Genomic DNA, 72089 nt, shown 5'->3' on the forward strand with positions numbered 1-72089 from the left:
CTTCGGACGGCCCGGAGTCGTCAAAAATGCTATACCGACAAAAGACGCAAGGACCTCGAATTTCAAGTCGGTGACCGCGTCATGTTAAAAGTCGCACCTTGGAAAGGCGTCATCCGTTTTGGGAAACGTGGGAAACTAAATCCACGGTATGTTGGTCCTTTCGAAATCTTAGAGCGTGTTGGGACCGTTGCGTATCGTTTGGATCTTCCGCCTCAACTAAGCTCCGTCCATCCTACCTTTCATGTATCTAACTTGAAGAAATGTCTTGCCGAGCCCGATATCGTCGTCCCTCTCGAGGAACTCACTATTAATGACAAACTCCACTTTGTGGAGGAACCGGTTGAAATTGTGGACTACGTCGAGAAGGAATTAAAACAAAGCCGGATCCCGATTGTTAAGGTTCGTTGGAACGCCAAAAGGGGACCCGAGTTTACTTGGGAAAGAGAAGATCAAATGCGAAAGAAACACCCTCATCTATTCCCGGTTCCGGAATCGTCGGATTCCGAGGAGGAAACAACGATTACTACGCCTGCTTAAATTTCGGGACGAAATTTCTTTTAAGGTGTAGGTAATGTAACATCCCGCCTTTTTCCGTTTATTTTTCATTTATACTATTTCAAACTCCGTTATATGTTTATAACATCTCCCGTTAATACGTGTTTCAAAATATCTTGTGTAGGTAATTTAACGCACCCGATTCAAAGTTGAGGGACTAGTTTTGCCAAGAGGCCAAAGATTTGACTAGGTCAACTAGTCAAACCTTCAACCTCATCCACTCATCATTTTCTCATTTTCTTTTCTCTTTTCTTCTCCTACTTTCACATTTTCTTTCAATTCACCACATCAAGGAATCATCATCCATTTAATTTCTAGCAAGCTTCAATTCAAACAAAATACATATTTGGAATCCTTGCAACATCCTCTTCGATTCCATACCGATTTCATCAATTTTGGGTAACTTTCTAAAATCACTAATTTTATGTGTTCTTGAGATTTTTGAGTTAAAAGGTTGTTGATTAGTGTCTATGGCTCAAGTCTAGTATGATTATGTGATTTGTATGCTTGTTCTTGTTATTTTGATGTAACTAGTTCATATTGAAAGATAACATGCTTAACCTTGAGATTTGAGTGTTTATATGTTGTTAGATGCTAAGACTTCATGTTTTAATTATGCTCCTAGTGTTACTAGCTTTATTTTGATGTAAAGTTTGATTAAGGAAACCTCCTAAACTTGATTATGAAATTTGGTTAATTTAGTTTAGGGTTTGATGAACTTGAAATGAATCTTAGATGCATTGAATGATTGCCATGTTGTTTTGTTTGCGTTTAGTTGTATTGTATGCTTGATTATCTTCAAAACGGCGTATTACACATGTGCATTAATTTCCCGAATCATAATATGGCATTTATGAACTTGGAGTAATAAATGATGAGCATTAATGGTGATTTTGATATGAGTTTGTTTGGTTTTGATTGAGAAAATGCGTTTAGTTATTCTCCTTGTCAAATTACCTTTCTAATGATATATGATATGCGTTTTAAGTGTTTTCGGTGCATGAGATGTGTTAAATTGTATTTTGGTTCGTGACTTGGACCATTTTTCTGCAAATTGCATGTTTCCCAGGTATTGCGCGCCGCGCATATACCCGCGCGCTGCGCAGAATTAGAAATCCCAGATGTTTGCCTTCGTGGTTAAGTTCTGACCAGGATTTACACTTGGGTGCGCGCCGCGCAACCCATAGCGCGCCGCGCATACTGCCCAGCTCATTTTGTCTTTGTTTTTCATGTCACAAAAATGTTTCCCGCTTTACTATAACCCTGTTTACCATGAAACTTGACTATTATGCTCGTATATGACTTCTCATCATGAGAAAATTGTCGGACACCCGACCCGACCCCGTTGACTTTGACTTTGACCAAGTTTGACTTTTAGTCAAACTTAACCAAACGATTATACAATCGTTCTAACATGCTTAACTACTTGTGTCGTGCATGAAACTTGACAAATTGATCCACGTGCTATATTAATCGAGTCGTAACGAGCCATAGGACTAATTGAACATCTTTGACCCATCGTGACTATCGTTATTGATACAACCTATTTGTTTAGGTCAAGACTAGCATTGTTTCTTGCACGTTTACTTGTCGAAGTACTTTTTGGTTCGTGCATACAAGGTGAGATCATAGTCCCACTTTTACTCTTTTAAACTTACTTTTGGGATGAGAAAACATAAACGATTCTTTTGAACTAAGTGAACACAAGAACGGGAAAACAAACATTCTACATACGAGTTTAGAACGAAAATCCTCAATCCGATTATCATTAGTTACATCAGATGGTGTAAGCGAGAACTTATGTTATATGGCCATATGGGTTGACAACCCTCATCTTTGACGGTTCGCTACCGTCTACGGATGAAATATATTTTCGGGAAACAGTGTTGTTCTAGCACTAATTTATGGGGTATTCAACGGACGGAATGTTAAGCTTTGATAATTGGGTGCTCGTGAATATTAACTTTTAGAATGTACTATGACTTTATCAATATTGCAACTCTTGTGGTTCAGCTTGCTTTTACTCATTTACTTATTTAAACCTATGATTTCACCAACGTTTTCGTTGACAGATTCTCTATGTTTTTCTCAGGTCCTTGAACTTAGGTGATACATGCTTCCGCACATACTTTTTGATACTTGCATTGGATGTCGAGTATACTTGCATACGTGGAGCGTCTTTTTGGCTATTTTAAACTATGTCGCACGTGTTTCATATGAACAATAACTTTTGTTATGTACTTGTCTTGGGAATTACTTTTGTAAACATTGAAACATCCTTTATGAAATGTATGCGACATATTTTCAGTCAAACTTTGTTATAAATACTTATAACCATGTAATGGGACCATACGTAGACGACGCCGTCACTTGACGATTTGTCGGGGTCGCTACATGGTCTATAGAGATGCAGCCACCATATCCTACGTATAACCCTGCCGAAGCATTCTATAGCACCTATGGTTATGCCTGGAACCCCTATTGGTACCAGTATCATCCCTAGTATACTTATTTTTTTTTTTTTTTTTGTAATTTGTAATGATTGATACGTTTAATACTTTTGTTAATATTGTAATAGTTTTTATAATTGTCTAACTTTTATTCTTAGATTTTAATAATTTTTGAATGTGGGGTAATATACCAAACTTCAAAAATATGTATATATGGTTGCAGTTTATCTTATGTACACAACAGGGTAAAACAACGCATGTTCAAAGACTGGCATTAAGTTCAGCAAAAGCAACTAATTTTGACGACAAGATGCAAAATATATGTGAAATAACAACAAGACGGAATGAACAAATGATGTGCACCATTTATCATTCAGCAAACAAACGCCAATATATTTGGAAACTTTGGTAAAAATTTAATCATTTTCACACAAATCACCCTCAATAATTTAAATTATTCCTGATTTCTTGCAAATGAGGGCATTGCAAGATCTTAAGTGTGGGAAGGGGTTAAATTCTTTCGGATTTTAAAATTTTTTACTTTATACACTTGGTTACCATTAAAAATACTAGTAAAGCAGTAGTTGTATTAGAATCTAGTGCTCTCTGATAAAAAAAAAAGAACAGCCCTAGTCTTATATACTAACTACCCAATTCTAGTAAAATTTTTCAAAATTTTCAATTAAATGAACTCAAAATCATGTTTATACATATTTATGAACGATAAAACTAGGTTTTAACACCGAAATTATTGTTACCTCGGAAAGGACATAAATTGAGAAACAAACTAAAATGTTAAAATTCATTTAAAATGGAATAGAGGACGATAAAAAGGAAAATAAAAGCCAAGTGTGGGAAAATTTACCAAGTTATCTTAAACATATGTCACATATATCTGTAACAAATAACTGAAAATACTTTTGTTTTGGACTAAATTAACTATTTTAACTGATGAAAGAAAAGAAGAGATGGATCTACACGATGAATCAATTCCATCATTAAAAGGAAGTAAAGTCTTCCGAAAAAGAAACGCGCTTCTTGATTTAGGTCATGAAGTTGTCGTCCAGACCAGCTGTAGGTTGACGAAAAATCTAGAAAAGTCATCACTAAAATCAGCAGGAAATCCACGGACCTCAGCATTAAACAGGGTCGCCAAGTGGTCAGATTTATCCTAACCATGAGAAGGATTTATCTCGTACAATGGGGGGGCACCATGCAAATTAGCTGGATAAGACTAATGAATCAGATCCCCAGAAAGGATAATCTCCTTAAAGATTAAAAATCAGCTTTTAAGACTGATATTACTCAATCCTTGAGATTGACCTTAAAGATTGAGAATTCAAACTCATGGAATTCAATGATATCTAAACTCGAGCTTGAACGAGAAAATATTTTGATCAAAATTACAAACCGATTTGTTTTCTGAAAACCCTATTTTCAATACGTTCATTACCATTGAACGCAAAATCCTAGGAATTCACCTGGAATTCATTAGGTCACCTGAACTAAATCGGGTGTCAACCGTAAGAACGGTGGTTGCATAGTGGTAAAAGACAGGACCTTGTGCCATACCGAAAAAAAAAAATTATTATAAGGGTGAGCTTTACTATTGCTCCTACCAAGGATAGTAATTGCGTCCGACACGTTATAGACCATAATTAAAAGCATATCAGGGGACATTGCCTTAACAGTTGCTTGTTCAACGCTTTCCTTTCAACCGGACGGTAGTTTACCGAAAGGAAATATACGGGACAAGTAAACTGGACGTGTTGCTTTCCAAATACAAGGTTAGCAAGTGGATGACACAAAACCGCAAGTTTTGAGCTAAAATTTTCAAATCTGAAACCCACCAAACCCACAAAAATATTTTGCAAACACCGGTAAAGGGTTATTCCGGAAAACTTATCTAGGGTAAAAACTAGATTTAATTTTCAAAAGATCAAATGTTTTCATAAAGATCCAATTTCCTTAATGGATCTAAATTTTTATAGTCATGTGGGACTGTAAACCATATCGTTACTACCATTGTTTATACCGCCGTATAGAAATCACTGATGTACAAAGTGTGAAGAATAAAGAAGTGATTCTAGTATTTCAAGACGATATTGCTTGAGGACAAGCAACGCTCAAGTGTGGGAATATTTGATAATGCTAAAAACGAACATATATTTCATAGCATTATTCCTCAAGAAAGACAAGCTTTTAGTTACAATTGTTCTATTTACAAGTGATATTCGTTTAAATAATAAAAGGTGAAGACCAAAGATAGATTCGACGAATTGAAGACGCAAACGACCAAAAAGCTCAAAAGTACAAAAGACAATCAAAGAGGTTCCAATTATTGATAAGAAACGTCTCGAAATTACAAGAGTACAAGATTCAAAACGCAAAGTACAAGATATTAAATTGTACGCAAGGACGTTCGAAAATCCGGAACCGGGACTAGAGTCAACTCTCAACGCTCGACGCAACGGACTAAAAATTACAAGTCAACTATGCACATAAATATACTATAATATTTAAATAATTCTTATAATTATTTATATATTATAATAAATAATAAAAACCGTCGGCAAGAAAGACTCCAAAGGGTTCTCCGCGACTCGCGGAGTTTGAAGAGTATTTCACCGCGAGTCGCGGAGCCCCAAAAGTCGAATTTTCCTATAAAAGCAACCGAATTCTGATCGCAAATCATCATTTTTTTTTCCTCCTCATTCATACGATATATTTATATTTATAATTTATATTTTGATTTTAATTTTAATTATAATTCTAATAATAAGGGTATGTTAGCGAATATTGTAAGGGTGTAAGTCGAAATTCTGTCCGTGTAACGCTACGCTATTTTTAATCATTGTAAGTTATGTTCAACCTTTTTACATTAATGTCTCGTAGCTAAGTTCTTATTATGCTTATTTAAAACGAAGTAATCATGATGTTGGGCTAATTACTAAAATTGGGTAATTGGGCTTTGTTCCATAATTGGGGTTTGGACAAAAGAACGACACTTGTGGAAATTAGACTATGGGCTATTAATGGGCTTTATATTTGTTTAACTAAATGATAGTTTGTTAATGTTAATATAAAGATTTACAATTGGGCGTCCCTATAAATTACCATATACACTCGATCGGACACGATGGGCGGGGTATTTATACCAACGAATAATCGTTCATTTAACCGGACACGGGAATGGATTAATAGCCACTAGAATAATTAAAACAGGGGTGAAATTATGTACAAGGACACTTGGTATAATTGATAACAAAATATTAAAACCTTGGGTTACACTCAGTCGACATCCTGGTGTAATTATTAAACAAAGTATTAAAATCTTGTTACAGTTTAAGTCCCCAATTAGTTGGAATATTTAACTTCGGGTATAAGGATAATTTGACGAGGACACTCGCATTTTATATTTATGACTGATGGACTGTTATGGACAAAAACCAGACGGATATATTAAATAATCCAGGACAAAGGACAATTAACCCATGGGCATAAAACAAAAATCAACACGTCAAACATCATGATTACGGAAGTTTAAATAAGCATAATTCTTTTATTTCATATTTAATTTCCTTTATTTTATATTTAATTGCACTTCTAAATATCGAATTTTTATTATTATTGTATTTAATTGCACTTTTAATTATCGTACTTTTTAATTATCGCAAGTTTATTTTATCGCACTTTTATTATTCGCAATTTCATTATCGTTATTTACTTTATGCTTTAATTTAAGTCTTGTATTCATTTTTAATATTTTACATTTGGTTTTAACTGCGACTAAAGTTTTAAAATCGACAAACCGGTCATTAAACAGTAAAAACCCCCCTTTATAATAATAATATTACTTATATATATATATATATATATATATTTGTATTTTTATAAAAGTAAACTAATATAGCGTTAAGCTTTGTTTAAAGATTTTCCCTGTGGAACGAACCGGACTTACTAAAAACTACACTACTGTACGATTAGGTACACTGCCTATAAGTGTTGTAGCAAGGTTTAAGTAAATCCATTCTATAAATAAATAAATATCTTGTGTAAAATTGTATCGTATTTAATAGTATTTCCTGCAAAAATTTAATAGTATTTTATACCACTCCGCTACCGCATCAATATCAAATGAGATTTTAAATTATTATATTATCATGATATTATGATCAATTAATATATCTTAATATGATATATACATTTAAATGTCGTTACAACGATAATCGTTACATATATGTCTCGTTTCGAAATCCTTAAGTTAGTAGTCTTGTTTTTACTTATGTAGTTCATTGTTAATACACTTAATGATATATTTAATTATCATATTATCATGTTATATATAATATAATAATATATTAATATGCTTCATATATATATTTAGTAAGACGTGATTATAACGATAATCGTTATATGTATCGTTTCGAGTTTCATACGTCAATAGTTTCCTTTTTAAGTATATAACTTATTGTTACTATTTTTAATGAGATAATTGATGATCATTATATCATGTTAAACATATATATTTATTCATTTATGTATCATCATGTCATATACAACTTATAGCGTTCGTGAATCATTGGTCAAACTGGGTAATCAGAAGTTTACAAAATTTCCGTTTCAATTAACCAAGTCTTACCAAGTTTGATTGCTTAACATGTTGGAAACATTTAATCATGTAAATATAGTTTTTATTAAACATATAATCATAGAAAGGTTTGGAAAAGTTCGGGTCACTACAGTACCTACCCGTTAAATAAATTTCGTCCCGAAATTTTAAGCGATTGGAGGTGTTGGCTCACCTTCTGGAAATAAGTGCGGGTACTTCTTCTTCATCTGATATTCTCGTTCCCAGGTGAACTCAGGTCCTCTACGAGCTTTCCATCAAACCTTAACAATCAGTATCTTGTTTTGTTTAAGTCTCTTAACCTCACGATCCATTATTTCAGCGGGTTCTTCAATGAATTGAAGTTTTTCATTGATTTGGATTTCGTCCAACGGAATATTGAGATCTTTTTTAGCAAAACATTTCTTCAAATTCATGACGTGGAAAGTGTTATGTACAGCCGCGAGTTGTTGAGGTAACTCAAGTCGGTAAGCTACTGGTCCGACACGATCAATAATCTTGAATGGTCCAATATATCTTGGATTTAATTTCCCTCGTTTACCAAATCGAACAACACCTTTCCAACGTGCAACCTTAAGCATGACCATCTCTCCAATTTCAAATTCTATATCTTTTTTTTTAATGTCGGCGTAGCTCTTTTGTCGACTTTGTGCGGTTTTCAACCGTTGTTGAATTTGGATGATCTTCTCAGTAGTTTCTTGTACTATCTCCGGACCCGTAATCTGTCTATCCCCCACTTCACTCCAACAAATCGGAGACCTGCACTTTCTACCATAAAGTGCTTCAAACGGAGCCATCTCAATGCTTGAATGGGAGCTATTGTTGTAGGAAAATTCTGCTAACGGTAGATGTCGATCCCAACTATTTCCAAAATCAATAACACATGCTCGTAGCATGTCTTCAAGCGTTTGTATCGTCCTTTCACTCTGCCCATCAGTTTGTAGATGATAGGTAGTACTCATGTCTAGACGAGTTCCTAATGCTTGCTGTATTGTCTGCCAGACTCTTGAAATAAATCTACCATCCCTATCAGAGATAATAGATATTGGTATTCCATGTCTGGAGACGACTTCCTTTAAATACAGTCGTGCTAACTTCTCTATCTTGTCATCTTCTCTTATTGGCAGGAAGTGTGCTGATTTGGTGAGACGATCAACTATTACCCAAATAGTATCAAAACCACTTGCAGTCCTTGGCAATTTAGTGATGAAATCCATGGTAATGTTTTCCCATTTCCATTCCGGGATTTCGGGTTGTTGAAGTAGACCTGACGGTTTCTGATGCTCCGCTTTGACCTTAGAACACGTCAAATATTCCCCTACGTATTTAGCAACATCGGCTTTCATACCTGGCCACTAAAAATGTTTCTTGAGATCCTTGTACATCTTCCCCGTTCCAGGATGTATTGAGTATCTGGTTTTATGAGCTTTTCTAAGTACCATTTCTCTCATATCTCCAAATTTTGGTACCCAAATCCTTTCAGCCCTATACCGGGTTCCATCTTCCCGAATATTAAGATGCTTCTCCGATCCTTTGGGTATTTCATTCTTTAAATTTCCCTCTTTTAAAACTCCTTGTTGCGCCTCATTTATTTGAGTAGTAAGGTTATTGTGAATCATTATATTCATAGATTTTACTCGAATGGGTTCTCTGTCCTTTCTACTCAAGGCGTCAGCTACCACATTTGCCTTCCCCGGGTGGTAACGAATCTCAAAGTTGTAATCATTCAACAATTCAATCCACCTACGCTGCCTCATGTTCAGTTGTTTCTGATTAAATATGTGTTGAAGACTTTTGTGGTCGGTATATATAATACTTTTGACCCCATATAAGTAGTGCCTCCAAGTCTTTAATGCAAAAACAACCGCGCCTAATTCCAAATCATGCGTCGTATAATTTTGCTCGTGAATCTTCAATTGTCTAGAAGCATAAACAATTACCTTCGTTCGTTGCATTAATACACAACCGAGACCTTGCTTTGAGGCGTCACAATATATCACAAAATCATCATTCCCTTCAGGAAATGACAATATAGGTGCCGTAGTTAGCTTTTTCTTCAATAACTGAAACGCCTTCTCTTGTTCATCCTTCCATTCAAATTTCTTCCCTTTATGCGTTAATGCAGTCAAGGGTTTTGCTATTTTGGAGAAATCTTGGATGAATCTTCTGTAGTAACCAGCCAATCCTAAAAATTGACGTATATGCTTCGGAGTTTTTGGGGTTTCCCACTTTTCAACGGTTTCGATCTTTACCGGGTCCACCTGGATACCTTCTTTGTTCACTATGTGACCGAGGAATTGAACTTCTTTCAACCAATATGCAAACTTTGAAAACTTAGCGTACAGTTTTTCTTTCCTCAATACTTCTAGCACTTTTCTCAAATGTTCTTCGTGCTCTTGATCATTCTTTGAGTAAATAAGTATGTCATCGATGAAAACAATGACAAACTTGTCAAGATATGGCCCACACACTCGGTTCATAAGGTCCATGAACACAGCTGGTGCGTTAGTCAATCCAAACAGCATAACCATAAACTCGTAATGACCATAACGCGTCCTAAAAGTAGTTTTTGGAATATCATCCTCATTTACTCGCATTTGATGATATCCAGAACGTAAATCGATCTTAGAATAAACCGATGAGTCTTGTAGTTGATCAAATAAGTCGTCAATTCTCGGCAGTGGATAACGGTTTTTGATGGTAAGTTTGTTCAACTCTCTGTAGTCAATACACAACCTAAATGTACCATCTTTCTTCTTGATAAACAAAACAGGAGCTCCCCATGGTGATGTGCTTGGTCGAATGAAACCACGTTCTAATAGTTCTTGCAGTTGGCTTTGCAGTTCTTTCATCTCACTGGGTGCGAGTCTGTAAGGAGCACGAGCTATTGGTGCAGCTCCTGGTACAAGATCTATTTGAAATTCAACAGATCGATGTGGAGGTAGTCCCGGTAATTCTTTCGGAAATACATCAGGAAATTCTTTTGCGACAAAAACATCATTGATGCTCTTTTCTTCAGTTTGTACTTTCTCGACATGTGCTAGAACAACATAGCAACCTTTTCTTATTAGTTTTTGTGCCTTCAAATTACTAATAAGATGTAGCTTCGTGTTGCCCTTTTCTCCGTACACCATTAAGGGTTCTCCTTCTTCTCGTACAATACGAATTGCATTTTTATAACATACGATCTCTGCTTTCACCTTCTTCAGCCAGTCCATGCCAACTATTACATCAAAACTCCCTAACTCTACTGGTATCAAATCAATCTTAAATATTTCGCTACCCAGTTTAATTTCTCAATTCCGCCATATATAATCTGCTGAAATTAATTTACCGTTTGCTAATTCGAGTAAAAATTTACTATCCAACGGCGTCAATGGACAACTTAATTTAGCACAAAAATCTCTACTCATATAGCTTCTATCCGCACCCGAATCAAATAAAACGTAAGCAGATTTATTGTCAATAAGAAACGTACCCGTAACAAGCTCCGGGTCTTTCTGTGCCTCTGTCGCATTAATATTGAAAACTCTTCCGCGGCCTTGTCCATTCGTGTTCTCCTGGTTCGGGCAATTTCTAATAATGTGGCCCGGTTTTCCACATTTATAACAAACTACATTGGCATAACTTGCTCTGACACTACTTGCTCCACCATTACTCGTCCGACACCATTTGTTCCTTTCGTTCTGTTAACCCCTGGTTCGTAGACCTCACACTTCGCCGCGCTATGACCATTTCTTTTACACTTGTTGCAAAATTTGGTGCAGAACCCCGAGTGATACTTTTCACACCTTTGGCATAGCTGCTTCTGATTATTGTTGTTGTTGCGGTTGTTATTGTTGTTGGGATGATTGTTGTAGTTTCTATTGTTGTTGTTGTTGTTGTTGGGCCATTTGTTGTAGTTGCGATTGATGTTGCGATTGTTGGGATAGTTGTTGCGATTATTGTTGTAATTGCTGTTGTTGTTGTATTGGTGATTCTTATCACTGTTTTCCTCCCACTTTCTTTTGACTTGCTTCACATTGGCCTCTTCAGCCGCCTGTTCTTTAATTCTTTCCTCAATCTGGTTCACTAGTTTGTGAGCCATTCTACATGCCTGTTGTATGGAGGCGGGCTCGTGTGAACTTATATCTTCTTGGATTCTTTCCGGTAATCCTTTCACAAACGCGTCGATCTTCTCTTCCTCATCTTCGAACGCTCCCGGATACAATAGGCACAATTCTGTGAATCGTCTTTCATACGTGGTAATATCAAATCCTTGGGTTCATAACCCTCTAAGTTATGTCTTGAGCTTATTGACCTCGGTTCTGGGACGGTACTTCTCGTTCATCAAGTGCTTGAATGCTGACCCCAGTAGTGCATAAGCATCATCTTGTCCCACTTGCTCTAGATAGGTATTCCACCATATTAACGCAGTACCTGTGAAGGTATGCGTAGCGTACTTCACTTTATCCTCTTCAGTACACTTAATTATGGCAAACACCAATTCGACCTTCTCGGTCCACCGTTTCAATCCGATCGGTCCTTCGGTTCCATCAAATTCCAAAGGTTTGCAGGCAGTGAATTATTCGTAGGTGCATCTTACACGATTTCCTGTACTGCTAGATCCAAGGTTATTGTTGGTATGTAGCGCAGCATGTACTGCGGCTATGTTTGAAGCAAGAAAGGCATGAAATTCCTCTTCGCTCATATTCAAGGTGTGTCGAGTAGTTGGTGCCATTTCCTTCAAAATAGTCAAATGAAACAAGTTAATCATACAGAATATTAAGAGTAGTCAATAGTATCTCGTAGCATAATATGAACTCATTTATAAAAGCTTTTTCTTCATATTAGCTTTTTATAAGTTTAAATTCGGGTAGTACCTACCCGTTAAGTTCATACTTAGTAGCTAATATACAATTCAACTACTATAATTCTATATGAAAAACTGATTATAATAATATTTCGCGTTCAAACTTTTACACAATATTTTACAAACTTACAATACCGCTTATTTTACATATAGCATGAAATATAGCACACAATAAATTTGATACAAGATGGTTGTGAAGATAATTCTAGCTAGTACATAAGTCGTTCAGCAAAGGCAATAAAGACACGTAATTCATACGTCCAGAAACAAGTCATGCATTCTGGTTTTACTAGGACTACTTCCCATCCTTGGTCATGTGGAACATAACCGTTATGGCCGTTGATAAGACAGCGTGTTGTAACTTCGTCAAAGGGATGAGGGTTACGTAATGTCCAACAGTCCTGTAAAAATCTAAAAACCTCATTTCTTACCCCAATTACCGACTCCGTCACTTGTGGGAATGTTTTGTTTAATAGTTGTGGCCCGATGTTCTTGTTCTCACTTTGGTGAGAAGCGAACATTACTAACTCGTAAGCATAACATGCTTCTTTATGTTGCATGTTAGCCGCTTTTTCTAAATCACGAAGTCCTATATTCGGATATATTGAGTCAAAATAATTTCTTAACCCGTTGCGTAAAATAGCATTTGGGTTCCCCGCAATATATGCGTCAAAGTAAACACATCGTAACTTATGGATTTCCCAATGTGATATCCCCCATCTTTCGAACGAAAGCCTTTTATAAACCAAGGCATTCTTGGAACATTCTTCGAATGTCTTACAAACTGATCTCGCCTTAAATAGTTGTGTCGAGGAATTCTGACCGACTCTAGACAAGATTTCATCAATCATGTCTCTGGGTAGCTCTCTTAAAATATTGGGTTGTCTATCCATTTTGTGTTTTTATACTGTAAAATAGACAAGAGTTAGATTCATAAAAAAATTACTTATTAATACAAGAAATTTTTACATATATCATAAAGCATAAGCACACTATATTACATATATTACACCACACGAATACAACTATCTGATTCCGACTCGCTCGTTTCTTCTTCTTCGGTTTTGGTTCGTTTTGCCAAGTTTCTAGGGATATATGATGTTCCCCTAATACGAGCCGTCGCTTTCCACATTGGTTTAGAAAAACCTGGTGGTTTAGAGGTTCCCGGGTTATTGTCACAACTTAAGAAATATGGGTGTTGACGATACATATAAAGTTCATCGGGTTTGGAATCAAATTTCTCTATTTTTATGCCCTTTCTCATATTGTTCACTTTGCCTTATTAAATTGTGTTGGGGTAATTTCTATAACATCATCGGAATCCTTGTCGGGATCCGACTCATCGGAGAATTGGTAATCCTCCCAATACTTTGCTTCCTTGGCGGAAACACCATTGACCATAATTAACTTTGGTCAGTTGGTTGAGGATTTTCTTCTACTTAACCGTTTTATTATTTCCCCCACTGGTTCTATTTTATCTTCCGGTTCCGATTCTTCTTCCGGTTCCGACTCTTCTTCCGGTTCCTCTTCAGGAACTTGTGAATCAGTCCACGAATCATTCCAATTTACATTTGAATTTTCATTATTATTAGGTGAGTCAATGGGACTTGTTCTAGAGGTAGACATCTATCACCTAATATCAAACACGTTAAGAGATTAATATATCACATAATATTCACATGTTAAAAATATATAGTTTCCAACAAAATTTGTTAAGGAATAATTTTTCAAGTAAACACGGTCGAAGTCCAGACTCACTAATGCATCTTCACAAACTCGATAAGACACACTAATACAAAATTCTAGTTCTCTAAGACCAATGCTCGGATACCAACTGAAATGTCCCTTTCTTATTGATTAAAAACGTTCCATATTAATTGATTTCGTTGCGAGGTTTTGACCTCTATATGAGACGTTTTTCAAAGACTGCATTCATTTTAAAACAAACCATAACCTTTATTTCATCAATAAAGGTTTAAAAAGCTTTACGTAGATTATCAAATAATGATAATCTAAAATATCCTGTTTACACGCGACCATTACATAATGGTTTACAATACAAATATGTTACAACGAAATAAGTTTCTTGAATGCAGTTTTTACACAATATGATACAATCATGGACTCCAAATCTCGTCCTTATTTAAGTATGCGACAGCGGAAGCTCTTAATAATCACCTGAGAATAAACATGCTTAAAACGTCAACAAAAATGTTGGTGAGTTATAGGTTTAACCTATATATTATCAAATCATAATAATAGACCACAAGATTTCATATTTCAATACACATCCCATACATAGAGATAAAAATCATTCATATGGTGAACACCTGGTAACCGACATTAACCAGATGCATATTTAAGAATATCCCCATCATTTCGGGACACCCTTCGGATATGATATAAATTTCAAAGTACTAAAGCATCCGGTACTTTGGATGGGGTTTGTTAGACCCAATAGATCTATCTTTAGGATTCGCATCAATTAGGGTGTCTGTTCCCTAATTCTTTGATTACCAGACTAAATAAAAAGGGGCATATTCGATTTCGATAATTCAACCATAGAATGTAGTTTCACGTACTTGTGTCTATTTTGTAAATCATTTATAAAACCTGCATGTATTCTCATCCCAAAAATATTAGATTTTAAAAGTGGGACTATAACTCACTTTCACAGATTTTTTACTTCGTCGAGAAGTAAGACTTGGCCACTGGTCGATTCACGAACCTATAACAAATATGTAAATATATATCAAAGTATGTTCAAAATATATTTACAACACTTTTAATACATTTTGATGTTTTAAGTTTATTAAGTCAGCTGTCCTCGTTAGTAACCTACAACTAGTTGTCCACAGTTAGATGTACAGAAATAAATCGATATATATTATCTTGAATCAATCCACGACCCAGTGTATACATATCTCAGTATTGATCATAACTCAAACTATATATATTTTGGAATCAACCTCAACCCTGTATAGCTAACTCCAACATTCACATATAGAGTGTCTATGGTTGTTCCGAAATATATATAGATGTGTCGACATGATAGGTCGAAACATTGTATACGTGTCTATGGTATCTCAAGATTACATAATATACAATACAAGTTGATTAAGTTATGGTTGGAATAGATTTGTTACCAATTTTCACATAGCTAAAATGAGTAGTTTTTACCAATTTTGTTTTGCTCGCCATTTCTTCGTTTCTAATCCATTTTGAGTGATTTAAGCGGCCACGGTTTCGTATTGAACTTGAATTTATGAAACTAAACAGAAAAGGTATAGGTTTATAGTCAGAAATACAAGTTACAAGTCATTTTTGAAAGAGGTGGTCATTTCCGTCGAAAGAACGACATCTTGATGACTGTTTTGAAAAACATACTTTCACTTTGAGTTTAACCATGATTTTTGGATATGGTTTCATGTTCATAAGAAAAATCATTTTCCCAGAAAGATAGCTTTTAAATCAAAGTTTTTCATAGTTTTTAATTATCCAAACCAAAACAGCCCCCGGTTGTAACTACGACGGCGTAAATCCGGTTTTATGGTGTTTATAGTGTTTCCGGGTTTTAAATAATTAAGTTAGCATATCATATAGATATTGATCATGTGTATAGTTGATTTTAAAAGTGTAGTTAGAAGGATTAACTTTATTTGCGAACAAGTTTAGAATTAACTAAACTATGTTCTAGTGATTACTAGTTTACCACTTCGAATATGATAGCTTTTTATGTATGAATCGAATGATGTTATGAACATCATTACTACCTTAAGTTCCTTGGATAAACCTACTAGAAAAGATAAAAATGGATCTAGCTTCAACGGATCCTTGGATGGCTCGAAGTCCTTGAAGCAGAATCATGACACGAAAACAAGTTCAAGTAAGATCATCACTTAAAATATGATTGTTATAGTTATAGAAATTGAACCAAAGTTTGAATATGATTATTAACTTGTATTAGAATGATAAACTACTGTAAGAAACAAAGATTTCTTGAGGTTGGATGATCACCTTACAAGATTGGAAGTGAGCTAGCAAACTTGAAAGTATTCTTGATTTTATGTAACTAGAACTTGTAGAATTTATGAAGAACACTTAGAACTTGAAGTTAGAACTTGAGAGAGATTAATTAGATGAATAAAATTGAAGAATTAAAGTGTTTGTAGGTGTTTTTGGTCGTTGGTGTATGGATTAGATATAAAGGATATGTAATTTTGTTTTCATGTAAATAAGTCATGAATGATTACTCATATTTTTGTAATTTTATGAGATATTTCATGCTAGTTGCCAAATGATGGTTCCCACATGTGTTAGGTGACTCACATGGGCTGCTAAGAGCTGATCATTGGAGTGTATATACCAATAGTACATACATCTAAAAGCTGTGTATTGTACGAGTACGCATACGGGTGCATACGAGTAGAATTGTTGATGAAACTGAACGAGGATATAATTGCAAACATTTTTGTTAAGTAGAAGTATTTTGATAAGTGTCTTGAAGTGTTTCAAAAGTGTATGAATACATATTAAAACACTACATGTATATACATTTTAACTGAGTCGTTAAGTCATCGTTAGTCGTTACATGTAAGTGTTGTTTTGAGACCTTTAGGTTAACGATCTTGTTAAATGTTGTTAACCCAAAGTTTATAATATCAAATGAGATTTTAAATTATTATATTATCATGATATTATGATCTATTAATATATCTTAATATGATATATACATTTAAATGTCGTTACAACGATAATCGTTACATATATGTCTCGTTTCGAAATCCTTAAGTTAGTAGTCTTGTTTTTACTTATGTAGTTCATTGTTAATACACTTAATGATATATTTAATTATCATATTATCATGTTATATATAATATAACAATGTATTAATATGCTTCATATATATTTAGTAAGACGTGGTTATAACGATAATCATTATATGTATCGTTTTGAGTTTCATACGTCAATAGTCTCCTTTTTAAGTATATAACTTATTGTTTCTATTTTTAATGAGATACTTGATGATTATTATATCATGTTAAACATATATATTTATTCATTTATGTATCATCATGTCATATACAACTTATAGCGTTCATGAATCATTTGTCAAACTGGGTAATCAGACGTTTACAAAATTTCGGTTTCAATTAACCAAGTCTTAACAAGTTTGATTGCTTAACATGTTGGAAACATTTAATCATGTAAATATAGTTTTCATTAAACATATAATCATAGAAAGGTTTGGAAAAGTTCGGGTCACTACAACATTCATTTAACCTCGACCAAATTCCGACGATTCACGAATCGTTATATATAAATAGATATGTATATATATGTATATATATATTATAACTTGAGTATATTAATAAAGTATCAAACGTATAATACTTTACACGAACGTATTTGTTTCAATATGTTTATCAATGGAATTAGAAGATAATATCAAATGATTGATTTATCAGATACATTGTGATATGATTACGGGTCCATGTTATGAGGTCCACTGTGATTTAAGAAATCTATTCTTTTTGACAACATTTAGAAAAATGGTAAAGTGATTTATAAGTAAGAACGTGGAGTGTAAATAACTTAGATGTTGGATATCGACAAGTTAAGTAATTCGACATTTTTCATTAAGATGATTCCATACGTTTAGTTAACCTTTGGACTTTATCCCATGCTTCACCAACAGACTGTAATTTAAAAACTTGAAACCTATTATGAATATATATGATTCTACTTTTCTAAAAACGTTTTATGATATAACGATTTCCATTATTTAAACCTTTAAACAAAATGATTCTTAAATATATTTAGTTTTGGAAAACAAAATTATCATATTTATTTGATTTAGTTTCAAACGTACAAAAACGTTTTCAGTTTAAAAAGAAACTTTATTATTAAAACGTATATAACTTTTATAAATATCTAGAACCACTTTTGACAACTCATTACTTAACCAGTATAATAAAGATAAGGATATTTATATTTTATTTTATATATATAACGATTTAAATTAATATTATATATATTTATACGCGTATTATACGTACATAGTTTTATACTTTTACTATACTTAAACTTTACCTTTACTTTATTTTTACTTTACTTTAACTTTAATAATTCACTTTAATAATTCATACTTTAATAATTCACTTTAATAATTCATACTTTAATAATTCACTTTAATAATTCATACTTTAATAATTCACTTTAATAATTCATACTTTAATAATTCACTTTAATAATTCAAAAATCTATTATAAATAGAATTCAATAGGTTTCATTATTTCATAGAAACTTGAAAACATTTTTCTCTAAACTCTCTCAATCGATTTACATATATATATATTTACTCCGTATTATTTCAAGATATTATTAGTGTACATAAAATATTACGACGGAGTGTTGTCCGAGTGATTTCGAAATTGTTTTTCAAACGGGATAGAGCTAAGGAAATTATGGGTTATAGCTATGGAGGTTATGGGTATGCTTCGGGAGTATTGATCGTAAGTCAAACTAGTGTTTATCATCTCCGTTGCGTCTACGTACTTTTCCTACAATATTGAATCTCAATATTGATACGTTCGTGAATCCAAGGCCAACCTTGCACTTGTACAATGACGTCATATGTATTTTTACTACAAAATACATTAAGTGAGTTTCATTACTCCCTTTTTATATATATATTTTTGGGTTGAGAATACATGCACTGTTTTATAAATGTTTTACGAAATAGGCACAAGTACTAAAACTAATTCTATGTGGGTTTAAACCAGAAATATACCCTTAGCTAGGTAACATTAAACTACTTGTCTATGTACGGTAGGCGCGAATCCTAAATATAGATCTATTGGGCCTGACAAACCCCATCCTGACTATGTGATGCTTTAGTACTTCGAGATTATTTTAAACACACCTGATCTGGTGTACTTCAGAGGGTAAAACATGAACGTTAAGGCTTGTTACCGGGTGCCAACAACTTATAGAATACTTTTATACACTTGCGAGTGTACATATATTTGTAAACGGAAATCTCGTGGTATATTAATATATTGAAATGATCGTTTATGATAAACTAATGAACTCACCAACCTTTTGGTTGACACTTTAAAGCATGTTTATTCTCAGGTATTAAAGAAATCTTCCACTGTGTATTAGCTCATTTTAAGGATATTAATTGGAGCCATTCATGGCATATTTTGAAAGACGTTGCATTCGAGTCGTTGAGTTCATCAAGATTATTATTAAGTCAATTATAGTTGGATGTATTATGAAATGGTATGCATACCGTCAACTTTCGTTATAAAGAAAGTTTGCCTTTTAAAAACAAATGCAATGTTTGTAAAATGTATCATATAGAGGTCAAATACCTCGCGATATAATCAACTATTGTGAATCGTTTATAATGTATATGAACAGGTCCTTTCAGAATAAACCAATCATTCATCCCCAATTCATCTGATGGGTTCGTAGTCGACTTAATCAATGGAGACACGAAGAAGGCGATCCCTTCCACCATCCGAATTCGCCTCTTGGTGAAGAACCTGAAGCACTTACCGGCAAACCTTTCCGAAACATCATTTTCACCCTCATTTCCAGGATATCTCGCAATTATGTAATATCTACAATTCTAGATCTTATTCATCCGCTCGTCCCAACCGACAATCATCCTGGAGTAATTGAAGAAGTCAACGAGCTTCGCTCTCGAGTAATCAATTTGGAGAATATGGTGCAAAACTTACCAGCTTCAGCAACATCACCGACACCAACAGTACCACCAACAACCCAAGTTTCAACATCACATACCTCAACATCTCATTCTGTACCTCGAGTATAATCATCTTCGACATGATGGATTATGTAACCTCTAATGTTTTAGAGATTATGTACTCTAGTTCTAACCGTAAACCAAATGAGTTTAATATCATATTAACTCATTAAATCCATGATTACATCTGAAGAAAATATATATGTATATATGTTTTCATAGAGATTGTAATTAAAAATTCTTTTGTACAAACTGTTAATGGTGAAAATATTTTAACGGGTAGGTAATACCCGAGGAATATTTAGATTTCACATTAATAAGTTACACTGTACATTCTTCGAAGCTGATTCAACAGTCATTTACTATCCTACTTACAACCACCGATATACGTATCCGTTCAACGCAGAATAATCATTTTCATTCAATTTCATATTTAGATTTTGACTTATTAGAATCCAACAAGTGGCATAATGAAGAAAACATTGGACAGAATAAAATTGTTAGAAACAAACAAATTAACTATGAGAAATTTTGTTAAGAATCCACGCTAACTGTTCCTAGCTAACTGATTACACTAAATTTATCGCAATTTTATTTATCTCCATTTAAATTCTGTTATTTATTTTACACACCTTAAATATCGGGACACGTATACAAGGTTTTGACATATCATATCGACGCATCTATATATATTATTTGGAATCACCATAGACACTCTATATGCGGTACTCGAGTTAGCTATACAGGGTTGAGGTTGATTCTATAATAATATATATAGTTTGAGTTGTGATCGAGTCTGAGACATGTACACGGGTCACGATACGTATTAATTAATTCGAATATTATAAACTATATATGAATTATTAAATTAGAAACTGTGGACTGCTAACTTTGGACTACCAATATTGGACAATTAAAATGAATTAAATTATTGATTATAACATATGAAACTAAACATTTCTTCAAGTTTGCCACTTGATTTCATTTTAAACCTCATTTGTATCTTGACGATTATAATCGGCGTTCAAACCTTTCATAATTCTTGAAAACACCTCAATCGAGAGGATGAACCAACCACACTTTATCTACAGAACAAAAGATTAATGTATATAGTTATGCACCTGAAAATACTCGGAACTTGAGTAAACGATTAACCCGTATCTGTGATAGCTCTTTTGGCGTTGTTGTTACCGAAAATAACTTTGCAATTCCTTTTTAAATTAGCCAATTTTGTCACAGCTCCAGCAAATCAACTTCGACTTTTTGTTCGAAACAACCTTATTATAACTTTGATATATATGTGTGCTCTTTTATTGTTACCGGGGAACCTTTTATATTCCACCATATTACCAGCAGATGTAACAGCAACCTCATTGTTCCTTGGCTTAAATATCTTCGACAAATCACTATATTTATCTATTGAAGCCTTATCATGAACTCATTGGCATCTTGTAACGATAATTACCATACCAAATACCGAGAGACATCAATCGATAATCTCGAATTTCTCAACGATTCTACAACAACAATTATATATATATAACTTCTATCTCCTAAATTTACGAACTTCAATTCTAAATTTCTGAAAAGCGCTTTAGCCTATGAATCAGTTTTCTGAGTTATGAAAAAGCTGATGAACCAGTGAAAACTGGAGACTGCCTTAACAGTCAAAAGTTTGATAATAAAGAAGTGAGCAAACCATGAAGGAGACTCTGAACAAATTACAAGGACCAAACCCTGTATTTAAAGTATCCTGATAATTCTATTTCTGATGAAATCTTGGGCGATTACCTTGCTCCTTAATCATTCCAAATCATTGTGAATGAATTTCTTCATCACACTTTGGTTCTAGAATTATTAGAAATCATGGTATCTTTTATTATAAATATCCTCCATATTCTGAAGATATTTTCATAACTATTCTTATCTGAAATCATTTATCTCTTCGCGATATTAGTGTTACATCAGAAGGGAAACTGTTTTAGTTTCAAAATTTTGAAACCTTCGAGTTTAAAATATGAATGTTTTTGAAGTAGTGTTGGGAACTGAAGCATGAGTTAGTATAATATAATGACACTTGATCAACGTGATTATATTACAGTAAGTCATGCTGAGTTTCTATATGAGACATGATGATTCACAGACCTTAACGTCATCATGTGCCATGTTACACGACTCTTATATTCTATCTAATCTCCAAACAAATCAAGAACATATTTTCTTGATAGATCTATCTTTTCTCTTGAATTCTGGCAATTTAACCAATCAAGATCGTGCTATCCCTTTCATAGAACATTAGTTATATTCATTCGAAACTTCATACCTACGAATTCTGGATCATTATTCGCTTGACTTAAAGTCGGGAAGAGAAAACAAAAGTATGGAACTCCAAAATATAAAGGAAATGCAGAGGGTGGATTTATAATAAAATATCCGACAGAGCAATCGAAACAAATCGTCGCATTTAATCAAAGCGGATACTAATTTCCTTAATTACCAAAGAATCAAATCTTATTACGAAGATTTTCTCTAAATCCCTTGAACTCTGGAAATCAGCCCTATCTACGTCAAAAGTTATGACGAAACTTTATTTTCTCATTTCACTCTTTCGTGATAGCTTCACTCGTACACTTCACATAAATAAATTGTTTTATTCATATTACTCGATGATGATAGAACTTTAATTTTTAGCTCGTATGTGTCATGAAAACATATTTATTGTCAGCCATGACCATCCTAATCAAATTTCGGGACGAAATTTCTTTAACGGGTAGGTACTGTGACGACCCGGAAATTTCAGACTAAATTTAAACTTAATCTTTATATATTTTTGACACGATAAGCAAAGTCTGTAATGTTGAGTCTCAGAATTTTTGAACTATTTACATGGATAACAATTACCCCTCGACTGTTACCGACGATTCACGAACAATTGCTTGTAAATAAATATGTATATATATGATATAAATATAAATATAAGTATATATATAATGTTTTGAATTTAATAAAGTATACTTTAATTAATTGGAATTTAAAATGTAAAATAATACTTAGAATAATTAAACTATTATTAAAACAAATATATATATATATATATATATATATATATATATATATATATATATATATATATATATATATATATATATATATATATATATATATATATATATATATATATTATTATGAATCTATATATAATTTCTATTAAAGATATATAAAATATATAAATACTAACAATTCAGTAAATATCATCACATAGTATAATATTACATAAATGGTATTATATTTAATTACAAGTTTGAAATATAATTGTTATATTAATATTATTATCATTATTTTTGTTATTATAATTATTAGTAATCTAATTATTAATAGTAATATTAATAAATTTATTAGAATTATTGATATTATTATCATCATTATTAATTTAATTATTGTTATTATGATTATTATTAGTATTATATATATATATATATATATATATATATATATATATATATATATATATATATATATATATATATATATTTATTTAATAATACCAATTATATGTAAACGTATATCTATAATCAGAACCCGTTTCCCATCTTAATCAAACTCTAACAAATTTTGTCTCCTGTCTCTGAAAAACGATAAACATCCCAATTCAATCGTACAATCACAATCTGAATTTATTTTGTTTATTATTTTTCGTACTGAACAAAAGGATCTTTTGTTGATCAAATTAATATAAATCAAAGACTTTAAACAACAGGTGATGGAATCAAAACTTTCACTGATTTAAGAAAATCTCTAAATTCCAAAATCTGTTGAACGTAAACATCAGTTTTAATTTATTTATTCATCTGCTACATGAGTCTGGTACTTCCTGACTGTAATTGGGTAATCATCGACCTCAAATTTCTATACCAAACAAAAATTGATTAAATCACGCGTACTAGCTCCAATTATTCAATTATCATCTTTATATACAGATTACATTTAATTGTAATTGGAAAAATCAAAACAGAAATATTAATATTACTTACACGTACACTTGTAATTAATCAAGTAACCTATAATCACCAAACCCATTCTCTTTCGTGAACCTCATTGAAACAACCTTCAAACACAATCACCACCACTCGTTCTAAACCTCTATTAGTCGAGTTATAACCTCCTAAAAAGATCCCAAACTTCTGCAGGTCGAACACCATCGTGAAACCACCACCACACCCATTTTGATCTTGCAGCTAATACTCCCTACTGTTTTTGTTGTCTAACCAAAACTCCATCACTACCAAGTAACCCACATCGACTAATTTGTTTATTTATAGAAACAAAATACCATCACCTTTAAACTCTATAAACTGTCACCTTGCTACTACCCATTTCAGTTTATGTTTTATCATACGAAACACCACCTTACAATTTACAACCCAAGTTCTTCTCTATCTCTGATGTCGAAGCCTTTTGGTATTGCATCTCCATACTACTGCTCCTGGTGTGATTTTTTTTCTTCTGTTCGTGAAAACAAAAGCAACCGTAGGGTTTATAAGGAATAAAGGTGATTGCATATTTTTTTCTTTGTTCTTTTATTGGCCGACAACTACTACTGGCACGTTCCATTATACAAATAAATTAGCATAATAAAAGCTATGTTGGGATCCACCGATTAGTGGATTAGTTGCTGGCAATGTTTTGTTTTTTTTTTCTTGTCCCTGGCCGAGGCATCTATACGGGATCTTTTTATTTATTTAATAGATTGCTAAGTGAATTGGGCCGTGATCCAAGACTAGTTTAATTGTTGGGCTGCCATGTTGCTATCATCCATTTGGGCCGTATAATATTGTGATGATTGGGCCGAGACCCAGGTTGTGTTTGCTGTGAAAAAAAATGAAAGATTAATGAAAGTTATGAATATGACAATGTTTATGAAAAAAGATAAGGAATGGTGATGGTCATGATGTTATGATTTCATGATGATATCGTTTTATGTTTATGATGGTGATTATACGGAGATGACAAAATATAGATGATAATGATTACATGATTATGGTGATGATAGAAAATGGAGATGATGATTATATAGGCGATATGATGATGCGTGTGATCTTATGTTGATAAAGATTATGATTAGATTATGATATAGATATAGGAGATGTTAATATCGATTATGATGATTGTTAAGATGATGAGAGAATGATATGATGATTTGCTGTTTTCTTGTTGCCATCGAGACTCAACAAGATTCCTTTTAAGTATCATGATGTTATGATTATGTTGATGATGATGTCGTGATTATAGAACAATGATGAAAGTTATATTATAATGGTGATCGAGAAGAAGTGAATTTAAAGGTGACGAAAGACGAGGTTAGGATCATAATATTGATGATGAAACTGAGGGTTTTAGGATGATAATGGAATGTGATGATGATGATAATCCATAGAATTATGATATATGATGATGTTAGATTAAGATTATGATAATAGGATTAGATGATAAGTGGTGTAAAGTTTTGATGGTGTAAACAACGTTGGTAATCTATTAATGATTCATTGACATAAATGATAATGTTAATGGTATGATAACGATGTTGTTTCGGTTATAAATGATGATGAAGTATGGTGGTGTTTTCGAATGATGATGATGACGAATGTATGATAATAAACGAGGCGAAAGGATAACAATGATCATGGTGTATTATGATGATTATTATTATGATCATGATATGATTATGATTATGGGGATTAGATGATGTTATAAATGGAAGATTGATTAAGGATGTTATCGGGTTAGCGGGACGTCGCGGGTTCAAACCCGGACTTGGGCATTGTTTTTTAAGGGCTACTTCTTTGAGGTAGTTTACTTGTTACTCATTATTATTATTAATATCATTATTATTATTATTATTATTATTATTATTATTATTATTATTATTATTATTATTATTATTATTATTATTATTATTATTATTATTATTATTATTATTATTATTATTATTATTATTATTACTACTACTACTACTACTAGTATTATTATTATTATCACATCATTGTTATCATTAGAGATAAGTATTATTATTATCATGACTATTAAAATTATCATTATTTTCAAAACTATCATTTTAACAAATAAATATTTGGTATATAAAAATATACTTATTACATATACTATAACTATATTAATATTACATATACATTATATATTAAACCTAATAACATTTTTTATATAAATATTTACATATAACAAATTTTCGATTTAACAATATAATACTAATTATATAGATACATATGTATTAGTATAACTATATGTATAAATATTAATATACGAAATATATATATATATATATATATATATATATATATATATATATATATATATATATATATATATATATATATATATATATAACCTTTGAAATAATATATATATTATTAAATTAAATAGGTAATATATGTAAACTAGTTTGATTATTATTACATGTTAATTATATGTGTTAATATATATAAATGATATAGGTTCGTGAATCCGAGGCCAACCCTACACTTGTTCAATGTCGTCATATGTATTTTTACTACAAAATACAATATCGTGAGTTCATTTGATTCCCTTTTACTCTTTACATTTTTGGGACTGAGAATACATGCGCTATTTTTATAACTGCTTTATTAAATGCTTTCGAAATATATTTTGAATTGCGAATACATAAAATGCTTTTATAAATGTTTGACGAGATAGACACAGATAAAACATTCCTCGAATGAATTATGTGAACGTGATAATTGCCACCATTGAATTATGTGGACATGATAATTGTCACCAATTGATGTGAATATTTTTCCCCTGATTATTATTGCTTGGTAACCTAAGAATTAGAATCGGGTATGACCCTGATTCACGCGAATCCTAAAGGTAGCTACCGGGTTTAACACTCCCACCCAGAATGTTCACTAGACGGAAGGGCTAGTGGGCGTGGTGTTTAGTACTTCGAAGTTTATATATTATACAGACGAGATGTTCTGTTTTTGGGGATATTATTGATGCGCATTATATGTTAAGGTCGGTTACCAAGCTGAGCAATGAAAGTAAAGTGAATGTTATGTATCGAGAGAATGATTTTTATACACAGGTTATGTGTATTATTTTTGTGCACGAGATATGTGTATGGTTATTTAAAAATCGCGAGGCAACCTTGTTAGACATAACATAATATTTCATCATGTAATTCATTAGATAAAGATTAAGACATAAGGGATTAGGATTACTTGTGTTGAGAGAAGATGAAGCCATAAGAACACAAGTAGGTTGTTTGATCTTCTACTTGATCCTCTCCTTTAGTGATGGACTTAGAGTAATTGTAATGTGTTGTTGTTGTTGTGTGTACATAGAGGTGAAGAATGAGCCTCTATTTATAGGAGAGGTCAAGGAGAGATCAACTCCAAATATTAAAGAGTATGCAACTTAATATCTCCCATCAAGATTAGTTAAGTGCATTCATTATGGTATTTAAGTATGATCATAAAAGACAGCATGTAATCTCACCATATCAATAAGATGGTGACTTGTTATTAATAATGATATCTTGAGATCTCACCAGATCAATAAGATGGTGACTTATTATTAATAGGTTAGGACACATTAATGTATGAGTAATAAATAAGTCTAACAAACCTACGGGGGAGAAAAGGATACGAACCTACTCTGCTAAGCATTATGAAAAATGGTTTTGTACACGAGATAGGTGTACTGTATTTAAATCTTGTGGTCTATCAAAATGATGAATTTTATTGCTTATGATAAACCTATGAACTCACCAACCTTATGGTTGACATTTGAAAGCATGTTTATTCTCAGGTATGAAAGAAATCTTCCGCTGTGCATTTGCTCATTTTAAAGACATTACTTGGAGTCGATCATCGCAATGGGACCAGATGTTGGTGACTTCGTCCAGATGGATTAGGACGGGGTATGACATTGATGGAGTTTTGTTTCCAATTGAAGGATACACTTGGTTTCAAGCTTTCATTAAGGTACTGCATTTTCTTTTGCCTACTGCTTTCTTTTATCACATCTCTACAACAAATATATGATTGTAGTTTTTAAACGTTCAGGTGACCACGAAAAATTGAAAGAATCTTCATTATATACGTGTAACTTTGAGCGTGATTATGACTTTTATGTGACCAAGAAAAATTGAAAAAATCTTCATTATATACATGTAACTTTGAGTGTAAATATGACTTTTTTGTACTAGCACATCACCACAAGCATATATAACAGTTAGATATTTGGATCCACCATTATAGGTACGATGTAATCACGTAGCGAGGAAGAACATATGTTGTTCGTACTCCGAGTTCAAAATTTGGGCAAACGAGACCAGCATGAACCATAATACATCATATGACTATAAAGTGAAATTGAAGAAAAAAATGTCGTAGCATTTTTGGCATAGCTCCAGATACGGTTTGTCTTCCTTTTTGATATCAAGTTACTTTTTGAGATATGATTATTATTCGATATATAGTTTATTGGATAATTTGTTCGTATCGAAAGTCATCTCGAATGGTAAGAAACTTTATACATATGTGACTTACAATTGTTGAGGTTTTTTCCCTACGTAACACTTATATCGGCTTCAATTGTTTGTTTTTGGTTAGATCGTGGTATTAAAGAGTCTCAAATATATCGATATACATACTGTTAATGGTTAAAGAACGTGATAAATAAAGTACTCCGTATATTAAAGAGCATGGGTTCAATGTATCAAATTCAGATTCGATCTTAACAATTGTTTAAGTTTCAAGTTTACAAAGTTATTTAATTCAGTAATCTGATGTAGTATTTCATGTGACACTCATAAGTTTATGTGATCTGTTTTTGGGACATATGAAGTACAAATGGATACATATAGTTTTTAACTTTTATGTTGAATCTGTATATTGTGTTAGATCCTAACTAGGTTTTAACATGTATCTTTTGTATATTTTGTTAACAGCCAAAAAATACTATCCTTCAAGACAGCGCCTGGCCCTGCCCATGCAACCGGGTTCAAAGGAAAGTTTATTTACGATTTTGCTTAGATGTTTGATTAGTGATCTTGCAAATTCATTATTTTTTTTTTTTACAGCAATGAGCTATGGTTTATTGTTATCAGATTAGGGACATAGGTAGCAATTCTGAATGGGAAAAAGTGAGCCAGTATGAGATTCCGGTTTTGGCTCCACTCCATTTTGATGGTACTGAGGTACTTTCTTTATAAGTATTCATTTTTAATATGAACATGACATGAAGCAAAATCATAAAAAATATTAGGTTATCCTTAAAAAAACATGCTTTGTTAGAGTAGTGGTTTCCATGTTGTGTACAATCGTTTCAATTGTCGTTGGTTGTTTGTATGTCAAGAAGACCGTAGGATCTTCTCAAGTAGTTGAAAGAATCTGCATGTGATTATCATTTGTCATTTTTTAGTTTCTATATTGTGTTACACAGTGTTATGGTTTTAAATCTTGGCAGGCGTCAAAGAAAACGATAGGGCGTATGAAAGGACCTAAATGTCAATGATTAAATGATTTGGTAACATGTGATTGTAAAATGTGTCGTCTAAATCGATAGCTTGCGTTAACATTCCATAAACCTTAGAGCAGCAACGCGCGAACCCTCAACTCTTGTTTAAATCAAAAGTAACTATAAAACGTTAAAAAATAAAACCCAAATTCTGTCATGTTACAACTAATGTACAATATTGCGTCCACAAAGTTTGAAGATGAAGCAACTACGATGAAAACAATACGGAGTATTAAAAATTAAATAAAATATCTAAATCTGCTTGAAAGATTGTTAAGCAATTGGAACATATAAATCATTTAAGCTTAGAGAAATATGAATTACAAGTGGTGAACGAACATCTAAGTGGCATGTTTCAAGGAAAATCTCAACCTTCGAGCGCATCCTCGTCGTCGAATCAATGGTTGTTAGATCCAAAAGTCCCGTGGCTAAAGTTTTAGTCTGTGATTTGCTTCCTGTTACATTATGTATCTCATTGTTTTTAGTTAGTTTTATTGTATAGCATGTTCTCCATGCACATCCCATTGTACTCGTAAAGTTTTAAAGTAATGAAAATGATTTTCCTTTCAAAAAAAAAAAAAAAAGAATTAAAAGAAATTGTGAATTGTTAATATAAATTAGGGATTATCACCAAAATGCCCTTTTTTTTTAAGCTTGTTGACTGACAGCCCTAAAAAAAAAAGTTTGACAATTTGCCCTCGCAAGGCGCAAGACAGCTTGCGTCCTTGCGACGTTGCGACCTTGCGTCTTTGCGTCCTTGCGACGTTGCGACCTTGCGTCTTTGCGTCTTTGCGACGTTGCGACCTTGCGTGTAGCTGTAAAAGAACTAGTTAAATGATCAGTTTGCGTTCACTGTTCCCACACACATACGCAAACTCCTCTCTGGTGCCCTTTCGCTCGTCATTCGCAAGATCCAAACACTCGCAAATCACTCGCAAAATCTTCATCATCATCCTCACGTCATCCTCCTCATATCTTCATCGTTACCAGATCTTCTTCATCCTTCCATCTTCGATCTTCCCGAGTACAAGCGAGCTTCTACGCCACCAACATCATCGAATCACCATCATCGTTCACTATGTCTCAAGAACAGGTTAGATTTCTTAGATCTATGTTATATTATTCGATCTACTTCATAGTGCTTAGAATTATGTGCTAAAACAAAGTTTTTGCACTCTTTGCCCGCCAACTGTTCGAAAAAATGTGTCAACGAAATTTGTTTGTATTTTGTGTTTTTGATTGTATATTATTGAGATTGCGTACGATACCCAGGAATTTTTGCTAGATTCAAGTTGTGTAACTCTGTTGCTATGTAGACGCAAGACAATCCTTGCGTCCTTGCGTATGCCTCACAATGTAAGCAAGGTGATATTTGCGACCTCACGTTTGCTATAATTTTACCTTTGCATGTGCACGCAAGGTAACCCTTGCGTCCTTGCGTCTTGATCATAAGTTACGCAAGGTTAACCTTGCATCCTTGCGTCTTGCACATCTGTTACGCAAGGTTAACCTTGCGTCCTTGCGGCCTTGTACGCAATCTCTGTCTTGCTTGCTTGCGTCTATGTGATTTTCTTCTGTTGTTCTTCTGACTTTTACAGGGCTATGTGGAAGGTAAATTGACCATGAAGAATATGTTGACCGTGATTCCTCAGGTCAAGAAAATGTTGACTGAGAGACAAGAAAAATTATTTAGAAGTACATGCTTTGGTCCCTGGTTAGATCTTTCATACACGGGTAATGATCCTGGCCTAGTACATGCCATGCTCCAACGGAAATGTGAGCGTTCAGAAAAATTAGATGCTAGTAAGTACCCTGAAGAGCAACAAGATATATGGTTTCATTTTTCTCCTAATTTTATGATTAGATTTGGTCGGCGTGAATTTTGTTTAGTCACCGGCTTTATGTTTGGTAGCCAGACGGACATGGCACATTACATCCCTCGAAATTATGAATCTAAGACCGCACCCATTAGACGACGTTGTTTTCCAGAACGTCCCGATGCCAGCAACATTTTGGTTAGTGATATACAAAACATCCTTATCAAAAAACAAGGTGATGTAAAGGTTCCCAAGGTTAGTGACGATGATATTGTTCGACTAGCTATAATTTTGATCGTAGAGAGAGCGTTTATGGGGAAGCAGGGGCAACATGTGGTTAGTAAACAGTTTCTATGGTTGGTTGAAGATTTCAATAAGGTGAACGTGTACCCATGGGGGTCTCGTATTTGGGATGCTACTTACTCAGCGGTGAGCGAAGGTTTTGAGGTTCGAGAAAGCCAATTAGAGAGTGGGGGTGGAAAGGCTTACACATTGGCTGGTTTTATGTGGGCATTTAAGATTTGGATCCTCGAGGCATACCGTCGTACCATTAAGAGTTTTGCAACCAAAACTGATAAGGATGGAGTACCAAGAGCATTATTTTGGAAGCGTTCATCTGCTGAAACCTTTACAGTGTCTGACTACCTAAAACTTCTACATATAATGGTTAGTTAAAATCTCCAAGAGCTTTTTATATAGTGTATATACAGCAGTTTCTGTTTTAACAGAGCAGTTTTATGTGTCGCATGAGGACGCAAGATACACCTTGCGTCCTTGCGTGTGTCGCAAGGATATCCTTGCGTCCTTGCGTGTGAACCGTGGGTTATACTTGTTACAGGCGCAAGAATCATGCTTGCGTCCTTGCGTGTATCGCAAGTTTACTCTTGCGTCCTTGCGTCTATTCGCAAGATGATCTTTGCGTTCTTGCGTCTAGACGCAAAATTACTTTTGCGTCCTTGCGTCCTTTTGTTTTTACTAATATAACTTCATTTCAGGATGATTGTCCGAAGAGAAAAAGACCTTTTCGTTCCCTGCACCCATCTGAGACAGAGAGAGGTTGTCAATGGTGGATCCAGAGTTCCTCTTACTTTCAAGGAGATGTTGTTGAAGACGAGAAAAATACACAAGATGATAATCAAGTTGAAGAGGAGTTGGGTGGCAGTTTGAAGGAATTATTGCAGGAGGAGTCAGAGCAGACCTCGGACCCTCATCCAACACAAAAAGGCAACAAATTGCAGGAATTGTTGCGTATGGTTAATATGTTGACTAAGAGGGTGGATGATCAAGAAAAGGAGTTGGCTGATTGTAAAAAGAAGCTTGATGATCATGAAAAACGTTTGAAAAGAACAGGAACACCAGGAACATCAGGTAAATTGGCGCAAGTTTTTTTTGCGACCTTGCGTCTTGCCTGTTATGATGGCGCAAGGTTTTACTTGCGTCCTTGCGCCTGATGTTATATCAGACGCAAGTACCATCTTGCGTCCTTGCGTCTTTTTGTAATTTAGGCGCAGGTTGTACTTGCGTCCCTAACTCAGACGCAAGGACTTACTTGCGACCTTGCGTATGTCTACTTTTCTTATTTTTTGCGTTTTGTTCATTATAGTATGCTGATAACGAGGATGCATATGTGGATCCTCGATCTTTCTCTGACAATGATACATCTCCGAGGGTTGTTAGACGTGGGAAAAGAGAAAGAAGGCCCACTCATTTTTTAAATTCCCCTTTCACAACACCGGGCTACAGAAAACCATTGGAGAAGGTATATCTATAACATTCACCAGGCGCAAGGTTTTCCTTGCGTCCTTGTGCCTGATGTTTATAAGACCTTGCGTTTTGCGTCTTGGTATACGCAAGATATATCTTGCGTCCTTGCGTATGTTTGCTGACTCATATATTATATACAGTTGTCTGACGAAGTAGCTTCTAGAGTAAAAAGGCTGAAAGTTTCTTATCAAGGGACTAAAGAAGCTGAGAATGTGTTGCCAATGGAAACTGAAAAGCCTACTGAAAAAGGGGCTGAAAAAGCTGTTGATAAACAAGATGAGAACGTGGCTCTGGTGTCTGAGGAGATTGAGCAAGGAGTTGATTTGCCATTGGTTAATGAAGCAGAAAAACAAGCAGACCAGCATGATGTTAGTGAATGACGCAAGGATCACCTTGCGTCTTTGCGTCTTCTTCATTGTTGGACGCAAGGATTACCTTGCGTCTTTGCGTATACTTCACTGATGGACACAAGAACTGTATTGCGTATTTGCGTTTGCATTACACCGACGCAAGACAATTCTTGCGTCTTTGCGTCTTTATTACTAATTGTTTTTTTTTCAGAAAAAGGAAAGGAAGAGAAAAAGGAAGGAAAAGGATTGGGTTGGTGAGGAGGAAATTTGGTCAATGGTTGATAAATTTATAAACGATCAAGGAACTTTGCAACCACCACCACCAAGTGCATGGAGAGATCAAAGGAAGCATGTGGGGCCAGCAAAAGATTTGAAATCACTAATCCTCAATAAGCAAGATACGCGTTGCATGTTCATTTTCCAAAATGAAACCTTCCTCTTCCTTGATACTGAGTTTTGGAAACGTTTATTGGGAATTGCATTTTCTGGTTATTTGGAAAACATAGTAAGTTTGTTAATAATTATAAACTTATGCATGTTTTGTTTTGTTTTGTTTTTAGCTTTATAACATTCATAATCAACTTGATCTGATTATAGCATATTGATGGATGGGCTACCTTCCTGTTGAGATTTCGGCAGAGGTTTCTGCCCCGAGCTAGCCAGATGTCCTCGAGTCCTCAGTTTCCGATTGCAGATTATACATGTAGTTCTCGATGGACGATTATGCCATTGGGTTTCCTCAATCAACTGGAGAAATTCAAGTCCTTTTATGATGATGACACTCAAAATGAGGAGGAGAAGGGGGATACATCTAATCCTGAAGCAGAGGGGATCATTAAATTCAATCCCCCAGATTATATGTATTTGATTGGTCTTGGGGATGGTAGTGATGACCTTTATCCATCCTGGGCTGAATGTGATAAGGTTAGTCCTTTTTTTTTTATATAAACTATACATTTTGAGTAAACTGTAATAGGCGCAAGACAAATCTTGCGCCCTTGCGTCCGTTCGCAAACACTCTCTTGCGTCCTTGCGACCCTCGCAAGATTAACCTTGCGTCTTCATTATGGACGCAAAGTAAAATTTGCGTCCATGCGTCCACCCGCAAGGTAGACCTTGCGTCCTTGCTCCTGACGCAAGGTCTACCTTGCGTCCTTGCGTGTCTCGCAAGGTCAACCTTGCGTCCTGCCTTCTTGACTTTTTATGTTTCTTTTGTTGCAGATTTTGATTCCAGTACATTTTTCAGATCCTGAACATTTTATACTACTCACTTTGAACTTAGATGAACAGAGAGTATTAGTCTATGATAGTTTAAAGGGTTGTTTGAAAAAAGGTCAACTCGAGGTTGTCTTCAAAAACTTATCAGACAACTTGCCGTTATATTTGAAGGCTATTGATTACTTTAACAAGAAGCAGGACTCACAAATTGTTGACTATTATGAGAACAGAGAAGATGTAGAGTTGATGATCGAGGATGCACCGTATGTGCCAATGCAGAGTGGTGGCCATGGTGATTGTGGTGTTTGGGTCTGCCTTCATATGGAGAGGATAGTTTTTGGTTGGGATCAGATTGACAACATTGGAGACCCTAAAAAGGCTGCTAAGGACTATAGAATTCGAATGGCAAGAACATTCTTCCGTGCACGCTTTGATACACAGGAACCACCACCACCAGAGGACCCAGAGGACCCAAAGGTTGTTAATTAGTTAACTTGTAGATGTAATTATTATACAGTTTTTAGGTAAAACATGTAATTTTTGTATGTAAATAATCTGGGACAGACGCAAGGACTTTTTTGCGTCCTTGCTTCTGGTTTTTTGACAGAAGCAAGGTGTTGTTTGCGTCCTTGCGTCTCTTTAAATGGCTTACGCAAGGTTTTGTTTGCGTTCTTGCGTATGTTTGAAGGAACGCAAGGTTTTGTTTGCGTTCTTGCGTATTTAAAAGATATACGCAAGTTGATGTTTGCGTGCTTGCGTATGTTTCATGACATACGCAAGGTATTGTTTGAAAAGTTGCGTCTTTTTTAAAGACAGACGCAAGTTATTGTTTGCGTATTTGCGTGTGTTTGATGACATACGCAAGATTTTTCTTGCGTTCTTGCGTCTCTATGTAGGTCAATTTATGACACATATTTAAACAACTAACTGAGACTGATAAACAACAAACTGAGACTGATAAACAAGCAACTAATTCTGGTCCCCTAATTCTGGTCTAAATCGTACGTTTGATAAAATTGAGACTGATAAGCTTGCGAAGGTTCGACTTTCTCTTTCGACTTTGACTTTGATTTTGAGGTTGTTTTTTTAACCCTCTGAGAAGTAGATTCACCGGTTAGGTCATAAGAAGCGCTACATGTTGTTCGGTTATGACCTGCTTGCTTGCAACGAGTACATGTTCTTACTTTCTTTTCAGTTTCTTCACCTTGAGATGGAATCCGATCGGTACTTTTTGGGCGTCCAGGTGCTCTTTTCTTTTGAATTGGGGGCTTTACGATTTTCAAGATCTTGGGCCCTGGATCGGACCATTCGGATCGATGGGGCAAAGGAAGGATGTGTTCGGAATATGTATTTATATAAGTTTGAGACAAGAACCAATGTGATACATAACATGTAACATCTTCCACTCCGAAGAGTCGTGCTGCTGCCAATACATGTCCGCAAGGTATGCCTGATAATTTCCATTGCCCACATGTACATGTTCTATCTTCTAGATTAACGAGGCCGTTTTTCCTTCCATCACGCACCTCTATTAGATTGTTTGTCGATGGAAATGCTTGCCATCTTCTTGATTTGTTCGTCCTCTTACCTAATTTACGTTCAACATATGGAGTAACCGTTGAAGTGAGACTAACTGCTTTGTTGTGATGTTTGAAAAACCAATCCTGTATAGAAGCGCGAAAAAATTCCAATAACATGCAAACTGGTAGTTTGCGAGCATGTTTGGATAGAGCCTTAATAGACTCTACACTGTTGCTAGTAAGGTATGCATACCTAACATGACCAGCATGACTTCTGGACCATTTGTTGAAACCAACGTCATTTAGATACTTGTGAGACGCTTTTAATCTTCGTTGAAATACACTAACATGATCTTGAAAATCTGACAAACGATAAGCCTTAACCATTTTCCAATAGTGCCATTCAAAATATTTGAATTTGTTGGACATCGTTTTTATGTTCATGAATAGATGACGTGCGCAAAAAGAGTGAAAGGCTTCAGGAAACACATTTGAAATACCATGTGCTATTGAAGGAGCACGATCAGAAATAAAGGTAATCTCTGACATACGATTACTCATACCACAACTTTCTAAATGATCTCTTAGATTGCCAAAAAACCATGACCAAACCTTGTTTGTCTCGCCTTCACCAATTCCATAAGCCAATGGCAAAATTCCGTTATTGGCATCCATTGCAACAGCGACTAAATTTGTACCCAAGTATCCAGCTTTCAAATGTGCACCATCAACGATGATAATAGGGCGAACATTTTGGACAAATGATCGAATCTGCACGCAAACAAATCAAATGAGATTGCTATTAGTTTAAGATAAAACAATTGTAGGATGAGTGATACTTACAACTGCGCCAAAGGACATGTAACACATCACGAATCTATTTTCATTGTCAGTCACCACATTTGTCATGCTTCCTGGGTTATGAATCTTAATGTTATGAAGATAAATGGGAAGCATTCGGAACGAGTCATCCATACTGCCACGAAGCATCTCTATTGCATGACACTTGGCTCTCCATGCTTGATTGTAAGAAATGCTCACCCGAAAACGGTTGCCAACATCATCACGTATATCTTTTGGATTATAGTCTCGATTTGCAGCTTTGAACGATTCCATCAGAATACTTCCTAACACCTTTTTGGAAGCATGTTTATTATTTCCCATAATTTGGGTACGTGAGCATGTGTGTACGTCATGCAATTTCTTTACGATGAAGTTGTCAGTGTGGCGTATTTTGTATGCACTACATTTCCACTCACAATTTGGCAACATGCATTTAGCAGTGAATCGAGATTTGTCAGACTTTACAGGCTTAATTTGGAAGTTTTCTTCAAGACATTTTGTGTATAGATGGTTTACAAAATCATCCTTGTTTAAAAAAGTTTGTCGAACTTTAATCAAATCGGATACTCTATAACTGGTTGTTATTTGGCTCGTAGATTCAGTCTCTTGGTCATGCTCACTCAATAAAAGTGGCATATTCCAGAATACATCCTTTTTTTCTTCCTCTTCTTCATTTTCATCTTCATCTTGATCTTCTCTGTCATTTTCTTCCTCCGAAGCACTAGACGCGACAACTGATTCAAAAGGGTGATCTGTTTTTTTAATTTTACATACGTTCTCAACTCCATAGTTGAAGAAATCAAACTCTTCTGTGTTTGGAGGTGGTACTTCAGGTCGTGCTTCTTCCAAATTGGGTGTCTGAAGGTTTGTGCTCTCCTCGTTTGTTGGTAGGTTTTGTTGGACATCGTGTGTTGGTAGGTTTTGATGGACATTGTGTATTGGTAGGATTTGCACTGACTGTAAGTTTTCTGGGAGTTGATGCATTGTAACTTTGTCGACAATGTAAATATTAATAGGAGCATTTGATATTGCATGTTGTAGAAAATCACGAAAGTCTTCATAATCATCAGTAATATCAAAAACAAGATTATCGACAACATATCTCATTGAAACAGGAGCATTAGGTGGCAAATTAATTTTTCTAAGAACATTTTTTAACAATATTCTTCGAGTAATTAGTTTTTGGGGAGCAACTGGGAGTTTTAATCGTGTTCTAAAACAATCTAGAGGCAAATACATAGGTAAGTTATTAATAAATTGAAAAGAACCACCACAACATATATGAATAACAAAGGTTTCATTATCACTAAAACTCATTATTTAAAATAAAGAAAGTTACCTTAATGACGCTTGAAATTATATGATTTATGTTGAAATGGTGGAAATGAAGTGAAAATAGAGCTGGTAATACCTTATATGAATTGAAAAAGTTATCCGTAATAGTACAAAAATCGTACAAAATCTTATCCACGAAATCATGAAAATCTTATCTGGATAAGACGCAAGACGCAAGGCGCAAAGGTGCAAGTCGCAAGACGCAAGACGCAATACGCAAGGACGCAAGTCTCTTTGTTGCGTTTGTCAGTAACGCAAGGTCGCATGGTCGCAAGATCGCAAAGACGCAAGGTCGCAAAGACGCAAGGTGTCTTGCGCCTTGCGAGGGCAAATTGTCAAACTTTTTTCTTTTAGGGCTGTCAGTCAACAAGGTTAAAAAAAAAAAGGTATTTTGGTGATAATCCCTATAAATTAAAAAGTTCTTGTTAATCAGAACGGGATGAGATGCTTGGATGATCGAAGAGTATATGAGCCATATTCATCAAAAATTTATTCCCCAATAAGTGGGCTATTATGATGCCAAGAATTTATTCCTCAATAAGTGGGTTTTTACTTTTTAATTATAATTGCGTTTAAAGGAAGCATGCCATGCTCACAATCGACTAAAATCCCCCAATTTTATTGACTGATATTTTTTCTTTTTTGGGCAATCAATTACCAAAAAATGAATTTTCTGTCTCACCTAGTAGAGCCAAGCCAACTCAAAGCAGGAGACCATATTTACACTTGGAGGGCTGCATTCGTTTACGCTCACCATGGTCCGTTTCTTCTCTACCTTTTTCATGCATTCTATATTTTTAGACCCAATTACTTATATGATGATTTTTATTCATTTGAAAAGTGCGTATTTATAAATCTTATTCCTATTGTATGTTTTTTTCTCTCTTTAATTTCTCAATCCTCTTTGACTTTAACAAGCAGGGTGACTAGCCGCGCGTTGCGGCTACCTCCCTCTGCTTCGTACATGAAAGTTTTTGAAGTAAATATATATGTACCTCCTAACAAAAATAATTTAACGTTATTGAACTTAACATGACTCAAAAGACAATAATATGTTTCCACATATCATTTTTCCTTTTCGATTGTATAGTAACTATTTATATATACGATTAATGTGGGTAAAGAATAAAAACTTGTTAGAAAAAATTGTAAAAAAGGTTGAAAAGTTGTAAAAAAAGGTTTATAAGAAAATCTGTAACTAATTGTAAAAGAAGTTAAAAAAAAGTAAAAAGTTTAAAAAAAAGTTGAAAATATGGAGAGTTAAAATCGGTCAAAATATAAGATGAGTTGAAGCTCAAAATATAGTGAGGACTTAAACCGAGAAAAAAAAAGTGGGGGAGCACTTAAACCGGGGGAAAAAGTATGAGGGTGCTAATTGTAATTTACTGATTAAAAAAATATAGGTTCGGTTGATGTTACGATGTTTGAAATAGTAAAACAAAGCCTAGGCGGCCAATCCGAAACGAACACGTGTCATCCAAACCTAGGCTCGGGACTTTCCTTATTGAATATAAACAAGATTGAAGGTATGCGCTATGCGACTGTGAATTATCGATGGCCATTTATACTGACTGTCTAATAAATAACCATCGTTATCGCATACAATCTATCAATGTAGTAACTGATAACACATGTGCTAGTATACATGTCAAACGTATAAATTCAATTACAATCAGATGTAAAAGGATGTGTATCAAATTGAATTGATGGTCTGCAACTTTAAAGGGAGTTGTCTAAAGTGTGCGTTAATAAAACTCGATTATCATGTAAAAAAAAAAAAGTAAACATACAGTACGTCTTCAATTGGTCAACATCCCCGCATGTGTCAATTATCTTGCATAATTAGATGATGTAGATGTAGACATTTGAATAACAGGAGCCACCAAACCTATCACAAAATATTAATAAGAACCAAATATTTTCAAGAATACTATGGAATCATAATGTTTGATCAGTTTATGTATAAAAAGGTCTTGGTTCATGGGTGTACCATTATTTTTGCAGGCCCATCATGAATGAATGAATGAATTAAAGCTTGCCTTAATTGCAATGAACCACCAGATGATGTTAGCTTCAAACACAGATAACAAAAATATAAAAAACCACGTCACAACCTCTTGAACAACAAAAACAGAAACACACAAGCAGTCCCAAATCTAATTAAATAATTGTATCACTATTAAAATTTGATTAAGTAGCTAAGTTTCAAAATATGCATGGTAAAGATCAATCATATAAATCCTAAATAACAAGTCAAATGATAATTCTTACAAAACACTTGTGTTCAAAAGAATACATAATGCTATTGTTACATATTATATAATGTAAACTGCATATTATTGCATAAAGTTTTTTACAAACTAACCAACATGTAAATTGCCAACACTATCTAATATTATTGATATAAACTTATTACAATGAGCTGTTGTTGACTGCTACTGCTCCACGCCTTCTTGATTGCTCATGTTTTATCGTTGCTCACTGTATAGAAATTTGTATACTATAAATGTATCCACTCAATAAGTACAACACAATTATAACAAATACAACACATCATTTTTTATTGTATGTGTAGAACTTATGAATAATAAATGATGTTTAAGGATTAAGAAGTTAGCTGTAAAAGTTAATATCTAAAAATGGAGTGTTAAACTGAGAATAAAGTTCAAGTGAAGCATAGTGTAAAATTTATTAACAAAGCAATAACGTTCATAAAGATAGCGAGTAAACGATCAGAAAATTTACCTAAGAAACGTTTATGTCCACCAGTTTCAAGGAAATTTACCTAATGCACCTACTGAAGTTGACTTCTTTTAGGAAATTCACTTAGAAAACAACTTGTAACACATACCTGTACATAAACACAATATGTCAAACAGTCAATGTCATGCTAATATAAGACCATGAAATTATATTAAATGATGTAAGTAAAAAGGTACTATATATATATATATATATATATATATATATATATATATATATATATATATATATATATATATATATATATATATATATATATATATATGTAGGCGAAGATCGAGAGGGAAGTGAAAAAGTGGGGGGAAGTAAAAAAAAAATTATTTTTTTTAAATATTTTTATTACAGACATTAAGATCACGTGAAAATATGAATATTTAAAAAAGACACTTTGTAAAAATTTGTTTTTATTTTGGCGACAAACGCTCGAAAAAAATAACATATAACAATCATCATGATAATGTCATTCTTCGAGCGTTTTTTGAGGGTTTAGAAATTAGGGTTTAGATATTAGAAATTAGGTTTTATATATTAGGGTTTTGATATTGGAGTTTAAAAATTAGGGTTTAGGGTTTAAAATTTAGGGTTTAGATTGAGTTTTTAACTCGAATGGTTTAGAGTTTTAGGGTTTAGATTGAGACATTTCATATTGATCCTATAAGTCCCCTGACTTGACCGACTAGCCGGGATTGTGAAGTAGTCCGAATAGCCTACTACATGGTAGATTTATTCCGTTAAAGTCGTCAAAATCCAATTTAATTGGTCAACGTTAGATTATTAGTTCATATTCAGATTTAGGTCAAATACAGTTGAAGTCAAAGTTGGTCAATGACTGAGTAGACCCCGACCTGGCCGATTAATTCGTACAAGGTCTCGACCGTCTAGTAACCCATTAGTTACTTTTACATCAATCAAATATTTAGAAAAAGTTGAGCATGTTTTTATCATATAATATATTTTGTGATTGATTGGTTGGTGATAGATTATAGTTTAATACAGGCATTTATGTTGGCGAAAACAAAGTCGTTCACTACACTGTGAGTTCTTCACAGCCTGAATGTGGACGTAATCTGTACACTTCAGATTCCACTCCGTGTTCTTACTGCACATCTATAAACCAATGTTCATGTTTGTCCTTTGAGGGCCGATGTGGTTATAAAAACCCTAACAAATGTGGAGTTATGATCTCGTGTTTGAATTGTTTCACTGGAACCGGAAACTTGTACCTGTATCAGTACGGAGTGGATACAACTTTTAAACTCCGTGGTGGGACCAGCACCAACTCTCCATCAGATGAACCCAAAGAAGTGATGCATCGAGCCATGTATATGTTGTGGCATAAGGGGTTTGGAGATTATCATTTGGTTAATAATAACTGTGAGGATTTTGCATTGTATTGCAAGACGGGTCTTATAGTTTCTAGCAAGAGTGTATTATCTGGGAGGAGTGGTCAAGTGAATTTTATAACTAATATTTTTAGGTTTCATCCAACAGTAATTGTCTTAAGAGCGTTTGATAATTTTGGAAAGGTCGTGGTTAAGGTTAAAGTGGAGGATATGCCGTTGAAGCGTTGAACCTCGTGAAGAAACTTATGAATAAGGACTTTGGACTCGATCTGTTCCAAAAGTTGTAATTTAAGACAAGTGTTTGTTGGGTTTTTAATAAATGAGTTGACTTGAGACTTTATATGTGTGTCTGAGATTACCTTCTTGAGGTTAAGTTTGGAGACATTATATTTGCCTATAACTACAGTTTATTTTATCATTTTATGTATTGAAGAAACTTATGAATAATGATGATTGTTTTTCATGTTTAGACTTTGGACTCGATCTGATCCAAAAGTTGCAATTTAAGACAAGTGTTTGTTGGGTTTTTAATAAATGAGTTGACTTGAGACATTATATTTGTGTCCGAGATTACCTTTTTCAGGTTAAGTTTGGAGACAATATATTTGCCTATAACTACAGTTTATTTTATCATTTTATGTATTGAAGAAACTTATGAATAATGATGATTGTTTTTCATGTTTGGACTTTGGACTTGATCTGATCAAAAAGTTGCAATTTATGACAAGTGTTTGTTGGCTTTTTAATAAATGAGTTGACTTGAGACTTTAAATTTGTGTCTGAGATTACCTTCTTGAGGTTAAGTTTGGAAACTATGTAATGCGTGAATCATGGTCAAACAAAAAAATAACAGTTGAAAAGTAAAAAAATTAAAAGCTCGCTATCTTCTTTTATTCACTCAAAATAATAATATCAATAACAAAAATCAACTGTCAACGTATTGACCTCTATCTATTTATACATTGAAACTAAATATTAAAAGATAAACATAACACAAATAAAATATGAAATAAAATAAGATAAGATAAGCATGTGATCTAGTTCTTATCCACTTCAATTTAAATTTTAGTTAATTGACTTCTTTTTTCCTTAGCCAACACAAATAAAATATGAAATAAAATTAAATAAGCATGTGATCTAGTCCTTATCCACTTCAATTTGAATTTTACTTAACTGACTTCTTTTTTCCTTAGCCAACATGCAGCTATCCTATGCCTACTTTTTCACCATGTGGCCCAGTTATTTTATCTCTTAGCCCACCAACATGACTCTTTTGTTCAGCTCATAATTGACCCATTATTTCAATACAATTACATGATTTTGCATCATTCTTCCCTTCTTCAAAAAGACTCGTCCTCGAGTCTAAAAAAATAGAACACGCCTTGATAAAAAAAATTACATCCAACTCATTCATCTTGTCTTCAAATTCTTCAGGCTCTTGTACCATCTTTTCACTGTCTTTCTTTGATAACTTTCCTTATCATTCGGACTACGGCTCTCCTGAACTTCAAATACTTGAACAAAAACACCAAGTTGATTATAAGAACACATTGAGAAAGTTTGTTCCTTTTAGTTGCTTTACCGATCAATATAACATCTTGGACAATCGCAACATAAGCAACAATACCTTCTTCTTTAATTTCAGTAAAAGAAAAAAATTCCTCACCATCAGTGTCATAGATGGGTTCGGTATCATAGATGGATTCTCCATCCTCACTGTGACGACCCGAAAATTTCCGACCAAATTTAAACTTAATCTTTATATGATTTCGATACGATAAGCAAAGTCTGTAATGTTGAGTCTCGGAAAATTTTGAACTGTTTCATATATTCAATTGATCATCGACCATTCCCGACGATTCACGAACAATTGTTTGTAAATAAAAATGTATAAATAAAAATTAATAATTTGGAATAATAAAATTTCAATTTAATGATCAGAAGTAAGAATGTAAAATAGTATTCAAGATAATAAAATAGTTATTAAACTAAAGCTATATATAAAAATATATGATTTCTCTAAATGATTATTATGTATATGGGATTATATATAAAAGGTCTAAATATTATATGTTAGTATATATAGATTAGTAAATATTGAATAATATATAATATTAATATATTAAATGAGATTACAAGTTAAAAACATAGTTATTATACTAAAATTATTATTATTACTTCATTAATATTATTAATATTAATATCAGTATTATTAATATTACTATATATTATAGATATGAAAAGTAGATACATTTAAATTGTTATAATATTATTATTACTAATATTATTATTATCATCATTAGAATCGTTATTATTATACTTAGTACTATTAGGATTTTTGTCATTATTGTTATTATTATAATCATTATTATTATTATAGTTATCATAAAAATAAATACATATTATTATCAGTAATAATATTATTATTAATTTTAGTTAATATCATTCAATGTTATTATAATTATTATTAATATAATTATTAATAGTAATATTAATATATTTATTATTATTATTAGAATTATTGATATTATTATCATTATTATTAATTTTATTATTATTATTATTATTTATATATCTAATATTAGTATTAATATATACTTAATTATTAATACAAATTATATATAATCGTATATATACTTATAATTCGTTTTACATCATAATCAAGCCATAACAGATTTTGTTTTCTGTCTCTGAAAACGTTAAACACTCAAATCGATCGTACAAACTATTGAAGAATCACAATCTGACTTTAATTATTTAATTATTTATTTTCGTACTGACTCAATATTTTCTTGTCGATCGAATTGTTATAAATCAAGGACTTTAATCAAGGATATGGACACTCAATCAACTTCACATTCTCCTTATCAATTATTGTTTTTCATCTATTTTAATTGATTGATTTTAACAAAGAAATTTAATAAAGCAGCTCGTCACTCTGTTCTTGATACAAATTAATCAAAAACTCGATTTCATTTTAATTTAAAAATCTATAAATGCAGAAGTGTTAGGAATCGTTTATGTAAACAATCTGCAAGTTTTCAGCTTTCAATTTATCAAATTGAGACGAATTTTTGAGTCAAAGCTTAGAATTTAAAAAGTTAAACAATGATCTTCAATCGAATTCAAATTTTCTGTTATGATTTAAATTAAATTGATGATTCAGATAGTTTACTTGAACGATTTAGCACCTCTTTCATGTTGAAATCATCCTCTGTAACAGCCTCTAGGGTCAGATTTGAATTTTTATTCAAACGTGTTCTTCGTTAACTGTCAGCGTGTTTAATCTTTATTTTTTTTGTGTTTTAATGAATTTAAACACTCAGATATTGTTTATATATAAGTTTTAAATCTTAAAACAAATTAGTAAAATTCGTATTTGTTAGTTTAAATCCCTGGTCGACTGAGTGATTGGGAAGAAGAAGAAGAAACAGAAATAGAAACATAAACGGGTTATAAATGGTTGGGTGGTGTTTAATTCAGAATAACAAAAACAGATGAATGGTGATGGGTGTTTTGGGTTAAGCGTGAGGTCGCGGGTTCGAGCCCGGCTGGTGCCATTTTTTTTTAAAACTGATTTCTTTTGAGGTAGAACTTCAATTTTTATTATTATTATTATTATTATTATTATTATTATTATTATTATTATTATTATTATTATTATTATTATTATTATTATTATTATTATTATTATTATTATTATTATTATTATTATTATCAATTATGTTATTATCTTTAAGTTAATTATTGTTAACACTAATGTTAATATTATGAATGTTATTATCATTATTATTATAAGTAATATCAAATAAAACTTATTAGTATCATCATTACTAATATTATTATTATTATCAGTATTATTATCATTGTTATTATTACTAATATATGTATCGTTATTATTATTAATGACATAAGTATTATTATTATCATGATTATTAAGATTATCTTTTATTAAAATTTGCAATTTTATTTTTACTTTATTAATATTATTATCACAATCATTATTACTACAAATAAAGTGACGAATGTTAATATCCAAAATTATTATTTTCCATATCATTATTAAACCTAATTATTTATTATCATTATTTTTGTATTATCATTAATTTAACAAATAAATAATATTTGTATATAAGTATATTTAATACACATAACTTAACTATATTTATATTTGAAATGAAAATATGTGAATAAATAATAAAACTTATAAAATATTAAATATATAATTTACATCATTAATAATAATATACAAATTTGTTCGATTACTATTATATATTTTAATATATATATGAATATGAATTATCTAGGTTCGTGAATCAGAGGTCAACCCTGCATTGTTCAGTTGTTCAATGCCGTCATATGTATTTTTACTACAAAATACAGTATAGTGAGTTCATTTGATACCCTTTTACTCTTTACATTTTTGGGACTGAGAATACATGCGCTGTTTTTATAACTGCTTTATTAAATGCTTTTGAAATATATTTTGAACTGAGAATACATGAAATGCTTTTATAAATGTTTGAAGCAATATGACACAAGCAAAACATTTCTCGAATGAATTATTATGCAGACAGAAGTTCTGTGGATTATTATTGAATTAGTTGGACGTTATAATTGCCAATAATTTTTGTGAATATTTCCCCTGATTATTATTGCTTGGTAACCTAAGAATTAGAAAACGGGTATGGCCCTAATTCAAGCGAATCCTAAAGGTAGCTACCGGGTTTAACACCCCCCCCCCCCCAGAATGTTCACTAGACGGAAGAGCTAGTGGGCATGGTGTTTAGTACTTAGAAGTTTATATATTATACAGACGAGATGTTCTGTTTTGGGGATATTATTGATGGGCATTATATGTTAAGGTTGGTTACCATGTTGAGCAATGAAATCAAATTGAATGTTATGTATCGAGAGTATGATTTTTATACACAGGTTATGTGTATTATTTTTGTGCACGAGTGTAAGACCCGTTTATTTATAGTGTACATAAGTGTAGTTAATATACTTGAAGTGGGGTTTTGGTTGTACATATTAAAAAGGAATGCAAAAACTGGGCTGGGCGTTTGGCGCGACGCGTAGCCATTTGGCGCGCCGCGCCGTTATGCTGTGACAGCTCACTTCCTCTTTTAAATGGATATTTTAAGGGCAAATTGGTAAAATCACTCGGAACCCTAATTTAAGGCCCTAGATCAGTAGTGGAGCCTCATTTACTCCATTTTCCATCTTCCTTATCTTCTTCTATTAAATCTTAGTGAGAGAAAGGGTTTCTAGTGTGAGAGAGCTCAAAACAAAGAAGAAGGAGGTTGAATCGGGTCTAAGTGCAAGCATTAAAGTTGTTCATCTATCCTTTAGCTACTTTTTGATCATAGTTGTATGCTCTAATCTTGATTTCCTAATCTAATTTTGTGAAAGGGTTAGAGTTTGGGTTAATGGTGAACTTAAAACCCACTTTGTTAGTAAATTGAGTGTTTTGGGTGAATTTGGTTTAGGTAGACTCAAAGACGACTAACTAGGGTTTTCTAAGTGTTAAATTGATGTTATGAACTCAAATTAGTTAGTAAATTGCTAGCACACCTATGTATGTGTAAATGGGTGATGTGTGGGTTGGTGAATGACCCAAAATGGGTGTGTTGACCTTAAATTGGTCAAATGGGTCAAAATGGACCTAAGTTAGTTAATGTTTGTGATTAATGCATAAACCTTGTGTTGAAGTATGTTTTAAACCTATCTTGGCTAATATTAGGGTTTTGGTGTGAGTTGACCCGATTTTAGGGTAAGTGTCCAAATGGGTCAAAATGACTTATTAATGGTGAGTGGTGTGAGTTTGACCAACTTGAATGGTTGATTGATTATATGTACATTATAATAGGTGCGATGCCTTGAAGATTCAAGCTTGCGTTATTGATTTCACCGAAGGCGTAAGGTGAGTGGAATAAGTATACATGTACGTATATGATGTGTTTACTTGTAGAAATGGATATGTGTTATCCAAGTTAGTGATATATGCGTTTTACGCTAACGGTTTTAAGAACGGATATATGTTGTCTAATTTAGTGTTATATGTGTTGTACACTAATGATTATGAAAGGATATGTGTTGTCCAATTTAGTGTTATATGTGTTGTACACTAACGATTTTATAAACGGATATGTGTTGTCCAAGGGTTAGTGATATATGTGTTGTGCACTAATGGTTGTTATGAACACCAATGGGAAATTTGAGTACCATTCCTATTACGATTGGTTAACCATGGTTGTATGAATTGTGTATTAGCATATTTAATTATGAACTATATGCTTTTGCTATTGCTAGCTCAATGTGAATTGCGGTTGTTGGTATATGCATAATGTTTTGCATGGTTGTCGAATTGTTAGCTTGTGTACGGTATTGTGTAAGTGTTTGTAGGTGGATATATTGTATATGTATATGTATAATTATTGCATTCACTAAGCTTTGCTTACCCTCTCGTTGTTTACCTTTTTATAGGTTCGGTTGTGGACAAGGGTAAGGGCATTATTTTGAAGTAGAGTTCCCGCTTTGTTGATAGGGGATGCCTTTTTGGGAGTGTTGGCTTTTTGGAGTTGACCAAGACTTGGGTAGTATAACCCCAAACACCATGCTCGTTGAGTCGTTTGGCATTTAAACTTTTTGGTGGTCGAAACTCTGTCGTTATGTATTAAACTCGTGAAACGGTCGATGTGGGCCCCGCTTTGTAAAACTTATTTTATGTTTGAATCGTGTTAGTTTTACATGTTTGAATGTGTGGTTAAAAGCATTTTGTCTAATTATGTCAGGAAGTAGCCGATCTTTTTCGCAAAAATGGAAAAATGGGACAGACTGTTTTGGCGCGCCGCGCAGGCTTTTGGCGCGCCGCGCCATTAGCTGGGCAGAGAAATTTTTTTTTTTTATATTTTAAGCGGGTTCGTTTGCGATTCGGTTTGGGTTGTTACAACGATATATGTGTACGGTTATTTAAAGATCACGAGGCAACCTACGGGGGAGAAAAGGATACGAACCTACTCTGCTAAGCATTATGAAAAATGGTTTTGTACACGAGATAGGTGTACTGTATTTAAATCTTGTGGTCTATCAAAATGATGAATTTTATTGCTTATGATAAACCTATGAACTCACCAACCTTTTGGTTGACACTTTAAAGCATGTTTATTCTCAGGTATGAAAGAAATCTTCCGCTGTGCATTTGCTCATTTTAGAGATATTACTTGGAGTCATTCATGACATATTTCAAAAGACGTTGCATTCTAGTCGTTGAGTTCATCAAGATTATTACTAAGTAAATTATAGTTGGTTGTATTATAAAATGGTATGCATGCCGTCAACTTTCGATGTAAAGAAAGTTTGTCTTTTAAAAATGAATGAAATGTTTGTAAAATGTATCATATAGAGGTCATTTACCTTCGTGTGACCATTTTCCGCATTTATGACATCTTTCAAGGTGTCGTGCTCTTCTTTTTGTTGTGGATTTTGATTTTCCTTTACCAAAATGTATCTTATGATGATCTTTCCTGAGTTCTTTTCTTACTCCGTCCATTTTGCCTCTTATTACTGACACCAGGTCACTCGGGAGTGTGTCATTATTACGTTTAGTAATCAAAGCGTGTAGCATTAGACCATGGTTCAAATCAAAGGAATTCTTCATCCCGTAAAACCTAAAAAAAATAAAAATTCAGAATGGAGGGAGAAGACTGGTTCTTTAGGGTCTGCTAGGGAAAGACCATTCGGATTCCATTTTCGAAAACTACACGAAAACAGAATATCCAACTCTAACAGAAATATATATTATACTTAAAAGACTTGATTCTCCCCACACTTAGTTAGATGTGGTGTTGAAATTGTGATTAACTTCATTGTCAACTTCCATTGGACCGTGTATGTAATGTTTAACTCTGTGACCATTCACTTTAAATTCAATCCCATTTGAATTTATTAACTCTATTGTTCCATATGGAAAAACTCTTTTGACTATGAATGGTCCAGACCATCTAGATTTTAATTTTCTAGAAAATAGCTTGAATCTTGAATTAAAAAGAAGAACTCTGTCTCCTTCTTTAAATTCTTTTGAACTTCTGATTCTTTTATCATGCCATTTCTTCATTCTTTCTTTATAGATTAACGAATTTTCGCATGCTTCATGTCTTAATTCTTCTAATTCGTTTAGCTGACTTAATCGTAGACGTCCGGCTTCATGTAAATCAAGATTACATGTCTTCAAAGCCCAAAATGCTTTGTGTTCAATTTCTACTGGAAGGTGACATGCTTTTCCGTAAATGAGTTTAAAAGGTGTGGTTCCAATTGGAGTTTTGTAGGCTGTTCTAAAAGCCCAGAGTGCATCCTCCAATTTTATGGACCATTCCTTCGGATTTGATCCTACGGTTTTCTCTAGAATATATTTTAATGCTCGGTTGGTATTTTCAACTTGTCCACTTGTTTATGGATGATAAGCGGTTGAGATTTTATGAGTTACTCCATATCTTTTGAGAACTTTCTCAAGTTGATTATTACAAAAATGAGTACCCCGATCACTTATTAAAGCTTTCGGTATTCCAAACCTTGCAAAAAGACATTTTAAGAAGTTGACTACAACTCGTGCATCGTTAGTTGGGAGAGCTTGTGCTTCCGCCCATTTAGATACATAATCAATGGCAACGAGAATATAGAGATTATTATGAGATTTTGGAATTGGACCCATAAAGTCTATACCCCAAATGTCAAATACTTCACATGCTTAAATGACATTTTGTAGCATTTCATCACGTTGACTTATTTTTCCGGCCCTTTGACATGCATCACAGGATTTGCAAAGAAGGTGTGCGTCTTTGAAAATTGTAGGCCAATAGAATCCATCGTCGTAAACTTTTCTTGCTGTGAGTTGAGGCCCATAATGCCCTCCTGTTGGTCCTGTGTGACAATGGTTTAAGATTTGACTAGCTTCATCCCCGAATATACATCGGCGTATTATTCCATCGGGACAACTTTTAAACAAATGCGGATCTTCCCAGAAATAGTGCTTTATATCACTAAAGAATTTCTTTCGTTTTTAGTAGGACAACCCTTTTTCAAGGAATCCACATACTAAGTAGTTTGCATAGTCTGCAAACCATGGTATTTCATTATAATCTATCTTCAATAGATATTCATCAGGAAAGTTATCTTGTATGGCCGATTCATTTAGAACTTCTAATTCAGGATTTTCAAGACGAGAAATATGATCAGCTGCGAGATTTTCTGCTCCCTTTTTATCTCGAATTTCAATATCAAACTCTTGTAAGAGTAAGATCTAACGGATTAATCATGGTTTGGCATCTTGTTTCGAAAATAGGTATCTAAGAGCAGAATGGTCGTTATAGACCACCGTTTTAGCTAGAACGAGATATGAACGAAATTTGTCAAAAGCAAAGACAATAGCAAGGAGTTCTTTTTCAGTAGTTATGTAATTCGTTTGTGCTCCTTGTAACGTCTTACTAGCATAATAAATAGGTTGAAATTGTTTTTTAATCCTTTGTCCTAAAACGGCTCCCATTGCAAAATCACTTGCATCTCACATGAGTTCATACGGTAGATTCCAATTTGGAGTTATCATGATCGGCGCATTAGTGAGTTTTTATTTAAGAATATTAAAAGATTTAATGTATTCATCTGAAAAGATGAATGGAGCATCCTTTTCTAGGAGTTTATTCATAGGAGTGGCAATTTTAGAAAAATCTTTTATGAAACGTCGGTAAAAACCGGCATGCCCTAGAAAACTCCTAACTCCTCTAACATTGGTGGGATGTGGAAGTTTAGCAATTACATCTACTTTAGCTCTATCCACTTCAATTCCTTCTTTTGAAATTTTATGACCAAGAACGATGCCTTCTTTAACCATGAAATGGCATTTCTGCCAATTAAGAACTAGATTTGATTGTTCGCATCTAATAAGCATTCGTTCAAGATTAACAAGACATGATTCAAATGTATCACCGAAGACTGAAAAGTCATCCATGAAAACTTTCATGCATTCTTCTATCATGTCGTGAAAAATCGCCATCATGCACCTTTGAAAGGTTGCAGGGGCGTTGCTGTAGTGACCCGAACTTTTCCATGTTTATATATATTAATTGAGATTGATATTTACATGATTAAATGTTTCCAACATGTTAAGCAATCAAACTTGTTAAGACTTGATTAATTGAAATATGTTTCATATAGACAATTGACCACCCAAGTTGACCGGTGATTCACGAACGTTAAAACTTGTAAAAACTATATGATGACATATATATGGATATATATATAGTTAACATGATACTATGATAAGTAAACATATCATTAAGTATATTAACAATGAACTACATATGTAAAAACAAGACTACTAACTTAATGATTTTTAAACGAGACATATATGTAACGATTATCGTTGTAAAGACATTTAATGTATATATATCATATTAAGAGATATTCATACATGATAATATCATGATAATATAATAATTTAAAATCTCATTTGATATTATAAACATTGGGTTAACAACATTTAACAATATCGTTAACCTAAAGGTTTAAAAACAACACTTACATGTAACGACTAACGATGACTTAACGACTCAGTTAAAATGTATATACATGTAGTGTTTTAATATGTATTTATACACTTTTGAAAGACTTCAATACACTTATCAAAATACTTCTACTTAACAAAAATGCTTACAATTACATCCTCGTTCAGTTTCATCAACAATTCTACTCGTATGCACCCGTATTCGTACTCGTACAATACACAGCTTTTAGATGTATGTACTATTGGTATATACACTCCAATGATCAGCTCTTAGCAGCCCATGTGAGTCACCTAACACATGTGGGAACCATCATTTGGCAACTAGCATGAAATATCTCATAAAATTACAAAAATATGAGTAATCATTCATGACTTATATACATGAAAACAAAATTACATATCCTTTATATCTAATCCATACACCAACGACCAAAAACACCTATAAACACTTTCATTCTTCAATTTTCTTCATCTAATTGATCTCTCTCAAGTTCTATCTTCAAGTTCTAAGTGTACTTCATAAATTCCAAAAGTTCTAGTTTCATAAAATCAAGAATACTTTCAAGTTTGCTAGCTCACTTCCAATCTTGTAAGGTGATCATCCAACCTCAAGAAATCTTTGTTTCTTACAGTAGGTTATCATTCTAATATAAGGTAATAATCATATTCAAACTTTGGTTCAATTTCTATAACTATAACAATCTTATTTCAAGTGATGATCTTACTTGAACTTGTTTTCGTGTCATGATTCTGCTTCAAGAACTTCGAGCCATCCAAGGATCCATTGAAGCTAGATCCATTTTTCTCTTTTCCAGTAGGTTTATCCAAGGAACTTAAGGTAGTAATGATGTTCATAACATCATTCGATTCATACATATAAAGCTATCTTATTCGAAGGTTTAAACTTGTAATCACTAGAACATAGTTTAGTTAATTCTAAACTTGTTCGCAAACAAAAGTTAATCCTTCTAACTTGACTTTTAAAATCAACTAAACACATGTTCTATATCTATATGATATGCTAACTTAATGATTTAAAACCTGGAAACACGAAAAACACCATAAAACCGGATTTACGCCGTCGTAGTAACACCGCGGGCTGTTTTGGGTTAGTTAATTAAAAACTATGATAAACTTTGATTTTAAAGTTGTTATTCTGAGAAAATGATTTTTATTATGAACATGAAACTATATCCAAAAATTATGATTAAACTCAAAGTGGAAGTATGTTTTCTAAAATGGTCATCTAGACGTCGTTCTTTCGACTGAAATGACTACCTTTACAAAAACGACTTGTAACTTATTTTTCCGACTATAAACCTATACTTTTCTGTTTAGATTCATAAAATAGAGTTCAATATGAAACCATAGCAATTTGATTCACTCAAAACGGATTTAAAATGAAGAAGTTATGGGTAAAACAAGATTGGATAATTTTTCTCATTTTAGCTACGTGAAAATTGGTAACAAATCTATTCCAACCATAACTTAATCAACTTGTATTGTATATTATGTAATCTTGAGATACCATAGACACGTATACAATGTTTCGACCTATCATGTCGACACATCTATATATATTTCGGAACAACCATAGACACTCTATATGTGAATGTTGGAGTTAGCTATACAGGGTTGAGGTTGATTCCAAAATATATATAGTTTGAGTTGTGATCAATACTGAGATACGTTTACACTGGGTCGTGGATTGATTCAAGATAATATTTATCGATTTATTTCTGTACATCTAATTGTGGACAACTAGTTGTAGGTTACTAACGAGGACAGCTGACTTAATAAACTTAAAACATCAAAATATATTAAAAGTGTTGTAAATATATTTTGAACATACTTTGATATATATGTATATATTGTTATAGGTTCGTGAATCAACCAGTGGCCAAGTCTTACTTCCCGACGAAGTAAAAATCTGTGAAAGTGAGTTATAGTCCCACTTTTAAAATCTAATATTTTTGGGATGAGAATACATGCAGGTTTTATAAATGATTTACAAAATAGACACAAGTACGTGAAACTACATTCTATGGTTGAATTATCGAAATCGAATATGCCCCTTTTTATTAAGTCTGGTAATCTAAGAATTAGGGAACAGACACCCTAATTGACGCGAATCCTAAAGATAGATCTATTGGGCCTAACAAACCCCATCCAAAGTACCGGATGCTTTAGTACTTCGAAATTTATATCATATCCGAAGGGTGTCCCGGAATGATGGGGATATTCTTATATATGCATCTTGTTAATGTCGGTTACCAGGTGTTCACCATATGAATGATTTTTATCTCTATGTATGGGATGTGTATTGAAATATAAAATCTTGTGGTCTATTGTTACGATTTGATATATATAGGTTAAACCTATAACTCACCAACATTTTTGTTGACGTTTAAAGCATGTTTATTCTCAGGTGAATATTAAGAGCTTCCGCTGTTGCATACTAAAATAAGGACAAGATTTGGAGTCCATATTTGTATGATATTGTGTAAAAACTGCATTCAAGAAACTGATTTCGATGTAACATATTTGTATTGTAAACCATTATGTAATGGTCGTGTGTAAACAGGATATTTTAGATTATCATTATTTGATAATCTACGTAAAGCTTTTTAAACCTTTATTTATGAAATAAAGGTTATGGTTTGTTTTAAAAATGAATGCAGTCTTTGAAAAACATCTCATATAGAGGTCAAAACCTCGCAACGAAATCAATTAATATGGAACGTTTTTAATCAATAAGAACGGGACATTTCAGTTGGTATCCGAGCGTTGGTCTTAGAGAACCAGAATTTTTCATTAGTGTGTCTTATCAAGTTTGTTAGGATGCATTAGTGAGTCTGGACTTCGACCGTGTTTACTTGAAAAATGATTGCTTAACAAATTTTGTTGGAAACTATATATTTTTAACATGTGAATATTATGTGATATATTAATCTCTTAACGCGTTTGATATTATGTGATAGATGTCTACCTCTAGAACAAGTCCCATTGACTCACCTAATAATAATGAAGAGTCAAATGTAAATTGGAATGATTCGTGGACTGATTCACAAGTTCCCGAAGAGGAACCGGAAGAAGAGTCGGAACCGGAAGAAGAATCGGAACCGGAAGAAGAATCGGAACCGGATGAAGAAATAGAACCGGTGGGGGAAATAATAAAACGGTTAAGTAAAAGAAAATCCTCAACCAACCGACCAAGGTTAATTATGGTCAATGGTGTTTCCGCCAAGGAAGCAAAATATTGGGAGGATTACCAATTCTCCGATGAATCGGATTCCGACGAGAATTCCGATGATGTTATAGAAATTACCCCAACTGAATTTAAAAAGGCAAAAGAAAATAATAAGGGAAAGGGCATAAAAATAGAGAAATCTAATTCCAACCCCGATGAACTTTATATGTATCGTCAACGCCCGAAGTCCTTAAGTTGTAACAATGACCCGGGAACCTCTAAACCACCAGGTTTTTCTAAACCAATGTGGACAACGACAGCTCGTATTAGTGGAACATCATATATCCCTAGAAACTTGGCAAAACGAACCAAAACCGAAGAAGAAGAAACGAGCGAGTCGGAATAAGATAGTTGTATTCGTGTGGTGTAATATATGTAATATAGTGTTCTTATGCTTTATGATATATGTAAAAATTGCTTGTATTAATAAGTATTTTTTTATGAATCTAACTCTTGTCTATTTTACAGTTTAAAAACACAAAATGGATAGACAACCCAATATTTTAAGAGACCTACCCGGAGACATGATTGATGAAATCTTGTCTAGAGTCGGCCAGAATTCCTCGGCACAACTATTTAAGGCGAGATCAGTTTGTAAGACATTCGAAGAACGTTCCAAGAATGTCTTGGTTTATAAGAGACTTTCGTTTGAAAGATGGGGGATATCACATTGGGAAACCCATAAGTTACGATGTGTTTACTTTGACGCATATATTGCGGGGAACCCAAATGCTATTTTACGCAACGGGTTAAGAAATTATTTTGACTCAATATATCCGAATATTGGACTTCGTGATTTAGAAAAAGCGGCTAACATGCAACATAAAGAAGCATGTTATGCTTACGGATTAGTAATGTTCGCTTCTCACCAAAGTGAGAACAAGAACATCGGGCTACAACTATTAAACAAAACGTTTCCACAAGTGACGGAGTCGGTAATTGGGGTAAGAAATGAGGTTTTTAGATTATTACGGGACTGTTGGACATTACGTAACCCTCGTCCCTTTGACGACGTTACAACACGCTGTCTTATCAACGGCCATAACGGTTATGTTGCACAAGACCAAGGATGGGAAGTAGTCCTAGTAAAACCAGAATGCATGACTTGTTTCTGGACGTATGAATTACGTGTCTTTATTGCCTTTGCTGAACGACTTGTGTACTAGCTAGAATTATCTTCACAACTATCTTGTATCAAAGTTATTGTGTGCTATATTTCATGCTTTATGTAAAATAAGCGGTATTGTAAGTTTGTAAAATATTGTATAAAAGTTTGAACGCGAAATATTATTATAATCAGTTTTTCATATAGAATTGTAGTAGTTGAATTGTATATTAGCTACTAAGTATGAACTTAACGGGTAGGTACTACCCGAATTTAAACTTATAAAACGCTAATATGAAGAAAAAGCTTTTATAAATGAGTTCATATTATGCTACGAAATACTATTAACTACTCTTAATATTCTGTATGATTAACTTGTTCCATTTAACTATTTTGAAGGAAATGGCACCGACTACTCGACACACCGTGAATATGAATGAAGAGGAATTCCGTACTTTTCTAGCTTCAAACATAGCCGCAGTACAGGCTGCGCTACATACCAACAATAACCTTGGATCTAGCAGTACAGGAAATCGTGTAGGATGCACCTACAAAGAATTCACTGCCTGCAAACCTTTGGAATTTGATGGAACCGAAGGACCGATCGGATTGAAACGGTGGACCGAGAAGGTCGAATCGGTGTTTGCCATAAGTAAGTGTACTGAAGAGGACAAAGTAAAGTACGCTACGCATACCTTCACAGGTTCTGCGTTAACATGGTGGAATACCTATCTAGAGCAAGTGGGACAAGACGATGCGTACGCACTACCGTGGTCAGCATTCAAGCACTTGATGAACGAGAAGTACCGTCTCAGAACCGAGGTCAATAAGCTCAAGACAGAACTTAGAGGGTTACGAACCCAAGGATTTGATATTACCACGTACGAAAGACGATTCACAGAATTGTGCCTATTGTGTCCGGGAGCATTCGAAGATGAGGAAGAGAAGATCGACGCGTTTGTGAAAGGATTACCGGAAAGAATCCAAGAAGATATAAGTTCACACGAGCCCGCCTCCATACAACAGGCATGTAGAATGGCTCACAAACTCGTGAACCAAATTGAAGAAAGAATTAAAGAACAGACTGCTGAAGAGGCCAATGTGAAGCAAGTCAAAAGAAAGTGGGAGGAAAACGGTGATAAGAATCACCAATACAACAACAACAGCAATTACAACAATAATCGCAACAATTATCCCAACAATCGCAACATCAATCGCAACTACAACAAACGGCCCAACAACAACAACAACAACAACAACAACAACAGCAACTACAACAATCATCCCAACAACAATAATAACCGCAACAACAACAACAATCAGAAGCAGCTATGCCAAAGGTGTGAAAAGAATCACTCGGGGTTCTGCACCAAATTTTGCAACAAGTGTAAAAGAAATGGTCATAGCGCGGCGAAGTGTGAGGTCTACGGACCAGGGGTTAATAGAACGAAAGGAACAAATGGTGTCGGAACGAGTAATGGCGGAGCAAGTAGTGTCGAAGCAAGTTATGCCAATGTAGTTTGTTATAAATGTGGAAAACCAGGCCACATTATTAGAAATTGCCCGAACCAGGAGAACACGAATGGACAAGGCCGTGGAAGAGTTTTCAATATTAATGCGGCAGAGGCACAGGAAGACCCGGAGCTTGTTACGGGTACGTTTCTTATTGACAATAAATCTGCTTACGTTTTATTTGATTCGGGTGCGGATAGAAGCTATATGAGTAGAGATTTTTGTGCTAAATTAAGTTGTCCATTGACGCCTTTGGATAGTAAATTTTTACTCGAATTAGCAAATGGTAAATTAATTTCAGTAGATAATATATGTCGGAATCGAGAAATTAAACTGGTTAGCGAAACATTTAAGATTGATTTGATACCAGTAGAGTTAGGGAGTTTTGATGTGATAATCGGTATGGACTGGTTGAAAGAAGTAAAAGCGGAGATCGTTTGTTACAAAAATGCAATTCGCATTATACGAGAAAAAGGAAAACCCTTAATGGTGTACGGAGAAAAGGGCAACACGAAGCTACATCTTATTAGTAATTTGAAGGCACAAAAACTAATAAGAAAAGGTTGCTATGCTGTTCTAGCACACGTCGAGAAAGTACAAACTGAAGAAAAGAGCATCAATGATGTTCCCGTCGCAAAAGAATTTCCTGATGTATTTCTGAAAGAATTACCGGGATTACCCACACATCGATCCGTTGAATTTCAAATAGATCTTGTACCAGGAGCTGCACCAATAGCTCGTGCTCCTTACAGACTCGCACCCAGCGAGATGAAAGAACTACAAAGCCAATTACAAGAACTTTTAGAGCGTGGTTTCATTCGACCAAGCACATCACCGTGGGGAGCTCCTGTTTTGTTTGTCAAGAAGAAAGATGGTACATTCAGGTTGTGTATCGACTACCGAGAGTTGAACAAACTTACCATCAAGAACCGCTACCCACTACCGAGAATCGATGACTTATTTGATCAACTACAAGGCTCGTCTATTTATTCAAAGATTGACTTACGTTCCGGGTATCATCAAATGCGGGTGAAAGAAGATGATATTCCAAAGACTGCTTTCAGAACACGTTACGGTCATTACGAGTTTATGGTCATGCCGTTTGGTTTAACTAATGCACCAGCTGTGTTCATGGACCTTATGAACCGAGTGTGTGGACCATACCTTGACAAGTTTGTCATTGTTTTCATTGATGACATACTTATTTACTCAAAGAATGACCAAGAACACGGTGAACATTTGAGAAAGGTGTTAGAAGTATTGAGGAAGGAAGAATTGTACGCTAAGTTTTCAAAGTGTGCATTTTGGTTGGAAGAAGTTCAATTCCTCGGTCACATAGTGAACAAAGAAGGTATTAAGGTGGATCCGGCAAAGATAGAAACTGTTGAAAAGTGGGAAACCCCGAAAACTCCGAAACACATACGCCAGTTTTTAGGACTAGCTGGTTACTACAGAAGGTTCATCCAAGACTTTTCCAGAATAGCAAAACCCTTGACTGCATTAACGCATAAAGGGAAGAAATTTGAATGGAATGATGAACAAGAGAAAGCGTTTCAGTTATTGAAGAAAAAGTTAACTACGGCACCTATATTGTCATTGCCTGAAGGGAATGATGATTTTGTGATTTATTGTGATGCATCAAAGCAAGGTCTCGGTTGTGTATTAATGCAACGAACAAAGGTGATTGCTTATGCGTCTAGACAATTGAAGATTCACGAACAAAATTATACGACGCATGATTTGGAATTAGGCGCGGTTGTTTTTGCATTAAAGACTTGGATGCACTACTTATATGGGGTCAAAAGTATTATATATACCGACCACAAAAGTCTTCAACACATATTTAATCAGAAACAACTGAATATGAGGCAGCGTAGGTGGATTGAATTATTGAATGATTACGACTTTGAGATTCGTTACCACCCGGGGAAGGCAAATGTGGTAGCCGATGCCTTGAGCAGGAAGGACAGAGAACCCATTCGAGTAAAATCTATGAATATAATGATTCATAATAACATTACTACTCAAATAAAGGAGGCGCAACAAGGAGTTTTAAAAGAGGGAAATTTAAAGGATGAAATACCCAAAGGATCGGAGAAGCATCTTAATATTCGGGAAGACGGAACCCGGTATAGGGCTGAAAGGATTTGGGTACCAAAATTTGGAGATATGAGAGAAATGGTACTTAGAGAAGCTCATAAAACCAGATACTCAATACATCCTGGAACGGGGAAGATGTACAAGGATCTCAAGAAACATTTTTGGTGGCCGGGTATGAAAGCCGATGTTGCTAAATACGTAGGAGAATGTTTGACGTGTTCTAAGGTCAAAGCTGAGCATCAGAAACCATCAGGTCTACTTCAACAACCCGAAATCCCGGAATGGAAATGGGAAAACATTACCATGGATTTCATCACTAAATTGCCAAGGACTGCAAGTGGTTTTGATACTATTTGGGTAATAGTTGACCGTCTCACCAAATCAGCACACTTCTTGCCAATAAGAGAAGATGACAAGATGGAGAAGTTAGCACGACTGTATTTGAAGGAAGTCATCTCCAGACATGGAATACCAATCTCTATTATCTCTGATAGGGATGGCAGATTTATTTCAAGATTCTGGCAGACATTACAGCAAGCATTAGGAACTCGTCTAGACATGAGTACTGCCTATCATCCACAAACTGATGGGCAGAGCGAAAGGACGATACAAACGCTTGAAGACATGCTACGAGCATGTGTTATTGATTTCGGAAACAGTTGGGATCGACATCTACCGTTAGCAGAATTTTCCTACAACAACAGCTACCATTCAAGCATTGAGATGGTGCCGTTTGAAGCACTTTATGGTAGAAAGTGCAGGTCTCCGATTTGTTGGAGTGAAGTGGGGGATAGACAGATTACGGGTCCGGAGATTATACAAGAAACTACCGAGAAGATCATCCAAATTCAACAACGGTTGAAAACCGCCCAAAGTCGACAAAAGAGCTACGCTGACATTAAAAGAAAAGATATAGAATTTGAAATTGGAGAGATGGTCATGCTTAAAGTTGCACCTTGGAAAGGCGTTGTTCGATTTGGTAAACGAGGGAAATTAAATCCAAGGTATATTGGACCATTCAAGATTATTGATCGTATCGGACCAGTAGCTTACCGACTAGAGTTACCTCAACAACTCGCGGCTGTACATAACACTTTCCACGTCTCGAATTTAAAGAAATGTTTTGCTAAAGAAGATCTCACTATTCCGTTAGATGAAATCCAAATCAACGAAAAACTTCAATTCATCGAAGAACCCGTCGAAATAATGGATCGTGAGGTTAAAAGACTTAAGCAAAACAAGATACCAATTGTTAAGGTTCGATGGAATGCTCGTAGAGGACCCGAGTTCACCTGGGAGCATGAAGATCAGATGAAGAAGAAATACCCGCATCTATTTCCAGAAGATTCGTCAACACCTTCAACAGCTTAAAATTTCGGGACGAAATTTATTTAACGGGTAGGTACTGTAGTGACCCGAACTTTTCCATGTTTATATATATTAATTGAGATTGATATTTACATGATTAAATGTTTCCAACATGTTAAGCAATCAAACTTGTTAAGACTTGATTAATTGAAATATGTTTCATATAGACAATTGACCACCCAAGTTGACCGGTGATTCACGAACGTTAAAACTTGTAAAAACTATATGATGACATATATATGGATATATATATAGTTAACATGATACTATGATAAGTAAACATATCATTAAGTATATTAACAATGAACTACATATGTAAAAACAAGACTACTAACTTAATGATTTTTAAACGAGACATATATGTAACGATTATCGTTGTAAAGACATTTAATGTATATATATCATATTAAGAGATATTCATACATGATAATATCATGATAATATAATAATTTAAAATCTCATTTGATATTATAAACATTGGGTTAACAACATTTAACAATATCGTTAACCTAAAGGTTTCAAAACAACACTTACATGTAACGACTAACGATGACTTAACGACTCAGTTAAAATGTATATACATGTAGTGTTTTAATATGTATTTATACACTTTTGAAAGACTTCAATACACTTATCAAAATACTTCTACTTAACAAAAATGCTTACAATTACATCCTCGTTCAGTTTCATCAACAATTCTACTCGTATGCACCCGTATTCGTACTCGTACAATACACAGCTTTTAGATGTATGTACTATTGGTATATACACTCCAATGATCAGCTCTTAGCAGCCCATGTGAGTCACCTAACACATGTGGGAACCATCATTTGGCAACTAGCATGAAATATCTCATAAAATTACAAAAATATGAGTAATCATTCATGACTTATATACATGAAAACAAAATTACATATCCTTTATATCTAATCCATACACCAACGACCAAAAACACCTACAAACACTTTCATTCTTCAATTTTCTTCATCTAATTGATCTCTCTCAAGTTCTATCTTCAAGTTCTAAGTGTACTTCATAAATTCCAAAAGTTCTAGTTTCATAAAATCAAGAATACTTTCAAGTTTGCTAGCTCACTTCCAATCTTGTAAGGTGATCATCCAACCTCAAGAAATCTTTGTTTCTTACAGTAGGTTATCATTTTAATATAAGGTAATAATCATATTCAAACTTTGGTTCAATTTCTATAACTATAACAATCTTATTTCAAGTGATGATCTTACTTGAACTTGTTTTCGTGTCATGATTCTGCTTCAAGAACTTCGAGCCATCCAAGGATCCATTGAAGCTAGATCCATTTTTCTCTTTTCCAGTAGGTTTATCCAAGGAACTTAAGGTAGTAATGATGTTCATAACATCATTCGATTCATACATATAAAGCTATCTTATTCGAAGGTTTAAACTTGTAATCACTAGAACATAGTTTAGTTAATTCTAAACTTGTTCGCAAACAAAAGTTAATCCTTCTAACTTGACTTTTAAAATCAACTAAACACATGTTCTATATCTATATGATATGCTAACTTAATGATTTAAAACCTGGAAACACGAAAAACACCATAAAACCGGATTTACGCCGTCGTAGTAACACCGCGGGCTGTTTTGGGTTAGTTAATTAAAAACTATGATAAACTTTGATTTTAAAGTTGTTATTCTGAGAAAATGATTTTTATTATGAACATGAAACTATATCCAAAAATTATGATTAAACTCAAAGTGGAAGTATGTTTTCTAAAATGGTCATCTAGACGTCGTTCTTTCGACTGAAATGACTACCTTTACAAAAACGACTTGTAACTTATTTTTCCGACTATAAACCTATACTTTTCTGTTTAGATTCATAAAATAGTGTTCAATATGAAACCATAGCAATTTGATTCACTCAAAACGGATTTAAAATGAAGAAGTTATGGGTAAAACAAGATTGGATAATTTTTCTCATTTTAGCTACGTGAAAATTGGTAACAAATCTATTCCAACCATAACTTAATCAACTTGTATTGTATATTATGTAATCTTGAGATACCATAGACACGTATACAATGTTTCGACCTATCATGTCGACACATCTATATATATTTCGGAACAACCATAGACACTCTATATGTGAATGTTGGAGTTAGCTATACAGGGTTGAGGTTGATTCCAAAATATATATAGTTTGAGTTGTGATCAATACTGAGATACGTATACACTGGGTCGTGGATTGATTCAAGATAATATTTATCGATTTATTTCTGTACATCTAATTGTGGACAACTAGTTGTAGGTTACTAACGAGGACAGCTGACTTAATAAACTTAAAACATCAAAATATATTAAAAGTGTTGTAAATATATTTTGAACATACTTTGATATATATGTATATATTGTTATAGGTTCGTGAATCAACCAGTGGCCAAGTCTTACTTCCCGACGAAGTAAAAATCTGTGAAAGTGAGTTATAGTCCCACTTTTAAAATCTAATATTTTTGGGATGAGAATACATGCAGGTTTTATAAATGATTTACAAAATAGACACAAGTACGTGAAACTACATTCTATGGTTGAATTATCGAAATCGAATATGCCCCTTTTTATTAAGTCTGGTAATCTAAGAATTAGGGAACAGACACCCTAATTGACGCGAATCCTAAAGATAGATCTATTGGGCCTAACAAACCCCATCCAAAGTACCGGATGCTTTAGTACTTCGAAATTTATATCATATCCGAAGGGTGTCCCGGAATGATGGGGATATTCTTATATATGCATCTTGTTAATGTCGGTTACCAGGTGTTCACCATATAAATGATTTTTATCTCTATGTATGGGATGTGTATTGAAATATAAAATCTTGTGGTCTATTGTTACGATTTGATATATATAGGTTAAACCTATAACTCACCAACATTTTTGTTGACGTTTAAAGCATGTTTATTCTCAGGTGAATATTAAGAGCTTCCGCTGTTGCATACTAAAATAAGGACAAGATTTGGAGTCCATATTTGTATGATATTGTGTAAAAACTGCATTCAAGAAACTGATTTCGATGTAACATATTTGTATTGTAAACCATTATGTAATGGTCGTGTGTAAACAGGATATTTTAGATTATCATTATTTGATAATCTACGTAAAGCTTTTTAAACCTTTATTTATGAAATAAAGGTTATGGTTTGTTTTAAAAATGAATGCAGTCTTTGAAAAACGTCTCATATAGAGGTCAAAACCTCGCAACGAAATCAATTAATATGGAACGTTTTTAATCAATAAGAACGGGACATTTCAGTTGCAAAGTCCAAATGGCATACGCTTGTAAGCAAAAGTACCATAAGGGCACGTGAATGTGGTTTTCTCTTGGTCCTCAGGTGCTATAGGAATTTGAAAGTATCCGAAAAAACCGTCAAGAAAACAATAGTAACTATTTCCGGCTAATCTTTCCAACATTTGAACAATGAATGGTAAGGGAAAGTGATCTTTTCTGGTGGCGTCATTTAATTTTCTATAATCAATACAAACACGCCATCCTGTTACAGTCCTAGTAGGAATAAGCTCATTTTTTTCATTTGTGATGACAGTCATGCCACCCTTCTTATGTAGTGACCCGAACTTTTCCAGGTTTATATATATTAATTGAGATTGATATTTACATGATTAAATGTTTCCAACATGTTAAGCAATCAAACTTGTTAAGACTTGATTAATTGAAATATGTTTCATATAGACAATTGACCACCCAAGTTGATCGGTGATTCACGAACGTTAAAACTTGTAAAAACTATATGATGACATATATATGGATATATATATATAGTTAACATGATAATATGATAAGAAAACATATCATAAAGTATATTAACAATGAACTACATATGTAAAAACAAGACTACTAACTTAATGATTTTTAAACGAGACATATATGTAACGATTATCGTTGTAAAGACATTTAATGTATATATATCATATTAAGAGATATTCATACATGATAATATCATGATAATATAATAATTTAAAATCTCATTTGATATTATAAACATTGGGTTAACAACATTTAACAAGATCGTTAACCTAAAGGTTTCAAAACAACACTTTCATGTAACGACTAACGATGACTTAACGACTCAGTTAAAATGTATATACATGTAGTGTTTTAATATGTATTTATACACTTTTGAAAGACTTCAATACACTTATCAAAATACTTCTACTTAACAAAAATGCTTACAATTACATCCTCGTTCAGTTTCATCAACAATTCTACTCGTATGCACCCGTATTCGTACTCGTACAATACACAGCTTTTAGATGTATGTACTATTGGTATATACACTTCAATGATCAGCTCTTAGCAGCCCATGTGAGTCACCTAACACATGTGGGAACCATCATTTGGCAACTAGCATGAAATATCTCATAAAATTACAAAAATATGAGTAATCATTCATGACTTATTTACATGAAAACAAAATTACATATCCTTTATATCTAATCCATACACCAACGACCAAAAACACCTACAAACACTTTCATTCTTCAATTTTCTTCATCTAATTGATCTCTCTCAAGTTCTATCTTAAAGTTCTAAGTGTTCTTCATAAATTCCAAAAGTTCTAGTTTCATAAAATCAAGAATACTTTCAAGTTTGCTAGCTCACTTCCAATCTTGTAAGGTGATCATCCAACCTCAAGAAATCTTTGTTTCTTACAGTAGGTTATCATTCTAATACAAGGTAATAATCATATTCAAACTTTGGTTCAATTTCTATAACTATAACAATCTTATTTCAAGTGATGATCTTACTTGAACTTGTTTTCGTGTCATGATTCTGCTTCAAGAACTTCGAGCCATCCAAGGATCCATTGAAGCTAGATCCATTTTTCTCTTTTCCAGTAGGTTTATCCAAGCAAATTAAGGTAGTAATGATGTTCATAACATCATTCGATTCATACATATAAAGCTATCTTATTCGAAGGTTTAAACTTGTAATCACTAGAACATAGTTTAGTTAATTCTAAACTTGTTCGCAAACAAAAGTTAATCCTTCTAACTTGACTTTTAAAATCAACTAAACACATGTTCTATATCTATATGATATGCTAACTTAATGATTTAAAACCTGGAAACACGAAAAACACCGTAAAACCGGATTTACGCCGTCGTAGTAACACCGCGGGCTGTTTTGGGTTAGTTAATTAAAAACTATGATAAACTTTGATTTAAAAGTTGTTATTCTGAGAAAATGATTTTTATTATGAACATGAAACTATATCCAAAAATTATGGTTAAACTCAAAGTGGAAGTATGTTTTCTAAAATGGTCATCTAGACGTCGTTCTTTCGACTGAAATGACTACCTTTACAAAAACGACTTTTAACTTATTTTTCCGACTATAAACCTATACTTTTTCTGTTTAGATTCATAAAATAGAGTTCAATATGAAACCATAGCAATTTGATTCACTCAAAACGGATTTAAAATGAAGAAGTTATGGGTAAAACAAGATTGGATAATTTTTCTCATTTTAGCTACGTGAAAATTGGTAACAAATCTATTCCAACCATAACTTAATCAACTTGTATTGTATATTATGTAATCTTGAGATACCATAGACACGTATACAATGTTTCGACCTATCATGTCGACACATCTATATATATTTCGGAACCACCATAGACACTCTATATGTGAATGTTGGAGTTAGCTATACAGGGTTGAGGTTGATTCCAAAATATATATAGTTTGAGTTGTGATCAATACTGAGATACGTATACACTGGGTCGTGGATTGATTCAAGATAATATTTATCGATTTATTTCTGTACATCTAACTGTGGACAACTAGTTGTAGGTTACTAACGAGGACAGCTGACTTAATAAACTTAAAACATCAAAATATATTAAAAGTGTTGTAAATATATTTTGAACATACTTTAATATATATGTATATATTGTTATAGGTTCGTGAATCAACAGTGGCCAAGTCTTACTTCCCGACGAAGTAAAAATCTGTGAAAGTGAGTTATAGTCCCACTTTTAAAATCTAATATTTTTGGGATGAGAATACATGCAGGTTTTATAAATGATTTACAAAATAGACACAAGTACGTGAAACTACATTCTATGGTTGAATTATCGAAATCGAATTTGCCCCTTTTTATTAAGTCTGGTAATCTAAGAATTAGGGAACAGACACCCTAATTGACGCGAATCCTAAAGATAGATCTATTGGGCTTAACAAACCCCATCCAAAGTACCGGATGCTTTAGTACTTCGAAATTTATATCATATCCGAAGGGTGTCCCGGAATGATGGGGATATTCTTATATATGCATCTTGTTAATGTCGGTTACCAGGTGTTCACCATATGAATGATTTTTATCTCTATGTATGGGATGTGTATTGAAATATGAAATCTTGTGGTCTATTATTATGATTTGATATATATAGGTTAAACCTATAACTCACCAACATTTTTGTTGACGTTTTAAGCATGTTTATTCTCAGGTGATTATTAAGAGCTTCCGCTGTCGCATACTTAAATAAGGACAAGATTTGGAGTCCATGTTTGTATGATATTGTGTAAAAACTGCATTCAAGAAACTTATTTTATTGTAACATATTTGTATTGTAAACCATTATGTAATGGTCGTGTGTAAACAGGATATTTTAGATTATCATTATTTGATAATCTACGTAAAGCTTTTTAAACCTTTATTGATGAAATAAAGGTTATGGTTTGTTTTAAAATGAATGCAGTCTTTGAAAAACGTCTCATATAGAGCTCAAAACCTCGCAACGAAATCAATTAATATGGAACGTTTTTAATCAATAAGAACGGGACATTTCAGTTGGTATCAGAGCGTTGGTCTTAGAGAACCAGAAAATTTGCATTAGTGTGTCTTATTGAGTTTGTTAGGATGCATTAGTGAGTCTGGACTTCGACCGTGTTTTCTTTAAAAATGATTGCTTAACATTTTTGTTGGAAACTATATATTTTTAACATATGAATATTATGTGATATATTAATCTCTTAACGTGTTTGATATTATGTGATAGATGTCTACCTCTAGAACAAGTCCCATTGACTCACCTAATAATAATGAAGAGTCAAATGTAAATTGGAATGATTTGTGGACTGATTCACAAGTTCCCGAAGAGGAACCGGAAGAAGAGTCGGAACCGGAAGAAGAATCGGAACCGGAAGAAGAATCGGAACCGGATGAAGAAATAGAACCGGTGGGGGAAATAATAAAACGTTAAGTAAAAGAAAATCCTCAACCAACCGACCAAAGTTAATTATGGTCAATGGTGTTTCCGCCAAGGAAGCAAAATATTGGGAGGATTACCAATTCTCCGATGAATCGGATTCCGACGAGAATTCCGATGATGTTATAGAAATTACCCCAACTGAATTTAAAAAGGCAAAAGAAAATAATAAGGGAAAGGGCATAAAAATAGAGAAATCTAATTCCAACCCCGATGAACTTTATATGTATCGTCAACCCCCGAAGTCCTTAAGTTGTAACAATGACCCGGGAACCTCTAAACCACCAGGTTTTTCTAAACCAATGTGGACAACGACGGCTCGTATTAGGGGAACATCATATATCCCTAGAAACTTGGCAAAACGAACCAAAACCGAAGAAGAAGAAACGAGCGAGTCGGAATAAGATAGTTGTATTCGCGTGGTGTAATATATGTAATATAGTGTTCTTATGCTTTATGATATATGTAAAAATTGCTTGTATTAATAAGTATTTTTTTATGAATCTAACTCTTGTCTATTTTACAGTTTAAAAACACAAAATGGATAGACAACCCAATATTTTAAGAGACCTACCCGGAGACATGATTGATGAAATCTTGTCTAGAGTCGGCCAGAATTCTTCGGCACAACTATTTAAGGCGAGATCAGTTTGTAAGACATTCGAAGAACGTTCCAAGAATGTCTTGGTTTATAAGAGACTTTCGTTTGAAAGATGGGGGATATCACATTGGGAAACCCATAAGTTACGATGTGTTTACTTTGACGCATATATTGCGGGGAACCCAAATGCTATTTTACGCAATGGGTTAAGAAATTATTTTGACTCAATATATCCGAATATTGGACTTCGTGATTTAGAAAAAGCGGCTAACATGCAACATAAAGAAGCATGTTATGCTTACGGATTAGTAATGTTCGCTTCTCACCAAAGTGAGAACAAGAACATCGGGCTACAACTATTAAACAAAACGTTTCCACAAGTGACGGAGTCGGTAATTGGGGTAAGAAATGAGGTTTTTAGATTATTACGGGACTGTTGGACATTACGTAACCCTCGGCCCTTTGATGACGTTACAACACGCTGTCTTATCAACGGCCATAACGGTTATGTTGCACAAGACCAAGGATGGGAAGTAGTCCTAGTAAAACCAGAATGCATGACTTGTTTCTGGACGTATGAATTACGTGTCTTTATTGCCTTTGCTGAACGACTTGTGTACTAGCTAGAATTGTCTTCACAACTATCTTGTATCAAAGTTATTGTGTGCTATATTTCATGCTTTTTGTAAAATAAGCGGTATTGTAAGTTTGTAAAATATTGTATAAAAGTTTGAACGCGAAATATTATTATAATCAGTTTTTCATATAGAATTGTAGTAGTTGAATTGTATATTAGCTACTAAGTATGAACTTAACGGGTAGGTACTACCCGAATTTAAACTTATAAAACGCTAATATGAAGAAAAAGCTTTTATAAATGAGTTCATATTATGCTACGAAATACTATTAACTACTCTTAATATTCTGTATGATTAACTTGTTCCATTTAACTATTTTGAAGGAAATGGCACCGACTACTCGACACACCGTGAATATGAATGAAGAGGAATTCCGTACTTTTCTAGCTTCAAACATAGCCGCAGTACAGGCTGCGCTACATACCAACAATAACCTTGGATCTAGCAGTACAGGAAATCGTGTAGGATGCACCTACAAAGAATTCACTGCCTGCAAACCTTTGGAATTTGATGGAACCGAAGGACCAATCGGATTGAAACGGTGGACCGAGAAGGTCGAATCGGTGTTTGCCATAAGTAAGTGTACCGAAGAGGACAAAGTAAAGTACGCTACGCATACCTTCACAGGTTCTACATTAACATGGTGGAATACCTATCTAGAGCAAGTGGGACAAGACGATGCGTACGCACTACCGTGGTCAGCATTCAAGCACTTGATGAACGAGAAGTACCGTCCCAGAACCGAGGTCAATAAGCTCAAGACAGAACTTAGAGGGTTACGAACCCAAGGATTTGATATTACCACGTACGAAAGACGATTCACAGAATTGTGCCTATTGTGTCCGGGAGCATTCGAAGATGAGGAAGAGAAGATCGACGCGTTTGTGAAAGGATTACCGGAAAGAATCCAAGAAGAT

The 72089-nt window shown here is 33.7% G+C and overlaps 3 protein-coding genes and 1 long non-coding RNA gene across 5 annotated transcripts; 3 read left to right on the plus strand and 1 right to left on the minus strand.

Moving 5' to 3' along the window:
- The first annotated feature begins 28158 nt into the window (after positions 1-28158).
- LOC139891614 (uncharacterized) lies at positions 28159-30359 on the plus strand. Of its 2 annotated transcripts, none has more exons than XR_011773726.1 (3): positions 28159-28282; positions 28559-28718; positions 29251-30359. It is a non-coding gene; the product is annotated as an uncharacterized lncRNA (long non-coding RNA). The 2 variants fall into 2 exon arrangements; XR_011773727.1 differs by lacking the exon at positions 28159-28282 and adding an exon at positions 28313-28363.
- A 519-nt stretch (positions 30360-30878) lies between these two features.
- On the plus strand, positions 30879-35876 carry LOC139888491 (uncharacterized). The gene is made up of 10 exons (XM_071871497.1): positions 30879-30912; positions 31418-32302; positions 32632-33018; positions 33240-33395; positions 33541-33768; positions 33962-34255; positions 34348-34674; positions 34972-35260; positions 35657-35748; positions 35865-35876. Exons 1-10 carry the CDS (start codon positions 30898-30900, stop codon positions 35874-35876), a joined length of 2685 nt encoding a protein of 894 aa, XP_071727598.1. The 5' UTR covers positions 30879-30897.
- A 7-nt stretch (positions 35877-35883) lies between these two features.
- On the minus strand, positions 35884-38315 carry LOC139888493 (uncharacterized). The gene is made up of 3 exons (XM_071871498.1): positions 37332-38315; positions 37101-37259; positions 35884-35901 (listed from the first exon to the last, which is right to left on the minus strand). The coding sequence occupies exons 1-3, from the start codon at positions 38313-38315 to the stop codon at positions 35884-35886; spliced, it is 1161 nt and encodes a 386-aa protein (XP_071727599.1).
- Positions 38316-42607: 4292 nt separating this feature from the next.
- Positions 42608-43000, plus strand: LOC139888494 (protein LEAD-SENSITIVE 1-like). Its single transcript, XM_071871499.1, has one exon. It carries the CDS (start codon positions 42608-42610, stop codon positions 42998-43000), a length of 393 nt encoding a protein of 130 aa, XP_071727600.1.
- Positions 43001-72089: the final 29089 nt, after the last annotated feature.

Source organism: Rutidosis leptorrhynchoides, chromosome 2 (assembly GCF_046630445.1).
Source record: "Rutidosis leptorrhynchoides isolate AG116_Rl617_1_P2 chromosome 2, CSIRO_AGI_Rlap_v1, whole genome shotgun sequence".
In the NCBI taxonomy this organism is placed as follows: domain Eukaryota; kingdom Viridiplantae; phylum Streptophyta; class Magnoliopsida; order Asterales; family Asteraceae; genus Rutidosis; species Rutidosis leptorrhynchoides.

Coding starts and splice junctions, on each gene's coding strand:
- LOC139888491 (XM_071871497.1), top strand. Junction 33,396..33,540: donor ACAGAAAACCATTGGAGAAG/GTATATCTATAA, acceptor TATTATATACAG/TTGTCTGACGAAGTAGCTTC. Junction 35,261..35,656: donor AATGCAGAGTGGTGGCCATG/GTGATTGTGGTG, acceptor GTATGTTTGAAG/GAACGCAAGGTTTTGTTTGC.
- LOC139888493 (XM_071871498.1), bottom strand. CDS start 38,315: ATGCATCAACTCCCAGAAAACTTACAGTCAGTGCAAATCCTACCAATA. Junction 37,260..37,331: donor ACATGTCCTTTGGCGCAGTT/GTAAGTATCACT, acceptor GTTTGCGTGCAG/ATTCGATCATTTGTCCAAAA.
- LOC139888494 (XM_071871499.1), top strand. CDS start 42,608: ATGATCTCGTGTTTGAATTGTTTCACTGGAACCGGAAACTTGTACCTG.